Source organism: Varroa jacobsoni, unplaced genomic scaffold, assembly GCF_002532875.2.
Source record: "Varroa jacobsoni isolate VJ856 unplaced genomic scaffold, vjacob_1.0 scaffold_913, whole genome shotgun sequence".
NCBI lineage: Eukaryota > Metazoa > Arthropoda > Arachnida > Mesostigmata > Varroidae > Varroa > Varroa jacobsoni.
The window spans coordinates 1-67387 of NW_019213815.1; the positions used below are offsets into that span (position 1 = coordinate 1).

Sequence of the window (67387 nt, forward strand, 5' to 3'; positions counted from 1 at the left end):
AAACATTAATAGGCATCTATTATTTATAATTATAATACAGAAATTATAATTATAACATTTCATGATAATGAACACTCATTTGTCAATCATCTGGTGAAACTAGTCGGCTTCAGTCTTCTTGAAGAATATACATGAATCGAGAACTCCTTTGTTCGTGTTATCTATTTCTCATTTGAGCGCAACTTCAGCTTTCTCATAGTTGTCAAACGTCGTGCATATGCCAGCTTTTAAAGCACTTCTTTGTTCTCAGGGTGCTTTAAACAAAATCTACCAGCACAATATATATATATATATATATATATATATACGATTTATTTGAATTCGAGGGTACACGCAGAGGTCATGTCGTTCTAACATATGTATTTGCAAGATAGTCCCTAACGGACCCCATATATATTGACTTAAATGTAATGGAAGGCAGGAATTGCTCACTCGTGTTTCCTGTTTTGATTAAATGGTGCCCCCTTTTCTGTCTTACTTGTCAGCACAGCTCATGGAAAAATTTCAGCGAAAACGTCATTCATACGCGCTATTTTCCCAACAACTTCCACGACGAACCACCCCTTGGCGGATGTTTTGCCAGAGGAATGGTCGGCTTCACAGAGTTCTCAATTGAGTCGCTTCTACTTCCTACGAACGTTCGCATCTTCGTCGTTATCTTTTTCCTTTTGCTCTTCGAGAATATCAACGAGATTACGTCCCTCGTGACTGCCCTCGTAGTTGCCCAGCCAGGGATATTTCACGGGACAGGCTGTGCAGGTTTCCATGTACCTGAAATAACATCACGGAACGATACAAAGAAGCTTGAATCTATGTAAATCACTAGATTAAAGAATATTCCTTAACGTGATAGAGACAAATGTGGTCCAAATTGTTCATTAGCGAGAAAATTTAGGCTGCTGTAATAACCAGGGCCCTTAATGATCGGTTTCTACGAAACCTACAACCTGAATGGTTTGTACAGATGGTCCTGGTCATTACAAAATTGTGCAGTCAGTCATCGGGGTCTAAGTTAGTTAACTACTACTGTCGCAAATGTATACTTATATCGCAGTATTGTCTTTGTCTTCATTTCGCGTTGGATATTGCCCTTTAGCTAACGGAAAAACAGAGTGGCCGCCGCGACGATTTTTCAACTGGATTTCGCACTCTGCCTATTTCCTGCGGCATTCAGTTATTTCCAGCTACTACTCTCTCGAAAAAGCGACGTTCCCAGCTCCACAAACTTCCAACCTATCGTCGATTCCATTGATACCACCCTCATTTGTGGGATCGATACTAAAGTTAGCAAATACCCGTAAGGACTACGTCAGCTACATACGTTGACCATTGACAAATCCGCTTTTGCGTCCCCGATATGAAGTCGGGTAAAATGTCCGTCTGTTAACTTTCCAGGACAAATGATGGTCCAGACTCAAATCTGGGTGTAGATACCATTTGTTTCGTACCAGGATCCAGCCGCTTAAAATAATCCCTAACGGTTTATATATCGAACGTAAACCACGAATTTTCTTTTAAAATCTACTATCGTCTTTTCACACTAATCTGTAATGGTTAAGCATTGAGGGCAGAGAACGGAGCGCCGGCAACTGTCATCATTTCGTATAGTCTCTGTATTCAATCCGTTAATGAGCAGTTTTTCAATAGCGTTCATAGAATCGTTGAGTTAGATTTGGCGAGCTGTGAACGCCTACCAACTACTATTTAAGTGCAGACAGACCTTACGTGGAGTCGTGGATAAGGTAACCTTGATTATATATGGGTCATATGATGATAAATACTGTCCGCCCTGTTTCAGTATAAATAGAACTAAAGGAAACGTTTTTCACGGATCGTAGGCTCAAACGGTAGAGGTAGACGTGTGTGTTAAAATCGAGAGGATGAGAGTGTATAGCCAGGGCGTCCAAATTCGCATGGCTTAAGGGTCTCATTCTCTTTGTTTTATCCAATTTTACACGTTAGATGGCAGGGATGATGTACAAGCGACAACCACGCAATGCTCATCTAAACGATTTCGAAGTATCCAATCAGGATTAAATGAACGTTCATTGCACAATTGATTTATCTCATGATTGATTTTATCTACAAAAACACTTTAAGAGTTCGATTTAGTCCGGTAGAGTAATCCGTTTCAAACGAATCCAAATCTTCAAAGATCCGATTGATATTAAGTTAAATGGTGTCTCCATCGGCCATAAAAGATAGGCGGGGTGAACAAGCACAATGCTCTATTAGGTCATTCAAAACCTGTAAAAAACCGCTGTAGTATATAATATGCTTCAAAGCACGTAGTTAATATTACTACATTTGAAAAAAGCTATGGCACACGGAAAGTGAACTTTGTTATTATCAGAGACTGCTAGTCGTCTTCTGCGATTTGGCTCAGTTTGTACACGCCAAAAACGTTTAAAAAATAGAATATCTTTCAAATTCTCATCTAATTGGTGCTATACCATTAACTCATAAAATATCCACCAGTTTCCCAAGCTAAATAAATTATTTACGAGATCACGTCTTCATAAACTGGAGTAGATAATGAAGCCATTTGGGAGATCGATCTGCCTTAGGAGACAGCCCCCACGAGCTAATTTTCGTCAACGAGCTTTCGTATATCGTAAATAAACGATCAAACCTGTGGATGAGAAAATCAAAGGTTGTTGGTTCAGGTCACACCAATTAGATAAACCACACCGCATGCGTCATTCAATAAAGGTAACAAAGTATATGGGTATTATGAGTAATTACAGCCGTCGTGACATTCACACTGTACGTTATCCTTATGTTTCAAGATTAATGGCGTAGTATTTTGGAGAAACAAACCATTTCGAAGTCGCAGGCCATTCAAACTTGGTTTCGTCACATGTCTTGCAAATATATAATGCAATATAGATGATTAGAAAGACCCAAAGCTTTCTTTGACCCTTGCATCTACCTAACTGGTTCCGTGTCGTACTCATTTACAGCACTTTCATTGACGTTGTTCTTAACGCTTTCGTTGTCTCCGCTTTGATGTTTACGGATCAGGAAGGGAATCTCACGGCACCGCGAGCCTCAGCCAAAGACCCCTCAGCGCTGCTCGACTACTTTCGCAGCGGGGTGCAGCACTAAACGACGATTCGCAATGCTGTTTTCACAGCTGTTCCCGCTATTGGCTCGTTAGGGCAACCAACTGGAATTATTGCCGATCGCTAATGTAATGGCAGCAACTTGTCGATTGCCCTTAAGTGTCCCCTTGTCAGGATTCGAATAGCTGCGACACAACAGAAATCAACCGGTTTTAGATATCCGGGCCAAACTCCAATGTCTGCATCATGCTGCAGTGGTAACGTGTTCGTCTACTATGTTTAATAACGCATGAGTGGTCTGGAGGAAGTAGGCACACTTCATTTCATGCTAGAGCCCAGTCCTCTGAAGCAATGCAGAAACTAAAAATTCAAAACAACTAGACAATCGTCTAATACGAGTCGTTGCCATATTCCTGCTGATGTTGCTACTGCTGCGAGTGATACAATGTAGGACCGATTCCCGTTGGCCCTTGACCTCTACCATTGCTATAGTAACTGTTACTAGCGATGAAAAAGGGGCAAACGACAGGAAAATTGGACGCCGCATCAGAGAAAAAGCCATTCAGCGACGGGGAAGGCCTATTGGAGAGCGCGACTAAGCCTGCAAAACGATTTAACCCAGTCCAGCTTGGTGTACTCCCACTGATGGGGGATAACGCAAGCACAGAGAAAACAAGTCATCGTTGACAAACTCGATCATTTTTATGTAGTCGACTTAGGCGTAGTCTCTGACCCCATCCGAAAACAATATGGTAGACAATACAATACACTTTCATCCTGCAGAGAGAACGGAATACAGTAAGAGAAACAATGACAAAAATGGCGAATTACGATCAATAGCGAGAAGGTGGACAGCGGTCAAGTACTGAAAAGTCAGTGGAGATTTTTCCCCAAATGCTCAGTTCACTTTGAGGTTCCACTGCAATATGACAGCCCTATCAACTTGATCTCATATACCGTCCAACATACGAAGCTGCTAACGGAATGGCGTAGTAAAATTCGTTACAGGTTGGTTTTTACCAGCGTGCTAACTATGGCTATCTATGAGAAACATACCAATTTTATAGGTTCGTCTATGTGTAGTTATTCTCTTGTAGCGCTACAAATAAATTGCGATTGTGATTGAATCACTTAGGTAATAATGGAAAAACTGTTATAATCTAGCTTTGAAGAAGGTCTTTTGTTTTCATACAATCTTCTATTACTATGCAATACAATCTGGAACAGTCGTTGCAGGCCCCAGTGTTCCCAATGTTTGCTTTTTACGAGACTAAAATTTGCTTGGCCTCTCCGCCTACTTTGCTTGAATATAAGCTGAATATCAAAATACTTGTTACTTGACAAAAGCATAAACTAATACCTTTCGTACACAGCCGGTAACTACAGTCTTACTAACACGGAGGGAACTTCTCGAAAAGAACGTCTGTTCCCTCCATTTTTAATTACACCGAGTGATTGCGCATATATCCATTCGGCGACGGCTCTTCATTGTTCGAACAAAAAAAAAAACACACAGCTTACCGTTGTCGTCGCATTGGTGCGTCCCAGCCTGGTGGACTTTTGTGACCGCTTCCCCTCGTTTTTAAACCTTAACCAATCTGTGAAGCTTTTTCATTTCTTCTTTAGTTCATTTCCTTGTACAGTTTCAGGGCAACTTTTGGCGATGCATTTCCTTTGCCTGGCTTTGAAGTTATTTTTCATTGGACTGCCAGCAGCGAGCGAAATGGAAAGTCGATGTTGGTCATCCGAAATGAAATTTGCGGCCGTACCAACATGTACTAGGGATGAGCTGGCCTTCCGAAATCAAAAGTGCACATCCGTAGCTCCGATAGAAATATCCAGAAAAAACGCGGTATCATTGTGGACTATTTCTGCGGTCCTTTGCCACCCTCTGCGTAAAATTTGTCACATCCTGATACGAAATAGTCAGTGGTTTTTCTGCCACGAATCAGACTGCTTAGATTTTCAAAGCTCTATGTTTCTAATTGTACGTCTGGCATCGCCGTCAGATGGTTCATCAGACGACTGGCGTCCAGCACGATCCGAACCATGCGTATATGCGCGAATTCAAGCCTGCAGGACAACGTCTTCCTAAGGTTAGCAGGATCACGGGAATGGATTTTTGGGACTAGACGCTCTTCACACATTAGCCAGTGCGATACTAGCTCGTGTGTCACCATATTCATGTGCTATCAATTGCTTTTGATTATATGCTGCAGAATAACTAAATCTCGTTGGCGAAAAAAGCTCAAACGAGAGAATGGTATGTTTAGTCAATTTTACGTGGGCCTTGTACAGCCTGACGTTGGGAAAAATGGGACTATATGGGGAAGGGATTACATAGGCCACTTCAGTTTTTTTCTAGTAAGGGAACGTTGATTTTTAGATTCTAATTATATCCAGCTTTTCCAATATTTGAGATGCACCCATATCAGAGTGCAATTGGTATTATTGGGTTTTATTTTTTTATAGGATTTCAAAAGATAAGGCTATCTGGTACAACTGAATATTTTAACAACTGTATAAAACTTTGATCGAACGATAAGGAAGCCAATTAATTACCTCGTTTTCCACAATTTTTCCTCTCTTAAATGTACGTTTCAAGAACAAGTTAAGAGTTTTATAAAAGTCACTACATTATGTTATACTGCATGATTACGCCGACGACTATACGAGCCAGAGTGCGGCGAAGCTATGTGGGCCATAGCATTTTGAGCATATATGGGAATGAATGTTATCAATGCTCATTTTACAGTGAAATCTAGAGAACTAGATAGCCTGACAGTACGATTTGGTTTATTAACAATGCAGCTACGTCAAGCTTAGCTAAGGTTTTGTAGTTTCGCACTCATTATATCCTATGTCACCATATTACCAACACCATATTACCTATCCTTGCTTTTAGAAGAAATATTGACGGCTTGGATCGCATAAGGCATTGTTCGGATTGAACAACATTGACACACACTACGAAGACACATCGGAGTGTTCCATGGATGAGTACTTACATGAGAATCATACAGAACCATTGCAGTTGTACGAGCTTTAGTCCGGAGTTGATCTCGGAGAACGATTTGAGCGTTATTGCTAATATAGTCCTTTTCTCGAGTCAATTTTTGCTCGTGAACATGTTAGTATCCGAGGAGTTCTGTTGCCACCTTGTTATGGCCTAACGACGTATGCGTTTCCTTTATATATACATAGATCTATGTAGAAATTCTTGTATCTATAAGAATTTCTACGCGAAATTGAGTAGAAAATAGATCAGTTGTTCCTACCTGAGTTCTCCACGGCGAGCCTCGAATGGTACAGCGCATGTAGTCGCAATGTTACAGGCGGGCGTACGTTTTTCACATTGCCAAGGCGCAAAATCGCGCAATTCGGTCACCTATGGATAATCCCAATTTAGAGACGACGACAATTTAGAGAGATGAAGCCAGCTTCGAATAATGGGAACAATACATTCTTCTACATTTTTAACAGATCTCTCCGAGTCCGAGCAACGTACGCCGATCTGATCGGTCTGATTGGTATATCGTATCAGCAACTTGGGATCCGTGTACGGACGTCGGCCCCGGCGTCGAGTTCGACCAACCCACTAGATCAGATTCAATAGGCATACGTGGATTGCGTTGACGTTCCGTTTATAGACATAAATGAATCAAAAATTGATTGTAACTGCCAAACCGATAGGTGTATAGATACCACTAGGAATAATACATGGTAGATTCAGGATAATGTTATCTGAGATGTGCAAAAAGCTAAGGCAACACATGATGTTATTCCATATACATGGCGTGCTTTTCTGCAATACTCACATTCGTTTAACCACTTAATTTCTGCATAACCATAAGAGTCCTGAAGCAGCCGACGTGCTGTGTGTGGATTGTCTTAATTAACAGTATCGAATGCAACGTTCTTCCTTGTTCAGAAGTGTCCAGCATTTAGTACCCGCGCTCATTCAGAGGTGACGGTATAATCAAACATCCGCTCTTCGAATCTTTTACCCATGACCTAACCGGAAGGTTACTTTGTCGGCGTAAAGGCGTATGTATTCGCGACTATACGGACGTTCTGATTTCACGTGTTTCCTGAGCTCTCCCTGTCGTGTTACCTTTCTTGCAGCGCCATACTATCTATACTCTGCGTCTTTTATTCCTGGACGTCGTAAAGCGCCACAGGACGAAGGCTGGATGGTTACTGGTCTATTACTCATGAATTTATATGCAGTCCCGACCCAACATGCCAGCCGATCACAGTACAGGCCTTAATTATTGCGCAAGGAGATAATGAAGGGCATGATTCAGCTATCTTTTAGCAAGATAGCCCGAAAGCCTAAAGCAATGCAGAAATAGTTGCTTCTATGCGGTGTACTGTGTGAGACACGCACAAGCCATAGAGGGCTCGAAAAACGGCGCCCGCGTGACAAAGTGGCCACTGAGAAAGCCTGCTGGATAGGGTACGTAGAATGACCTTTTATCCGACATTCGTTGGTGGCAGTGCCGTGGTATCAGCGTATGCATCGACAACAATCCTTCGCTTATTTCCATGATATGGGATACTGCGTGACAAAGTATAGACACCGTAGACTACCTGTTGTGTATTTGTGAACGACTTTTTTTATTCAGACAGAATGTCTACATAATACATACGCTGGAAAAATCTTTTCCATCAGATAACTAACGGATAACATTGTCGTTGTCATGTATTTCTGTTTAACATGGCCCGATACTGAGAGCCGTATTATGCACACATTAAACAAAGTGGCAAAGATATGGACAAGACTGTGTAAGATCGAGAACATCATCTTTATTCGAAGGCTTTTGACGTTTCCATTGTCTGACAACGAGAGTCTGTACATGGCACGCTTTCACCGCCTGGGGGAGACGAGTTCAACCGGTCAGCAAAAAAGAAAGTCAACGATTGAGTAGTAATGAAGAATAATAATAATGGGTTATATGTGATACGACGTGTCCCGGTATCAGGTTGGGTGTATTGTCCATTCCTACATATTGGTCGTTACATCGTAGTTTGTCGGTGGAAAATCACCGCTTACCCCGAATCAATGTATTATACATTGTACATAGTTATTAATAGGTGTATAGTATTTAGAGTAACTTTCGCGCCGGGAAAATTGACGATAGAGCGGAAATCCAAGTTCTTATTATAACGAGTGTGTTAATGAATGTCGTTTTAGATTGTCAAGAGGGCACCTTTCCCTTTGTTTATTATGTTAGTCCTGACTTCGCCTTATCCAACTCATTTTCTCATTGTTTAAAAATAGTTCATCAGTTGCTGTATCCTAACGTTCCAGATACGGACCACCTCAACTGAATGACAAGCACTAAAATTTATATATTTAAAAAAGGTAGTTAGTTATAAATCCAGTAAAATCGATAACAGGCCTGATCGAAAACAAAGGCACTACTTTTCTTTTCATTTACATTTTATATTTATGTTTACATTATGATTTAGGTGGAAAAAGTACCGATACACCAGTGGGACAAATATGAGGCGTCAAAGGGTCGAGAAAAAAAGTGCATAAAATATCTTATAGGTTCTGTGGATATAGATTACATTAAAGCGGTACGATATTGTCCGAAGGAGCAGGTTTTTATGCTAAATAATTCCTTATGCCATCATACTTAAAGATGATGACATAGGCACTGATTACGTTGAACCCACTTCGTCACATTAAATTTTCAAGTTTGCGACAGGGTGGAAGCATGTGATATTTTTGAAATTAAGTAACTTCTTCATGCGGACATGCGAAATGTAGCCAAGCCTTTAGGTAACTATAGCCTCTTCAGAAAAACCAAGCAACTGTGGACGTTAAAAAACGCTACATTTTGATAAGACGATGCACAGGCCAGATTTGAACCTGCTGGATTATTATCTATGGAGAGCTTCTGAGCGAGGCTTTAATATATCTCGACCTAACGGACTCGAATCCCCCACTTGTGCTATCAACAAGTTTTTTGCAGAATTATAAAAGCAATAACTGAAGTGCCTCTGTAAACGACTCCGGATAGAAATTGTAATTGCGGTGAATGGTGGCTATGTCGAATAAACATGATTCGAAGGAAGAACACTGCTAGCACATGTAAATGTAAATGTTTGTGTTTACCTAAAGATAGTTCTAAAACCATAATATAAGAAAAAGTCCTAATTTAGGTGTCATAGCCTGTAGATTCCATAAGAGTTCAATTTCAAATCGGTGAATAATACGATGCCACAAAAACTATCCACTACCCTGTCAATCACCCCAATAGATGGATTCAAGCATAATATATGGCGTCCACATAGTTTTACATACAGCGCGTCAACTTTCAAAATTAAATTGACACCTGCGTGTCTTTTTTTAAAGTTTTTCGTACTTTACGTCCGGTACCTAAGCCGCTAAACATCAGACGACTGGCAGCCAAGACGAAACGACGGGTGTCTGTGGCCAGTTGCAAGCCTAGACACTGCTTGGTCCTAAGTTCAGCGGGGAAACATGTTCCCTAGCCGCTACTTTATCGCAGCGACCAGCTGGCGTTTCTGGTACAGCCATGATCGTATTGGCCGTACGGGCGCGTCCGTGAAAAGTATTGGAACATAGAAACTAATCAAAAAGAACGAGCGGGAGCAGACAACGGAAATGACATTTAAGCGTAGCGTAATGACTATTCAGATGAATTTGCCAGTGACGACGTTGAAGGCCTACTTTACTTAGATGGTGCACCGCTTACTGTATTCTCAATGTACGATAGCTGTACATAAAATGATTTTTTACATGAAAGTCTTATAGTGTGGTGAAACTCTTAGGGTATTTCTGGTTCAGCAGAAATTTAAGTGGCGGACGTAAAACAGGAAAAAAATACCTTAGCATACACAAGGTAACTAACTGAACGGTGTGTCGATTTAGCCTATACCCAAACCTGATACCTTCGTACGTAGCACGTAAATCAAATCTCTGTTGAATATACGGTCTTCGCATGAGGTAACTAGCTGGAATGTAATACTTCGTTGAAACAGTGCGCATCCGTGTGTGTATTAGAAGACACATAGATACGAGCTCTCTACGTAATACTTCGAGATGCTCGCTTTAACTAATTAAAATTGAATTTTTAGACTCGGGGGGGGGGGGGGGGAGGAAAGAAGAAACGCGACGACCTTATGAGAATGGATGATGCATCGATGCCTTGTATTTGAATACTCGTATGAACACCGAAGGCCTTTGCAATTTTATTCACAGACGCATTAGAAATAGATGCGATTCCGGGATATAGTCCAATTCGAAACGTGTCTAAACAAAACAGCTGGATATATTGTCATAGTGCGTAGGTCCATCCATTTATATAGTTAAAGAGAATCATTACACTAAATATAAACTTGAAACATATATTGTCTAATTATATACCCTATAAGAGGCTCAATCTAGGCCGTCAGACGTAGTTCTAGACTTTTGATTGTTAATCTTCTACGTGCAATGCCAGCATGGCAAGAAAGAGGCACAGTTAAGCTGTACTTTATAAGCTCTCTTATGTGTGCATAAATAACTATAACTTTGAATCTATATTAAATAAAAATGGGTCCTTTTCTCTTAATAACCTATTTTGCCCATCCTACAACTGGGTTTGTCAAAGGTCGGCGGATCCTCGTCAAAAAAGTTTCATGGTTACGTCAGCACTTGCTGTAATGCTCTTCTATGTACGTTTATGCAGCTGCTCTGTGTACAGTCAAGTCAGAAGCACGTGGAAGATGTACATAGCAATGCATAGAAAGTACAGTGCTATGTACATCCTCTAAATGCACCAGGCGCTACAATAATGCAAAGAAGCTAAGGATGGAGTGACGTGCACATAAGCCGGTCATTTTTTAAGGCCCAATAGACACGACGCATGATGGCGTAGTAATGAGAAAATAAAGCAGACATGTCTATCTGCTTTCACAATAAGCTAGAAAGAAAGGAATATTAGCTGTCTAAATAAAGAAATCACACTATGTTAGGCCGTTGCATCCCCACTCTAGTTCTGGTACATTATTGTTCAAAATGGTATAGATACAAACACTATCCTATCATTGTTATTTATCTACGATATCGTTGTTATTACCTCGACAAATTTTGCTATTTCCTTTTAACTTCAGACCACATTATCAATTGACGATGTGCTCAGAACGAAGCGGACGATTTTGCATAACCATTTACCTAACAAATACTGCTTATTCAATTGGAAAAAACACGAGGCCAAACTACATTTTTTATGTTTTCATAGGGATGTCCTTCCCCTCAACTTGGCGTCTTAGGGCAACAGGTGTTATCAAACAAAAATACTGGCAGCCTCAATGAAGGCGAGGTTGCAAACCTCTGACCTGAGTGTTCGCGATGTCAATGATTCGAGAAGAAAACAGGACGCGGAAATTAGGATACAAAAAACCTGGCTGCTTAGAGAGTCTCGCACCAGCGTCAGATGGTTTAAGCGGTGTCGGTTCATGATGTAAGATATCCAATGGCGGTTGGCCTAATCCCGACTAGGAAGAAGCCCCACGTCCTGGCTATGACCTGTGTGACCCAACGCCGTTCCGCGCATGTTTCTAATGGCCAGGATTACTGTCTGTCACCTTGTGGATGGAACGCTCCCAAAGGGCGTTAACTAAAGCGTTAATTATAATTTATTTGTACACTGTTCGCTATCATGACAAGTAACGGGTTTTGTCAAAGTTACGCAGAGACTTTTTCTGTCGATATTTGTTTCGTGCACCGGTTGTGCACGCAGTCGACTTCTTCGTTAAATGATTGTTACATTACGCGTTGAAATAGGAAATACAGATTCAATGAATGGCGTGAAAAGGGCACGCTCAGTAAGTCGCGTGAAATGTCAACGGGTATTATAGTTATTAAGGGGTTATTACAAGTCTTAAATTTTAGAGTTAATTTTAAAATTAAAGTCCAGGCTACCTGTGACATTCTCAGTAACAAAAATAAGTTTATATTATATAGTATTCCTTACACTTTGTTAAGTATCCAAAAGGTTTTCAACAACCTAATAGTTTGTCTACTTATTTTCATTATGATGTGCAACCATGTTAATAAGGAAATTATTTTCAATTGTCAGCAAAAGCCACAATGCCGAATCAGGTTGTCGCTGGTAATTTAGTGGATTAACTACCCTGAAGCAATGTACTAATCAAATTGTTTCTCCTTTCAGGTTCGAGTTCGACAGTCCCACAACATGGCGCCTTAAATAGGACACCACGTAAACTACCGAATGCAATTTTTTTAATTGAAACCCATCTTCTTCCCGAACAACTGTTCTAGATATAGGAACCGCCTAAGAAAGCTGAAGACGGAAAAGGATTTCGATTCTGGAAGAAACATTGCCGGCGACAACACGCGTGCTAAAGTAATAGATAAGCTGAAACACTGAGATGCCTGCTATAATAAATCGACAAGAATTTACTATATAATGATTGTAATAGATATATGCACGTACGAACGAACGTTTTCTTGCCCATTTTGTTGATGTCCAAACTGAGCTAAGGACCCACTTGAGCCCATATGTACAGTATACTTTTCCGCCAGTCACTCTGGTTTTTTCTCATTACATCTTTTTGACATAAACAAGCAGAATGTATATATATCTGTGCTGTGTAATGATATGTATATATATATTATTAGACTAAAAAAAGACGATGCTTGCCTTCTTTGGAGTACGCATCCAGAGCAGCGCTTGCTGCATAGTAACGAAGTATGCATCATTGTGATTGTCAATAACGTAGTCGACGAACTTTCCAAGAGCTTTGACCTTCGTCTTATCGGTGAACCAGTTTACGTGGAAGAATAGACCAAGCGGTGCCCTATTGCTAGTGTAATGCCTGAAATCAACGGATAGATCGGTGAAAGATTAGACGCCTCTGGGTACTGAGCCCAAGACGATCATATATAGCTTATATTAATAGAGTGTCAACTGAATTAAGTACCATTTAACATTTCACATTATCCATTTGTAGCAGCACACGACGCACGTCTACGATGTCATTTGGTAACCTCCTACCAATATGTTATGACAATTTAATTTGTTCATACTGCTCTTCTCTAAAAAAAAAAAGACCCTAAAGACAAAGACTTCACTTATCCAAATCTAACCCTAAAGCATGCCCGATTTAGCCTGTGAAGAGAAGGTCGTTTCAAGGGGTATTCGTAAGAGCTCATCTAGCATTTTCACAGACTCCAGGAGGTCAGCAGTGCGCCGCCCCAGTTCGAATATTCTACTATAGTAACCGGGAGTTTCTCAAAAGGCTTGGCAGAGTATGTTTTAGGATTTACTAGGCACAGTGAATAGGAAACGTTCTCATAACGAGGGCGAGCTGCGCCATGGATTCGCCCATTGCCTGCGGCAAATTAAAATGAAAAACGAACCTTAAGCCCGTGCACTTAACCCAGTGGACCGTACGAAAACAGCTAGCTTGTAGATATTGCCAATGTGATTTGTACGGCTCTCTTTTACCGTTCAGTCAGATGAAAACCCTGCGCTCTTGCATATCGATATTGTTTAAAGTAAACAGCAAAGGGATTGCCATATTGAACCACGTTTGGGAGAAAGGACACTTCCCATGCGCAGTACCCATGCATAAGTAATCTTCAAAATCAAAAATTATCATTTGAAACTAATTCAAAAATACACAGAAAAATGGTCCGTTTTCAACTGAAGATATAGTGGTCGTGCAGGAAAAATTGACCGTCGCACTGATTCGGCAGCTACCATTATGGATATGGAACATTCTATATGGTTATTAATTCTCCTATTACGGTCTTTTGATTATGTGCTTTCTTGGCTATTCCTAGCACGTCATATTCTGTATAACGCTTGCAGTCAATGAACGACTATGCCTGACCTTTACCCTTCGTAAGGTCCCTCTCAACATATGACGCGTAATAAACATACGTGATCTCTTTGCACAAGCTGAACAAGTCGACTTGGCTTTTTGTATCGGCTCGATTACCAAAACGCCGTACCATAAAACAGCTGACATCTAGGCGATGTACGTGGATCGAGCCAGCCGCGAGCCGAATAGACGCATGTTGATCGAAATGGACCGCATTGTTAGATAGTCAGAAAATGCCGGCCGTAATACGTACGTTAGATAGATACACTCTAATTTTACCCCCGTGTCTGGGAAAACAAACAAAGGCCAATCTGAGAATTTCTCTCTAATTGGATATTGCCACAAGGAACATTGGTATACCACAAGGAAGCTGATGATATAAATGTATATTACGTTGTAGGAAAAGTATTGACCGTTTTTAAGCCAATACACAAGCATGTATTTTCTCAATTTTAAAATAATGTTCCTAAACCAAATATACGCCGATATTTCTACTTTTTTAGTGATTGCACAACCGTGACGAAAAATTGTGACAGGTGATTTTTGCATCCTTCGTTGCATTGAAGCTAAGTTAATATCTTTGAGGGACTTCTGTAGAGATCGAACAAACAGTTAGTGGTCTGATGGTTAAGAATGGGGTCCCCACGGCGGGCGTATTAAAATTCCCTATCCAGGTTTTTGCCTCTTTGCTAAACATATAAGTTATGTAGCATAGTTATAATAGAAGAAATGTCTCCTCTGCTCACTAATTCCGGTCGATCTTTCTCGATGGCTTGTTGTGATGTTGTTGGTTGTCGATAATCGAGGTCCAATTGAATCAGTTTGCCACGCGACAGCAACTCATAATATACGACTCTTTTCTAGTCCCTCCAAACCCCTTCTTTCAATAATCTTCAGGGCATCCTCTTTCAGGGCTGAATAAAGGTATTCCAACAATTCTAGCGCATTTACTACTAGCGGATCCTACCTTTCAAATGGTATCGAGATATGTGGCTTTGAAAGCATTTAGGTAGACAAATCAATACTTTTCAGAAACTCATTATATAAATATTGGCGACACTTTGACGACAGGGCAAGCATCACTCTAATGCACACGAATATCGACATGCACCTTGGTATTATTTCGAAAATCCTGAAACTGGTACGCAGACGTCACAGCACATGTAGCCTTGCGTGTCGAACGCAACAGCTCTGGATAAAATATACTAGTATAAACATAATATTTATAGTAAAGATTTTGCCGAGTGGTTTAGGGAAGTGTACTGTGAACCGTCAATGTTAACTATTTTCAGAGTGTTCTCGTTAAATAGCGAAAAAATCGAATCTTAAATAGTATTTCTTAGCTATTCCTCGTTCACTTTTCGTGAAAACAAGATCAAAGTGGCAGACGCTTGTTAAAAAAATGAAACCTAACTGGATAACTGGCAACGGTAACAGAAGCAGACCAGGTCGAAATGGGGTCAACATCGGAGAAGTTGTGTTGAGATATTTTTCCTCATAGCTTTGCTAAGATGCTAAGCATAGACAGGATGTCAGGAGAGACGAAGAATCAACAGAGAGACAAAATAAGGGGGTGGATATGTGCAGGTCTCCAATGGGAACAAAACGTATCATTCGGCGTTCACATGCAAGCTAGGTCGTTGCTGACAATACTTCAAAAGAGAGCTTCTTCTCATGGAATTTCTAGGATTTCGTATTTCTATATTTGTTGTTTTAAATAAATCAAATTCCTATATTAAAAATAGCAACACTGTTTAGCGTTTCTTCAGCGCTACGAAGGGTACATAACAAGCGGATACCCAAGATGATCAATGAACATTTCTCTATATAGTATGCAACCCTAGCAAACTATTCTTTTGTATGTTACTATTTTGCAGAAGGGAAGCACGGCTACGATACCAGAGCAAACACCAGCCAGAAATTACGTTGCAACTTAGGCGACATAATCATGATGTTAATATTGGGTAATTTGTCTTTAAAAGTTCGCTCAGCTCTGCAGAGACGATTTACACATGGAACCGTCGCGTATTCTGTAGAACAAGTTTAATGTACTCGTACCCGTGGAGACACCTTGAAATTCTACAATTCTTTTTAGCATAAATTACACTTAAGTGCCACGTCGCAGAAAATGTTTCATAATCACCCAATAGCTCTAGATTGTTTTCACTGAGTTCTTTCTGCTAATGTTGTTCCCTTTTTTTCTTATCGACCATGAGATGATTATGGAAATGGTACGACAGATATCAACCTCGAATTTGTTGCAGGTACCACCTGCAGCTAGCTCTCTTATTATTACTCCAGTAAGATATCAAAGCACGGTGGATGAATAGACATTGAAAACTTGTTCCAGTCAACCGACGGCTCGTCTGCGTCCCTAGGGACAATCAATGTTGAGCTTCTACCAAATCAGTTTCTAATCTACGCGGAGCCATTATACATTCTGATCATGGAAACTACCATCGAGAAAGAATAGTCTTCTACGTTCAATTTGTAAATTTGCAATTAGGGTAAACTTAGGTCACATCTCACCTGAGGAAGTTCTCCTTGAGGAATTCGAAAATTTCCTCGGAGTCATCCGAAGGAAATACGCATTGGTCAGCTAATACGCAATGCCCTCCAACGCCCTCTTCCGTATGCAATGTGTTTAGCGGCATCTCCCACAATCCCGGAAAGGCCTTGGTAGCGCACCTTCCATTAAGGCATCTAAAACGCAAAAAGTTGTAATTATCCTGTCTGAAGTTTTCTTTAAAGAAATTTGCTACAACATTTGAACTATCTACTCTGAGTGAAATGTTACAGATTCGAGTGTTTATTGCGTGGGAAATACTGTTCCGGATACGTGAACAGTTAGTTATCTGTTTGTCACCAAATATGTATGTGCATATATACGTTAACTGTGGTCGAGTAACTGGGAACTAGAAGTTTAACCAATCATTGCATATACATTGCTTGCAAGGATATAGCACGGTCTGCGCACATGATATATGTATATCTACGTATGTAAGACAAGCGACGTATTTGGCACGAAAATGTGTAAAGAAGCGAGGCCACTTTAGGCCAAACCGTAGAATTTAACAAGAGCTATTCGATTTGTTCGAGCCAATATTACAAGATCTAGCAGTCAGAATACTGCTACGTGCCTGATGTAGTAACCATAACTGTTTTAATTGATCTTTTCTGTTTATTTTACTTACTCACGACCACGGTCTTAGGCTCTTAAAAATTAAACTTCCAAAAATTCTTACATACCCTCATAGAACAGATGGAACTAGGTAGTGGATATAAAATGAATAGCAAAATGAAATAAACTGTACAAGTAGTTGGATCAATACTTAAACTTCTCAAGAGAACATTATTCACTTTTATCAAACCACGAAATTCCTAGCTATCATAGAAATTAATTTATGTTTTCGATTAAATGGTATCGTAGAAAATATAGGAAATTGGCATAAAGCTCAGCATTTTTTGTATATACCAGTTGGCTGCAGGTCTATCGGTGGAAGTTCGAATCTGCGAGTGGAGAAATTCATAGATTAGGTAATTGCATTCTAGATGCCAGCGTAGTCCCAGAGGGAAGGAGAAGGGGGGAATAGGGGATTTTTACGCTTTTTATTCAAAAGGTTCCAAAGCTATGCCAATTTTTGTCAAAGTAAATAACTCTAAATTCTACTAGACCTAATATAAGCGTCTGTCCTATAAGCTATACAGATTATTTGTTACAAAGAGATACAATCGTAAGTTACGGCCGAGTAATCCCGTATCGATCGTTTGGCCTCTACTTCAGACGTTAAAAGGTAGTCGGAAATTTATATTGAGTTTACATATGTATAGATGAAAGTAGTATACGCATCGTTTCCGTATAGGAAACAGACGGCTATACAGGACCGTTAGCTCACAAAAATCCGCGTCGAGCTTGTCTATCTTTGTCGTTCGAACATCTCCTCCACGAACCTTAATGTTACATCACAGTCAAGCGTGATTTTTTGCTTTTTTCCTTGTCGTAACATGGTGTAGGCGGACTTGGGTTTGTAAACGACGACTTTCATTTGCCCATATTCTTGGGCCCTTTCTGGATGAACTGTGCTAGCTCACTGACCGTAGCCTACCTTTTAAGCATCTTCGGCCCTGAAACGTTAATGGATACGGCGCCAAAAATCCCGCTACCATTTCCTTCTCGTTCGCCGTTCGGACGACTCACCAAGCAACTGCCACCATTGGTGTCTCATCACTGCGAAAGTGTTCCGGAGCACTTCACCAAAAAAGCATCAGCGATGAAGACACACAAAATGGGCTTGTCCTGCTCGTGCTTCACGCGTTTTCACAGCACATTTTCAATATTATACACTGTATAACATATAATCACGAAGTAGTTGACGTAAAATATAGATCTACGTTATGAAGTACGACAACAACCGTAAATTGTTTTTATATTGTTATTGTCATTAGTTACTAGTAAGTTTATCCGTGAATGTTCGTTTACTATCGATGATGTTCATAATAATAATAATAATGTAATAAGGCAAAGCAACCTCTTCCTGTAGGATTACTACAAGCACAGATAGAGGTTCATGGATAGACCGCACACGTTATTTTTTAAATTATCTTTTATATAATTTCAACTGAAGATGCTTATATCCGTTACCTTCCTTCCAATCGTGAACACTTACTACACCGTAGCACTATGATGGATTATAAGTATGCTCGTAATGTTAAAAAATAGTAGGTTATTTGTTACAAAGCATTAGGACAACTAGTAACTAAAAAGTGTTCAGCTGTTTGAAGGACAACGACGGTAACCTCAAAATCTGCTGAGTGTCATTCTTCGAAACTTACTTCGAAATTAAAAATTTTGAATATGCTCGATTAGATCGTATCTGTTTACTTCGCTACGCTTTCTTTACCCGCTGCTGTTTACGCAGTCTTTATCGAGCGGATGTAATACAAAAATACATCTTTGTCAAGATACGGTACGACGGTACCTAGGTCGAATACAGTCACCTCTGTATCAAACAGTACGACTACTTTTGATACGTGCAGTTCAGTGGCCCGGATTTCGTATTAGGTGTAGAAGTACACACTCATACAGAACTATACTGATAAAAATTGTTTTCTCTTCCTACCTATAAACCTTTCGGAATGGATTGCTTCTATCGGATTCAGACCGAACTGCTGTTTGACATTGAAGAAATGATGAGCCGTATCAATGTTTTACCCCTACAAAAACACACTCAACTGAGCTTAAGGTCGAGGCGCTCCGTCTACTGAATGAATAAATAGATGATTTAGGCAATCATTCATCTGGCAGCGTGTGAAATCTGCCATATTGTTATGCGCAATATATGATCAGCAACATCCGGAACGACTCAAGGTTACTCTCATAGGGTTACCGTATAAAAGTATCTTATTAAATATAGGCAGTTTTTCAGGCGTTAAAAACAAACCCCAGGTAAATTTTAACAATGATTTCAATACAGCCACACACAGGCAAGATGCACAAACTTCAAAGAAATTACCACGTTTATGCAACCGTGCCTCCCCCACGATCCCAGTACCTATGAGCACTATAAGACGGAACTCCTTACTTCCTGATTGATTCGTATCTATTCGTTGTCCTACAGGTGACAAGCTAGTTGTCGGTAGCACAGCATCATACTTTTATCATATTGCTTGAGTAAAAAAACGAACTTCTTGGACCTATTCAGACGTACCTGTGAGGTGGCAGATGGTCAAGCGTGTACGGCCACGTAGGAATGTGTGACTGTGGCACGGCATACGAGGAATCATAAGCAAAACCATTCTCGTAGGCCATGTTCATCATGTTGTTACCACCCGGCTTGATAAATGGTGCTCGAAAACCTAGAATCGAATCCTTAGTTATATTCCCAAACTTCGCGATAATCTCGCGCTGTCCCCCAATCTCCTCTGTCCAATTAGCGAAGCTGGCGGACTGCCAGAACGTCTCAGGCTGTCGATGACTACAGGATAGCGAAGGTTAAATGGAAATGGAAACAAGAAAAGCTGGTTAAAGGAAACGACAAAAATAACAGCAGGAAAATATGAACGAGTTGGGATAAAATTGGTTTTTTAGCTCCTGGAAATGCGGCACACTTGTGCTAACGCTTGAACATGAACGAAGGATTCGATAATGGCTGTTTTATCTTATCTGTGGTAATAAATAACTATTAGCTTCTTGCGAGAGGAATGATCTTACGAATGACGCATGTAAAGCGCAAGCGGAATAGGATAAAGCAATGGGTTGAATCAATTAGGATTAAGTGTTTACCTTACAACTGCAACAATTTTTATTATGTAAGCTAGCGAAGTATTATGGAATTAGGGCAGGGTTTTTTATTTTGTAAAAAAGAAGTCTAGTCAAGCCAATAAGAGCAAATGCACATCAGTAGCTGCCAGAACAAACCATACATGTTTATCGTTCTCAATAACTTATCGCCTTTACTTGAAATTCTTCTTTAAATTTAAAAATTTAAATTTGAGATTTGTCCGTATTTCAACAGTTCAGTTCTGTCAGTGTCGATCACACTGGAAACTTCGAGCGGAAGTTATGAGTATGCAAAAGAAGACTTTATGGAGCCGACTGTCCGACTACATCAGTCATTTGTTTAACCTAATAATCCTTGAATTGTTCCCTACCTTAGTGTATTGATACGGACTCGACCTGACCTGCGCCAGTTACTTACCAACCCAAGTGAAATAATACGTTATAGACTAGCCTGGAAGCAGGTTAGAAATTGACTTTGGTATCATGCTGAAAACTAATTATCAACGATACATAACCGCGAACTTGTCTGCCTTATCATTATAGGCCGGCAAAAACAACCGAAACTTCACATTTGCCTCTTGAAACCATCTCACCTGACAGATAGAGATCCCATTTCGTGGCCATCGGCATACATTTTCTGTACGTAGAAGTAACTTGTATACTCATGACTTAAAAAGAAGGTACCATGAATGGGGCAACCATTTGGATTTTTGCGGTTATCCTTGGTCAGTAGACTCCTACAAGCGGATCGAAACAGAGTTATGTCCGTGTTAGTCGGAGAAATTCTTAACTTTTGCCATGTAAGTAGCTTGTAGAACGGGGACTTGTCAGCGCCGCTACACCCGAAAACGATTAACTGAATTTGGCGTAAATTTTTTATTTCAATTTATTTGGCAAAAGTCGCGTTGATTAAGTTTATTCTGAAAAGAAACGACTTTTCGAAACCACTATTGCAATACAAGCTGTAGTGTAATGAATTGGCGTTGTGCGATTATGTGACTATAGTGACTCCGTCGAATGGGCCTGGTGTTGAACCTTAAGCCAGCGAGCGTATTCTTCAATGTCCTTACGCAGCATATACACGATACTTACTTGTATTGTGCATAGTTCATTCCATTGAGTGCTCCATCAAATGACATGACCACCATTTGGGGTGTCTCCTTGGGCTCGAGTCCGCCAGGAATTAGTGTTCCGTCAGGCGAGCAGAAACAGTCTGGTAGCACGCACTTGGCCGTATCGCATTTTGCTGCCTTGTTCTCCTTGTCATCATCGGGAGCCTCGGTTTCCGCTGCGAGGAGCAGAACGTCAACAGAAACGTCCAATTTCAAGCAAATGAGATAGGGTTAGAGCTGTAGTTCGACGCAAAATGCCGACGAGCGTCTGCCTTTGAAAGTTTATTAAAGTTTACGAATTCATCCTAGATTTATGGACAGCGAAATCATCGCCGGGCCTACAGTGTGTCTACGAATGGACTGAGAGATTTAACAACTCGATTGTCATGGCTGCAGAACAAAGATCTACTGTACTGTTAAATATTATCAAGGGCGACCCTATAAAATTACTATATATAGAGAATGAATGAATTACTCAGAACCTTTCTTAGCCTCAACATAACTTTGGATAAATTGCCAAGCGCATTTAATACTGGCTACATGGCTTACTTGATCTACACTTGTACTCCGAAGGTGCTTCGACAGTAGTATATGTATATAAAGTCGACTGTTATAGTTGAGACAACGATAAAAGACCATCATTAATTTTTTTCAGCGGCATCAATGTTTATACGCTTACAGAGAGCCCCATTTCATCAGGGGCGTTCATGTCGTTCACTATTCTACTTGGTTTTGAATCAAAGGTACCTTTTCAGAATAGATATGGGCGATTCCTTGAACAAATACACAATTTTAACATAATGTTAATTCCATATATATGCAAAATGGTAATATATAATTATATTATTATATCAGCATCTACCCGTTTGGTATTGCAACAGTGATCATTATATTAATCGATGCGATTGCTATATATCGCAATATAAGCAGATGCATTTTTTCATACTATAGTAACACCTATATATATGCTTCTAACGAATAGCATCGTTTGCATGATAATAATTCACCCTTTTGCTGACAGCATTCGCTAGCCCCTTTTATCGCCCCTGTCACCCCACCTACGTGGCGTCAAACCACGTCCAAGTCAGCCATATTGGCCAGCAATACAGAAACAAACTATGCAAAATATCTTGTATTTGTACACATAATAGATCGTGCTTGTACTAAACAGATAACGGTTATTATCAGTTGTTATATATGTAGATGGTAAACTGTCTTCGTCAGACAATTTCCGTCAAAGCAGAGAACGTTAACATAAAATAGACTACTTCCTTTCTGTTTGGTCTATCTGCTTCCGATCTCATCAATGATACACTGTGCTCAACAACTCAAATTACGTTCATCCAGGATTAAACAGCCGTCTTATACGGCAACAGGCAAACCTATATCAACCAACGCAATACAGCAGAAGATAGGAAGGTGGTAGCCGTAATGCGCAGACTATGCACATTTTCGATGAGTTTTGGTAGCCGGGAGAAAACGATGTCCCGCATCCGGGCGTTCACTTCATTTTTTAAAGTCAGCGTACTGATAACAAAAAACAAAGGCATACTATATGCGCATATGAGTTAAAAATAATTAAATAACACTGAGTTCACTCACTCTCTCAGCTATTCCCCTTTTTACACTCAGAGAAAGTACGAAGTTCGGTCGATCATAAGACTCAAAAGGGGGTAAAAAAAACGCAGGTATTTCTTTGTGATCCTTCTTTGCAAACGGCAAGAACGTCTCCCGCGGCGGCGACGACTTCTGCTGCTATAACGGAAGTAGAACTGGCGCAAAAAAAGAGTCAATTACTTACACTCTTCAATGGGACCGCACTTCAGTTCGGAATCCTTGAAGGTACAGAACTTCCTGACATCATCGAAGTAGAGTGATGGCGGACACGCATTTGAGTAGGGATGGTTGCCCGCACAAATGTAGAAACGGCGACAATTTTCTGGATCGGCGAAAAGGCCGTCGGGTCTCGGGCATTCGAACTCCTCGATATCGGCTCCACCATCATCATCGTCGTCATTATTACCACCACTGCTACTAACGCTTCCCTTCGGGGAGGAAGGAGGCTTTGATGCAGATTCGGGCTGCCGTGAACCAGGCTGCCTCCGACCCCCGCCTATAGGAAAATAAAAATAACGATCACACTCACTTTCAATTACGTAACTACTTTATGGAAAGGCTTAAATAGCTCTTTATGGAATTGGACGCATAAGTACCTTTAAGGTTTTGATCATTTACGCAAATCGCTTTTATAGATGCGTATACCCGTCACTCAATCATACTAAGCACCGTATTTCTGCAATATACTTCACTAATTTTTGATCATAAAAATAAAAACACAAGAAGCTTTTTACCATTTGAATTATAATTTACCAAATTCTATAAGGACCAGCTTATATTTTATGGTAGTTGTTAAGGAATCGATTTAAGGAAATACGCGCCGGGCAGCCCAGTGTTAAAGGTGTTTTGCACTGCTCAATCTTCTTTCTGATAAAGCAAATATTTCACGAAAATATACAAGCTCCATTAGCTATACTTTAATAAACTTAAATCCACGATCAACCAAATGTTTTCATCTTGGTACATTTAATACTTGATATATAATCTGTACCTTTTAGCTCACTTGCCATTTATAATAATACAAAATCGACATAAAGTATAATATATATATACTAGCGAAAAAGTTATACCATGCTTTGAAATCAAGGGTCTGCCAGTTAATTATATTGCATTACACATTGAGAAAAGCTTAAAACTACGGTACAAATCTATTGAAAAACGTAAAACGGCAATGTAGTGGTTGCGTGAATCTTTTTATATGACGTATTACTTCAGGCGATTACAAAGCAGAAAAATAATAGGAAGAATAAACTGTTTAATGCCATTTTAATCACGTTAGAAACGTCTGACAATGTAATCCTCCCTCGTATCCCCCTCTCGCTAGTTCCTCCATTCATGTAAAGACAATTTCGAATTAAAGTGACAAACAATATTTTTCTTCTCACACTATTTTGCTTGTCACAAGAAAAATGGCGAGCTTTCTTCGAGCGAGCTTTCCACCATTAAAAGCACAAGGTAACAATACCATACATAGGAAAACAGCGACCGTTAAACATATATTCAGGCGTCGACCACGCTGCAGTAATAGCCTAACTACGAACACCTTGGGAACTTAATGATTACTTGCGCATCTATTACCATGGCCACATCGCCGCGTTCGTATTCATCTTAGTACTGGCTTCTTCAACCTAATTTGCTCTAAACAGAACGTTTTTTCTTATATCATTGTCAGGATAGTCTACCTAGTCCTGCTCCTACTATTTCTAGAATCCTTTCTGTTGGGGTTGTTATGATTGTTGTTAGTACGGCCGCTATTAGATAAGAGTGTAAATCAATCATGATCCGTTTAGGAATGCCCTGGCGATAAATTATTTGTGTTAGCTTACACTGCGTGCTCAAAATAGTATCCGAAATCGTCTGCATTCACTGTTTACTTATCAGCATATACTATCATCTTCATCGTAACCGTTATTGCAATGACAACAAACAGTATTTACGCTGTAAATGCGGACATCCTTGGTTGGGCGAGATAGAGCAGAGGTAAAATTCATATCCTTCTCTTTTTTCCTGTGGCTTGTTTTTCGGGATCACCCAAGACTCGACTTTACTATCATGTTCCGTAGATCAAGATTAGATTCTCGTACTTATTGAGGCACTAGAATGACGCCATTAGATTACCTGTTTCGAACACCGTCGTCATTTCTCCTACCCGACATAGCAGCCAGCCAGCAGTTATCAGCATCTTTACTGTTGCGAGCAACTGCGCAGCTCAGACGTATTGCAAACAGCTGCTGATGCCTGCACTGCAGAAGAATAAGTAGCCATAAGCGCATGCCCGAAGCGACGCAGGCCAAAGGGCCACAGTATCGCCAATTCCCCTACACTGTAAAATAACAGCGGTCAGCATCAGACCAACAGGGGGCATCAGAGACACCGTTGCCTCACTCTCCCCGCTGTCAATTAAACTGCCGCCGCCGTCCCAGCAGTTGAACGCCAGCGAAAGACCGGTTCAACGGTGCGTGTGTGTGTGTATGTATGCTGATGATACGTAGCAGTAAGCTATAGTAACGCTAACAGATGGCAACGAAACCCGAAACAGATAGCGCAGATCAATGCACCGGCAGGTCGGCCAACGTTGGCATCGTTCACGCTAGCAATTGAAGTTAGGCACCAGCAAACCGGCAGCCCGACACCTTTACGTTACCTCGCCAAGCCATCGTCCGTCTACCAAATGCACTGTATCAGCGCATCGATCTATCGTCCATCTATCCATGTTCTATACATAAATGTGCATGGAAGTCAGTTAGCGGATCTGTCAACTTACTTCGTTGTATCTGTAGATAGCTAGAGCACCTGCACCTTATAGATCGCTGCGCGGGTTTCGAGCAAGCACGACCAATCCAAATAGTTGGAGATACGGTGAAAAGTAATAGGCGACAGGCTACTGTCGGCCAATATTATGGTACGTAGGGTCAGATGGCCATATAGCTTATCTGATTTGAGCAGTACTGCGATGGACGCTTACAATCCAGTAGCCTTTATCACGAAATGTGTGACGTTTACGATGTTGTGCGCTTGTTGTCCAGGCTGGACAGTTAAAGGGGTAGCTGGGCCCCATATAGGAGTCTACTAAGTGGACATCTCGTCCAGTTTGGTAAACGGTCAGCAAACGATAAGCTGGCCATCTATCCCTCTATTCTCTGATCTAAAGATACGAAACAGCGGCCAAATATGGGGTTTCTCGAACAACGCTTGACCGTCGTCGCTGACAAACAAATGACACATTTGTGCGCATCACAAATGCTTACGCAACATTGTTTTTTCAGTGTTAATTTATTAGGCTATATTTGAATGTTTCATTGGCCACGCTAACTCGATGATGAGGTCTCCCGAAAGTGGCAGGTGATTTTCTTTCTGCTTTTTTTTTACAGCTACGCCAATAAACGACAATGCAGAATAGGAAATGGAAGTTTCGGCCATTGCTTGTTCTAACTTACGAATTTTCTAGTCAAGTCGAGTGATAAACATACAAGCCATCAGCATAAGCGTTTCGAGAGGACATTTTGATGCTTGTTAAAATGAGGTTACATAAAAATGCAATCATTTTTTTTGTGCCTCCTTTTGACGTGGGTCTGTAACGGAGTATCCCTATCAGCAGCTGCAGTATATTCTGATTAAATCTTTCATAAGCAGCGTGTTAGCAGGCAGCATGGTAAACTATTATTGGATGGTAATGTCTTCCCGCGTTGTTTATCCTGAACAGCATACGATTAAAGATAAATAGATTGGCTACCAATTAGTTGCCAAGTAAGGCTTCCAGCTGCCGTCTGTGTTTCTGCCACGAAAAGTATGCGACGATTACAGGGTTCGCCGCTCACCCAAAGTACAAATGGTAAAAGCGGCGTAATGCCCATACGTCACGTCCCTTAACTACAACTATAGTTGTTGCTATACATCGATGCACTGGCAGGTAGCTTTTCTTGTCAAGACACAGTCAGCAACTCGTAACGCTAATGTAATATAATCATCCCATTTAAGTAAATACGTCCACACTCGCTCGGCGTACGTGATGCATCTAGTGCCATACGCTATCATTTACTTGGAAGATCCTTCGATTGTTTTATCTGCCAAACCAACCAGCAGCAGCCTATCTAGCTTTGAATATCATTGAATGTTTTTGCCACGTCAGCAGCGAACGATAGAATTCATGTATTGACATGCGAAAATATTGTTATTACCGCTGCTGAAAATTAACACGTTCCGTAGGTGTACACAACTGAAACCTGTCGTGCTTGGCCTGATGGGCTGTTCGCTGTCGCCTATGCGCGATTGGGTTGTAGCCCCTTTTGCGGTGCCTATTGCTGTGGACGCGCGTAGACAACTATACACAGCTGGTCGTCTTGTAGGAGATAATGACCTTGAACTAGTTCGTGCCTGAACAGACTATTGGTTACAGACGTCGCTGTTAAATTTGAGGTATCGCATAAGCGAAGGCAGCAGCCGAACGCTGTCTGCTTCACGGTGCTATGTGCTTTTTTGTAACGAATATTAGCCACTCTAGCTCCGGCGGCTATGAGATGTTGACTATACCAAGGATATCAATTTTATATTGACGATGACAGCGTGCAGTCAGAAGAGAGAACCCCAATACTAACGCCTAACGGCCCAGCAATCACTGGCCCTAATGTCGTTCTAGCGACGACGGTAACAGTAGTTTAAACAGATAGATGTCGCTGTGGTGGCGATTTTTACAGAGAACGAGGTTGAAGAGCAGAAAAGAAAAAGCAAGAAGGGGTAGAATTTTCCAGTGAGCCCTGTCATAACGAAGCTAAACTAAGGGTCCATATCGTTCGACTGTATAGCAGGACATTTTTCCATTGCTACAAGAGCATTAACATGCCAACTTTGCTTGACCGGTAAAAGCTCTGCGTAACATGTATAGCAACATATGCAATTCCTTATAGAGGAAACGTCGTTTTGTAAAAAAAAAAAATAATAACATACGTTTGCTATAGGCCCGCCACGATATTCGACCGCATGCTGCAATCACTCCTTAGGGACAATTTTAGCTCACTAATTCATTTGGCCTTGTTGCGACATAAGGGCTTGTTAGGGACCTTTTGTGCATTGCCATAGAATAGGCTTAGCCAGCCGATGCGGACGGCGTCGTTGCTACCGCGCATAACCCGTTTCTCTTGTTCTTAAGGACGGTTGCCTTATCGGGTCTCAAATCTGGCCTGCCGATTAACCGTTCAGTTTGCTAACCCCCATGCATCAAAGCATTGACCCTTCTATAAGGCTTCGTACTGCGGGAGCGTTTTGCTTAAAAAGTGCGCACACCTTAGCTGTGAGCGAGCAAAGGCAAATGAATAAGGGCACACGCGGATATCAGCTGCATAATTACACAGGAGTGTCTTTTGTTAATTTGTTTCTTACGCTTCACAGGCATAAACCTTCCACGGAACACTCACTTTCCGGAACTTCGAAGTTGACGGAGGTCTCAGTTCCGCTCGTTAGTGAGTTGTAAGCTTTGGCTGCCTCTGGCCGCTTTCGTTTTGTTGACCCAATAATACCACCACAGGCATAGGAACATGTATGTATCTATTACAATGGTAATAACAATAGTAAACACGAAGTTTTGAAGATAGAAACTTTTATTTGTGGCTTCTCTGATCGGCCATCTGATTTCGCCATATCCGATGGCTGTATGCGAAAATCGAAAGTGAACACAATAAAAGAGGATTAGGTGTGCGTATATTTGGGTGGGGCATGATGAGTATGCTGGGAAATATTTCACTTTATTAAAAAATAAGTGAACTTTTCCTTGCACTTTAATCCCTAAGACATAATACTGACCATCCCCTTCGTCGACAAATAGGGGCATTCGTTCAGGTGAGAATCCAACGGGTAGGACAAGATGTATCATAAGCCTTTGCCAACGGCAGAAAAACCGACAATACTCCCGTGGGTGATCGCGTTTTTACGCAGCTCCTACACGCAGAACGAGCGAAGAGGTAAAAAGAGTTGAAGATAATGACGTTCTACACCATCAGCGCTAATTAACAGAGATAACTCACGACCGATGCAGGTATAAAGTTGATCCACTATAATAGTAGAAATAGTTGTGTTACCAGGAGAATAGCAGAAATGCTATAATTATTGGAGATAGCAAACAGATCGCAAAGAAGCCGTACTGATTCTGCACTCGATCAATTCAACATAGTTTTATGCTTTTCCTAGCAGTTTATCACTCACCCAGTGATGGCCTTACTTTAATTATAGATGCCTACTGGAGTGAACAAGCTCGGATAGTACTTCCTCGACCACCTGATATCGGACTTTTAATAACAAAGCAACCCAAACGACTTCATTTGATAGAACAGTGATCCATACGCAAGGATCTTAAAAGATCATAAAATTAAAGCTCTACAAACGTTAAAGAAAATCTATTAGTGTGCCAACATTGTGAGGGTGTATTGACTGACATTGGAGGATAAACTTAGCATATCTACTCAAGCCCTAAAATTGCATCGGATCGAGCGATATCTTCAGGTGTTTTATTTAACAATATCTGACTATTACATTTAAGAGACAATAGAACTACAGTGTATCTAGTAATTGTGTCCCTCAAACACACGGTTAATGTATGCCTAGTTCTTGGCCTATTTTAGGTTCTAATCTCGAATCACACAATCTAATTTAGAGGCAACACTTTGAATCAGTCAGGGTTAGTTGTTCAGTGTCTACATGTACATGCGGCTTCCAGTGAACGACTGCAACAAATATATGTAGCTGTGATGCCATATTTTCGAATTTAGCCTTGGACGTGATGAAGCAAATGCGCCATCTATACTGCATCACTATATTGTCTCGCTGAGAACCGTCGGCGAATTGTTACGGGTGAGCGAACTTCCCGTTGACATACAATCGCTTTTTTATATTTTGGTTAACCACGGCAGTACCCAGAAAATGGGCATAATCAGCCAAATACGGTAGACAACCCCCTGAGCTTCCTGAATGTGCCTAAGACACAAGACGGCCTTTGCAATCAAGACTTACTCAACCTCTAATTGCCTTTAAAGCATTTATTCATAAATGTTTGTTGACAAGGGTAATTTTGTAACCGACACATCTAACCGTCCTTGGCTAAGTATTTCTCGGACTTTGAAACTCACATACGGTAACTGTTATACCACGAAATAACATAAGCATTGTCGTACTTTTTAAATGAAAAAAAAATGACATAGTAAGTTGTTAAGTTCCAAGCTAAAAGTTCTGTGATTACGACTCGACCGCTGTACAGTTCAAACAGGTTGAGAACGATGCTCGCACGGGACGAGAAGACGTTTCACAGTAGCGAAGCAGCTCTTAGTGCCACATTTTTATTGCGTCACTTGGCAAAATAAACTTTGTCTGAAATTTGTCCTAGAGTCTAATATGAATCTGCCATCCTCCTTAGTTGGTATAGCTGACATTGTTGTCAACTAACTTGATTGCTGCTAAATAAATGTTGGCAGGCGACTACCAGGTTGACTAAGTAACTTCAGATACTATCTAAGTTAAGGCCAGTAGATTGATTCCAGAAGTCCATTACGACGATCGTAACAATGTCCGGTTTGGCGCTTGCTTTCAGTGAGCATATTTCGATCTAACTGAAAAGTGGAAGTTCGGCGATAATGTAAGCGACAATATAGGTTATAGGCTGCTCTGCGCTTCATTTTAAATGATCTCCGTAAGTTTCAATCATTAAAACCACTCTCACAAAACCATCTGCAACTAAGTAGAAGTTTATGTACGTTTATCTCGTAGCGTAAACGCTCTTTGCATCGGTTTGATACAGCAGGTGTCATCTAAAGGTCACGTCGCTTAGACTATTCTTTATGGCCGAACAATTTTCAGTAAGGCAATGTAGAGCAAATGATAATTTTGAATACTTGATAGCTTACCCAGTGCATATTATAAGTTCTGTCGCGGTTGATGCAAGTTTGATCGTCAATACGAACAATCACAGACATATTGAAAAGCGGTTCAAGCTGAAAAACATGGCTTTCTGCTCGCTTTTTGCACTAATTATATTGACGAACGGAGAACGTATAGTGACGTACATCACGCTAAAATAACCACCCTGGTTCGCCTGCCGCGTTCTTCGGCGTTATACTACCAGTGTTGGAAAACGACAAAAAAAAAGAAAATCTGAATTAAGTAAGACCAAGCGGATGGTCAATGTTTGCCTTTGGTTGAATAGTCTTTTCATTTAGCTCCGGTTCCCATGGGTATTTTTTTACGATATGGCAATTATGATCAGCTTTAAAAACCCACAGTAAACAGGCAGCCAAGACGAATTTCACCGATTATTGCAACCCATTCTTTACTCATAATTATTATAAAATATAAAAGCCGTCCTTGCTCAATTACAGGGCACGAGACACATTTGGCGTCCCCGAATTGTTTGAAGGCTTCACTTGACGGTCACGCTCTTGCTTCCCACTCAGAAGCCAATTCGTTACGATTGTCCACGCAACGACACGCTTAGCCAGCAAACATCAGACCGCCTCTAATGGGGTCACTGCTATACTTAACGACATCTTTCTTGTTTATTCTTGGCAGCTTCTAAGACGCCGTCGCTTTCTTATCGGAATAGACGAATGAAAATCACTTGGCTATATAAAAACCGTGTTGTTTAAGCATATTCCGATTAGTTAGAGGCACGATCCTCCTCACTGCAACGACTTCATCGTAAGGAACATAGATAATACTAGCGTTGATAAGTAAATGTATAACTTTGTGTAGGACTTGATTCTAGTTACGTATAGTATTGATAAAAACTACAATAACAGACAGATACCATAACTTCTTATGGACAGAGATGTCCTGAGTGACATCTGTATTTCGTAAGCTGACATGGCTTACCCCGCTGTTGAAGGGAAAGATTTATGCAGCAGGTAAAGACCAGTCCAAGAAGTACGAGGAAGGCGAGCGTATTTACGCCTCGCATGGTTGCCTGAAAAATAATAAAAGTACGATATTCACGCCGATGCTTTCGTTTCTTATAACTACTAAATATAGCGTCATATCAATATAATGCAAATTGTTATCTGGATTACTTTCTCTATAATAATAAATAGTATGTATTTGTAGCCTGTACAATGCCACTGATAGCGATAGCCGATTTCAGAATTCATTCCCATCAGTAACGAGTACAGTAGAGTCTTTAATTGTAGATACGTATTCGTAATTGCGTCTGTACGATGTTTCCACAAGACGGATTGTCCTTACATATAGTGAACGTATTTAATTATAATATAAAAGGCCAGGTGATTGAACGTTACTTTACAAAGAACAATCGGTGTGCAGATCAATTTCATTAAATGTTTTTACTCGACCAATATGGATATGGGACGCTAGCCAACAAATTCATCGTTGGACGAACTGCCGACTGCCGACTGCCGATCGCTAACTACAAGCGCCCGGTAAAAGAGCATACTACAATAGGGCTATAGAACAACCTATAGATTTACAGAGGAATTGATCCCTCGCAACCAGAACTCGTAGCACCCATGAGGGGGTTCAACGACGCCTCGCTGTTTCGTCGCGAACTATATACTACACGCACCTTCCACAGTCAAACTCACTGATTTATGTTTGGTCTATCGGCTATTCGATGGCATCGAATAGCGGAACCCATGTCAATCGCGCGCCAAACAGCCAGGAAAAACTGACGATGCAGCTACGGAGCGAGGAAGTTCGAAAAAATTCGCCACCGTCGCGTCCAGTAGTAGTTCTTGGCGGCGAAGTTGCTTGATGAGGACGGACAAAGGGAGGGTGACGGGGGGATTTGTTAGAAAAACAAGTTTAGCGCTTCGATTGGCTTGCTTTTTAATTGGCAGCATTCCGAGCGAATATAAAAGGAGACGCGAGCCGGCGATTTGTTTAATTGCACATATTTAAGATGTTCTCTTCCTCCACTGGGCCCTCTACCCCCGTCTTCCACAGCCTTTCATTGGCGTAGTAAAATGGATTAAGTAGGGACATAGGTAACAGCTACAAAAGTGCCGCTCAGACAGTCGAAGACAAAAAAAACAGGTGATAATATTCTTATTCATATCCTGAAACTTAAAGCGGGTACAAACAATTCATCTATCTATTTCTCGTTTGAGTCACGTCTTACCTGGTTGCTCATTGTGACTATGAGTGTCTGTCTGAAGCGTGATTATCTACGCAATGAAGGGAAAATATTTGCTTTTTGTTTTGAAATTAACTTGAAACGTTCACATAGTAGCTCCGTTGGTTTATCTGAATCAGAAACAAACATTCGAGCTATGGATTAGTCAATGATAAAAATTTGGCGGGGGAGGACATATTTTAAAATATCTATTTCACATTGACGATACCTCGACAGTAAAAAAAAATATGCTTTGAGGGCTGTACGCCGCTGAGGCTGCCAGTTATTGCTATCCTTTTAGTTGTTCTGATTCGACGTTGACCTTGACCAAATGATAGCTTCTGCGTTCAATAACGCGTGCTCATTGGAATTGACACGAGTATTTTGCCGATGAAAAAAAGTGGTGACATCAGTTGTCAGCTTTGAAATGCGAAGGAACCGCATAGGCTGGGCTGGCTTGTTGTCCGTGGCCAGTGGCAACCAGCGACGAAATCAGTTGAACAATGGTCGCAAGCTTTTTAGCGTAATGTTGTTAATATCATTTATGTTTTTCTCGTATGTCTCTTCGAACCGGCATAAACATCGAGCCGGCCAACAACAACTCAATTCACTCAAAAACCGTTTAATAGTTTTTCTGCGGAGTGCCCCTAAATCCTCTACAAATATATCTAATGGTATTCGGGAAATCGCTAAGAGGCCACAACGAATCTAACGAGATGCAGTCTAACAAAAAATAATTAATCGTAAACAAATCAGGCCAAAAAATAGTCTTTAACGCCCGGCTACTATTATAGATTGGGAGAGGGGCTATTTTGCCGTCCGGTTGATCTAACTGTAACACTAATAAGCCGAAGCTAACGAGCAAACGGTAACCAACGTAATATGAGATGTTAGACGTTTTCAATATGGCTGCCCTTACTACTGCTACTAAGACAATTCGACAAAAAAGCGCTGGTAGAAAAATTGGCGTTTTAACTGGTTCAAAGCAATCGTATCCCACAGTTTTCTTGTCGTCTCGCTTCTCTTTTCTATGACAATACACTGGCGGCGTAGGATCGTAGCGCTAGCGTCGCTTTGGAGCGCAGTTCGAAACGTGAGCCTCTGAAGAGGCCGTGGCGCACAAAGGGGAGGTCGAGGGATCAGCCAAGCGTAGCAGGAAGAAAGATGGCCGCCAAAGGCAACGACGAAAGAAAATAAAATAGATAAGAAAAACGAAAAACAAAAACTAACATGACAGCCGCTGTTGTTCCTGTCGATCGCTAATAAAAATCATGACTCGGCAAGCCAGGCGAACACGAAAACCTACGCGGATGCCTTGCGTCGGCCTCAATACTGGGTGGCGGCCGTTTTGGGCTCGTTGGTGCCGCCATTGGCGGTATCATTTCCCTATGGCGGGCGCGCCAAATTCACATAGACGCCCCCTAGAGACGCCCAGCCAAACAAGAAACCCACAGCGGTAGAGAGAAACAGGCGATAGATGACGCTGTTACGGCCCAACGTTCGCTTTTCCGCTCCTAGCGGAAAACAACGCGACATTTTATGCTAGCCCGCCTTACGTAGTGTCGACGACGAACGATGGCGCGGACTGTCGCATCGGCAACGCTACCAAATCCACCAAAACCCCGACCAGCCGCAGATACCATTAATCCAAGATGAAAAAAGCGAAAAAGAAGAAGCAGAAGCTACTTACTACTGATAGCAACCAACAACAGTTACTATATATTTTACATATTCTTCTCCATTTTCGGTTTGTGTCGCTGCCTGACCGACTGGCGTTCGTCGATAGCTAGCTGGTTCACTCGCCCTCGGCCGTCGTTCGATTGCCTTTTGGCCTTTGCTTTGCTGCCATTGTTGCTTGCTTAGCCACCAAATCACTTTGATTTGGTGGCCAAAGTCACGAGAGGAAAGGAGAAATAACAACAGCAGCATCTTTGTCTTCACTTTGCTGTGGCTACCGCCCCCAAAATTCCCTGCTGTCCGCTACCAGCCAGCTGACTAGCCTCAATAGGCCCGACGCTTCGATAGTCGTTCCAGACGGTCACAAGGGGTTTTAAGCCAACAAAGCAAATGACGGCTGTGTTCCTTCGCCCAGTCGCGCATTGCCTGCAGTCTACACTACTCGCTTCAATAGCGGCAGATGCAGCTTGCCACCATCACTCTTATCATCAGCTTAATCCTCATCAGCTATAACGGTCGTAACAACACCGGCAACAGCAGCGTCAGCAACGGGTGCGAATCGTGGCTGGCTCTTGTACTGCCGCTGCCGTGGCCACTTTCTTTCAAGCGGCCGCTGGCTGATGTTGCCCATGGTGCCACGGATACAGCTGATCCACTCGGCCACCGTTGCGCGAACGTTACGATTGAACAATGGCATTATCCGTATAGAGATGCTGGCAGTAGCTGCAAGCTGTGCTGTGATGGTGGCTGTGGCGCTTGAAACAACGTCGCGCGGGTCGAATTCGATTGAACCCACATTTGCCCGACGGTGCCGCAACGTTAACCTGGTAGTATACGACTGTCCCGTGCGGTCGACCGTGGGGAATTTTGTCCCTCAGCCCCTTCCCTCTGCTACCCGCCGAAGCAGTTGTCGGGGCCGCTAAACTGGCAGCAGTGGTAGTAGTAGAGTAGCAGGGGTGGTAATAGGCGACCAGCTTACAGAGCTGACAAACACGATAACCATGATCCCGCGGTTGCCAGATGCTTCCGGAAAGGCGTCAGTCCACAGCGCGCGAGTAGCGACGGCTGTATCGACGACGATAACAACAGCAACAGCTTATAGCGACACAGTAATGCGGGGACGTTGAGACTTTGATTGCAAATCTGTGGCCGGAGGCAGATTCGCTTATACAAAAATCTGGTAAAAGTTAGACCTCGATGCTGAGCAGCCGACAGGCACTTATGTAATTATTATACTCCGAAAAACGACAAAAGGTGATGAGGTAAAAAAAAAAAAACAATAGCGCAATGCAGAGTGAAAAGTTTTTTTAAACGAACGAAGAAGAATATCGTTCAATATAATAGAAACAGTCATTAGGTACGAGTGTTTAAGACTTAAGAGATCATTTACCGTAAAATTGATACCCCTTTCGCAGCAATAGCTAAGCTCAAGGATGATGCTGCGCTGCATTTTGCTAGACAACGCACCGTGTAGCGTTAGGGGTCGGAAGAAGACCTCGTTCCACTGACAGTTCTATCAAGCGGATTGTTTTCTACGTGGAAAATCGTTTCAGATAGCTTTTTTGATCATTAGGAAACACTATGTTATTTAACATAATATAACTATGGTGAAAGAACTGTGTTAGTTTAATAAAAGTTGCTTTCAGACATATCACTGACTGTTACTAAATAATCAACGCCAGCAGATGCGTCGAATTTTATGCACTGTTATTGTACGGGTTAGCATCGAAATATGGGATCTGTATCAGAATTGGTTAGGCTGCTTCAGAGGTTTTTAGTTTGAATGGCAACTCTGTCCCGCGAGCACCATATGCTGCGTTAGAAACATAAATTGTACGGCCAAACAAGCCAATTACTGTAGTGGTTTCTAACCGAAACATTTTACACCGTTTAGGATCAACGTGACCCAAGTAACTAGGAAGTTCGATAGAATTTAAGCTGTTAGTTGCGTACTTCTTTTCATTCCAAGATCGATTTTATCCAAGCTAATCACTCGAGCAATGGGTAGTTTAAATAACTAAATATTGTAGGTAACGATTTATTTTTTAGTCTTCGTGTGTAATGTTCGATCCGCCGAACTACCTATCTTTTAGCTGTGTGTTATTTTCAACTGTGACTGATCAGGATTATTCTGGCAGATACTACCTAGGAGAAGATGAATAGAACGTCTTAGAGTCACGAGATCTGATTGCAGACAGGTGCACTTAACGGTTATCGAAGCCCAGGCTGCCTTATTAGTTTTGCCTATAAATCCGGTCAAGCTGAAGAATCAGACTCTAACTATTTGTTCTACAAACATTAAGACAATAGATCGGATCGTTCGGGATATCGTATAGGCTTGCAATGTGTTTTGTTTGATAGTTGACTGTGAGGGCATAGAATTTTAAGAAATACGTATCGTTTCTTATAGCCAAACTGGATGCAGATGAACTCAATTTGGCTCATCTGGTCCCTGATTATGAGCCTTTGCGGCCGTGAACAGATCGAAATAATAATAGCCCGTCTGCCTGTTTTTATTTCTGGCTAAAATTTCAAATCTTGTCACACTAAAGGCAAATTACACTAACTTCGGTAAGAAGAAGATTCTATTTTTGAGTTTTCTTTTTTTCTATCGTTTTCTTGACACGTTTTCGGCCACTTGTCAACTTGGACGGCAGGCGAGACGTAATAATTGTTGGGATGCAAGACTAAAAGTCTATGTATAGAGTTCTGTAGGGATTTCGGGTGGCAGCTATTTGCGTGCGAGTATTTTGTATCGTACTTTGTGATTAGGAAATAGGGCAGAAGTCTGTCACGTTTTGCGTAGTTAATAAGCTTTGGGAAGAGTAAATCTAGCCAGAGGTACAAAGCGACACACCTTGACCGTGATGTTGCCCGGCCTGAAAGTGCGAAGCCGACTATAGACGCGAAACAATGGTCAAAAAAGATCAGCGGTTGATGTAGCAAAACTGTGTGATACGATGTGCTTACGGAAAACCGTTTTGTTGTCTAGTCAGGTAAACGATGTCGGCGTTTTTTTTAAATTTTTTTTGCTCTTTTTTCTCTCTAGGTGCACACGTTCACTCATTCACACGAAAGCGCCCATTTGACGCTTTCACACCACCAGCACTGTTGAGCCCTTACACTGACGCACACTCGAGACAAATGCACAAAGAACACCGTTTCACGCTTAGCCTCTTCGCTGGTCTTCCGCCCCGGTCTTGCTCTAAGGGGCTATCCAATTTGGGAGAATCGTCGAGACGCGGATTCAGAAGCTTACAATTATAAAACTTTGCAGAGTCCTGCCATCACAATGAAGTGGATGCCTGTAGCACTTGATTACGGGTATTTCGTGGTCGCGGCGCAGAAGTGCGGATGGTGAGAGAAGCGAGAGATGGCCAAAGCGACAGCCACAACCAAAGCTACATTAGTGTGTATGTAGACCAGTGTAGTTGTTTCCTGATTACATGGCGAGCCTCCCCCGGCCTTCGTTATTTCATTAGTTACTTTACTTTCGTTCGCACCTTGGTTGGCGGCCGCAGGCTCGGTGGAAGAACTTCGATTACTTGATCTTTATGTGTCAGTTGGTCTGACGAAGGCTTCAGCCGTAGCCGTCGTGTGATAGCCTGGGGTCGATCGAGCCGGATTGGGCGCGCGGCGTCGTTTTATACGTAGGCCGTCCCCGCGGCGCAGCAACGTCAGCCGCTTCGCCGATAGCGGCAGGGGGCGCCTCGGTGAGGCGGTTCGCCACGAGGGAGGATTCTGAAGAAAAAGTCTGCGTGTCGGAACACGGAGAAAAAGACCAGCAACGACAACGAAGCACAAGAACGAAAAGAATAAAAAGGGGGAGAAAAGAGAAGATCACGCTCACGCAAACGCAGACAACCGTTCACAGACGATTGGCCGACAGACGTTGACGCGTATATGCGGACAAACCAAATAGATAGGTGGACAAGCCAACAGACAGATAAACAGACACTCGTCGATTCGCACCGTTCCATAAAATGACATCGATGAAAATAAGCTCTGCATCTGTAGCACGCGATTGCGATAGGCAAATAACAGTAGTAAGTACACTTAAAACAAGATGGAGCGACTAGCACTATATATTGACACCGTCCTATAGCAAGCCATTGGTAAAGCAGGCTAGATGATGAGAAATCGTCAGGATTACATAAGTGGCTAAGGGCTGAAACAAGGCCGTTAAGGTTGAATAATAAAAGGAAAGCCGACAGTAAATAATTAAATTAGGATTAGGGACCAACTAGAGCAAAAGGTGCTCCTCGTTTTTGAAGGTCTGCGCCGTTCAGCTGTAATTACTATTCACAAAATATGCTTACCTTAATAAATGTTTCAACACAGATTTTGGCAAGGTGCCAATGAATCATACTCAGAAATTTGGATTCCTCATAGCCAATTTGTAGTCAATAGATGTCTGTGGCATGGTGCGTAGTATAGCTTGGAAAGAGATAATAGATTTTAGATAAAGCAACGATGATTTAAAAAGATATATAGGCCTACAGCTTTACGTATTATCCATGAGGTCGTCGCTAACAAACTTATTAACGATAGATAGAACGACAGCTACCTTTGTCGTTGTACTATAAAATACAATTACGCAGGAAGTAGGTAAAAAGTTGTGTCTAACTATAAGGATGATAGTGAAATATGCTTCATTACCCCGCCGTTTCCCACAAGAATTGAAGCTTCATTAATTGCAAAAGCTCTGATTATGTGATTGATCGCCGATCGTCACATTCAGAATATATCCTTCGAATCCTTTTGCACCAAAATAAGGACGCTCTAAGTGCTCCTTGACTATAAAATAGAAGACAAGTACGAAAGCGTGCTATTTACTCCAACATTCATTTTAACCTGTGGTAGGTTGACTAAAACCTTTGATACCGTAAACAAATAAGCTAGATTTTTTATTATAACTAAGTAAACAATTTCCTTTTTACACAGGGAGCTCGTTTTCCAAATTACAGGTCCGAAAGGCCGGAATCAGCACACCTGCAAAAGTCAGTCTCGCTTTTTGAATAGCGTGTATGCACGACTTCATCTAGTGAGGTTTTCCTTCTTATCCGAATTGCGTCGTCTCCGAAAAAGCAACCATAACGGTATTGGGTCCACTGAAAAACGTGGCAGTTTAGCTACGATCAGTAATATATTTGTACAGAGATAATTGGCCGATGAATAGTTCAACTCAACAAATTATTAAGCGTACGCTCCTTAGCAATGATCGGCCCGTATAAAAGCCAAACATCTGTACGCTTAGGGAAGCTGGAAGCGTTCCGGCAGGAAACCGTTTGAGAGAAGTCGATTGCAAATGGCGGGCAGATAAACTGAAACAGATTGCGCGGCAAGTTGTCTCATGCCACTGCTAAACTGAAGTGAAGGGCGAGTCCCGCTGACGATGTTACTCCGTGACATTGTTAGAACGTACTGTTGCAACTACTACGACCGCCATTACTGTTAACAGGGGCGCATGCGCATACTCCTGCGTACTTACGGATGACATCAACTTAGTATGGTGGAAGCAAGTGACTGAAACGCCAAAAGGAATTAGCACGATTCTCACTAAAAAGTCAATGTCCTTCTAGAGTAAAGTTGTTTAACTGCGACATATAAGTACAACGGGATGCTACCTGTCTATACATATATCTATGCAGTTAGCAAGCACAAACAGTATGTTCTAACGCCCGCTCCGCCTTTTAATGCATTTCAGCCACTGAAGACGCCTTTAGTCATGTAATACTGATTGGAGCTGTATTATCATATTGACGATACATGCTAGATGTAACCTCTGCTCCCCTAAACTGCTAAATGCACCTATAATAGGCTGCGGTGCCTGTACATATGTAGACACAGTTTGTCGTAGCCAAGACCAAAGAGATACGGAAAAAATAGTCTTTTGTGAGAGAGGTGGAAGAGGCCGTAACTTGTTGTGGGCCTAATAGGTTATACCTATCATGTAAAATATTAGATACCCCTCTTAATTACTGAAAGTCCATTACGGTCTTTCTTTTTCTAATAACATACCTTATGACTTATGCACTCGGCTCTTAACTAAGTCGTTGTTTGCCATCAGAAACTAAGCTTAGTATTTAAATTTAACGAATAGTATGCACTTTGATAGCAGAGTACTTCTTTAAGACGAAAAGCAAGCATTGTTTCAGGCAAACATGAAGGCGAAGACTGATTTCATGGGTATTTCGTTGATTTCAAATGATTTTAAACGTATATACGTGCAATTGCACCGGATCGAGAGACAGCGCGGCTAACCGTATCGAAAGAAATAAGGCTCAGGACCTTGTCGTATTCTGACAAAACACGATATGGTATTATATTAAATACTAGACATCTGCTTGATCCGAGCTAATAAATGTCTACTTGAATTAAGTGGCTATTTTCACTAAATTCATGGACGTATGTCTCACTCATGATGAAAAAATCTGATCCGTAAACGTTAAAATACATTATTTTCAATGGTAGGTAGACACACGAACAAAATGGTGCTATAGTTGCATTAAGAAGTTTATAATTTAATATACACCTCTTTCGATAGACTATCTTCTATTTCTGCTACTCGTTTGATGGCAGCCCAGTTGCGATTTCATAGTGGGAGCCCGCTACCGTAAATGGGGCAATACAGATTTGTTCTGGAACTGAACTATATAATATTCACACTACCATGCCATTTGCAATGGATCTTCTCATTTGGCGAAGATCTGAATAATACCGGAGCAACGATGCTCTGATGTAAAGTAGACTATTCACAGGACAGATCGTGCCAACAGGTATTAATAGTAACTGAATTATTATATACACTGATAAAAGCAAGTAGCGGCTAAGGTCGTTCGAGCCGAATAGCTTGGATTAGATGAACCGAACTAGCATATGAGGGGAGATAAAAATTAATTCTTGCAGACTAAATATCCACAATTACTAATTATACCTATATGGATACTGTTAGCGCAGCTGTGTAGGTATTATATCTGCGGCGATAACTCTCAGATCATCGCAACACTGCGCCGAACCTAAAAATGAGTTTTTCAATAATTCAATAAAATACACCGTGTTTTCGCGATGACTAATGCCAGGTCGCCGAGCGCGTTGTCAAAGGAGACCACCAGATCAATATCGTTTTAAAGTTTAAGCCAAATAGTCCAGGGAAGCGGGTGCTTTCGTTCGCACAACACAGAGAGATGCTCTACGTGCTATTACGTTGTCGGGATTATATATAAATAGGTATTAAAATTTACAACTCCCCGTTGGGCTAGTCGCCAGTGCGACAACCTTTAGTTCCCGTCTTCTATTTGTTTGGGGCATTTATCTGCCCTCGTAAAAAAGGCCAGAACACAGAGACACACTATGGCGCTCAGTGAGATAGCATGTATAACTATGTAGAGCTGCAAAAGTTAGAAAATAAGGCTTTTGCGTTCATATTCATCAAACAGTTGTCGACATTTTAGGTTTCAATTAATACAATAGAGTGCATCAGTTAGTTAGCTTTCTTTTCGCGAAATCTGTGAAACATGCTTGTAATGCATCTCTGTCCTGTGTCGCGATGACTGCTTTTATCCAAAGCGACCTGAGTGACCTGATCAAACTGAGAACAGCCCAGAACGTTATACAGAGAAATAACTGATAGTTATTTCTTCTGTATAACGTTAAACTTAGCACTTGTTCATTTTTCGATGTTTCTTTAGCTGACCTAATAAGTATCTAAAGATGTATTCAATAGCACTTCTTTACTTCGATACATGTTGATCTCTCGACAAGTGTATGCCAATTCTCTCAGATCTCATTTGGACGGAATGTAGAACTTTTCATAGAAACCTAACCTACTACATTGATGAAACATGAGTGCGCTTTGTTTGATATGCAAAAATAGCTTAGCCAAGCGAGCACGGCATCCTGGTTCTAACATGACTGTCCGGTAGAACAGTGAGCTATGGACTCAGTTGTAGCTGGTCGGATGCTAATGCCAGCGGCAGCTTCTCGGGAGAGTCGTTCGCTTATGAAGACGAAACCGAAGAAGAGATCACTTGGCAGCATGGCCTCATTCAGTTTATGAACATTGCGCACAGATGTGGGTTTTGTAATTAGAGCGCTGATTGTGGACTAGATTCAATTGCTTATTTGTATTTTATTATATACTTATGCCTTCAACAATGCCTTCAAAGACGCATAATCTTGATGACTGAGTTACGTAGGCGAAGAAGTCGATTTGTCGATCTATCCCTAACCCAGACTGATGTGGTTAAGTTACGTTCGCTCACATATTTCTCTCCTTTCCCCATATCTTTTCCTCTGGATGGAAAATAATGAACACACGTAGACCCTCTGTTATTAAGAACATTTCCATGATCGTCAATCGTGATCGTGGATCGCCGCTGTCAATTTTGTATCTGTCGATAGGATAGCTCTGCACAGGACGACGTGCACAGAATGGAGCTGCCCACACCGACAACTACATTCGGCACCCGCGAAGGTATGCTGCTACATACGTACTATGTGTTAACAACCTTACGAGACCTGTACGAAATCAAAATCAGTCTATCGATACAAACGTATCATCGTTTACGTGATCGACCTTCTTTTTCTGGCGTCATCGAATCTGATACTGCAATGAGTTACTACAAGCAGACAGCGTGATGGCAAGCGAGCACGCCTCCTTTCTAGACGAGCAGATGTTCCTCAAAACATAAGGGTTAACTAGTGATCAGGCGATCGCAGAATCGGCTGAATTTCAGAACTTTTTCGTGTGGAATGGCACAAACCGGTATGTAGCGGGAGGTTTGAAATCGGAATTCTAGATACAGGTTAGAAATTTCTCTTTCAATTCTGCTTGAGCAACTCATCAGCAACGCTAAGACGTGCATAGAGCCTCTGCACGTAAGTGCCCATCACTTATACGGTATTACGCTACATACAGTATTATACATATATTTAGAGTATTATAAGTAGGGAAAGAATCATTTTAGTAAACAAGGCCTACATTATCAAATCGCCTACGTTACTGGACGAGGTACTATGCTAAGCGACACTAGATAGCAAAAGCTTTCTAGAAGTCATTACATGTTCAGCGTAGCGAAGGGACGTTTTGTTGCACCACGCTCTTGCATTAGATTGTTTGTTCTATATAAATATATGTATACCTAGAATAAGTTTGAACTTCGATGACTTACAATATGAGTGTTGTTGTTTAATTCCTAAACATGCCCACTGTGCAGATTACTGTCACACTCTTCAATGAACTAACAAGGGCATAAAATCATTGTGGTTTCACTTGCGTCCTTTATATGCGGTTGTGTATAATTAATTGTCAGCTGGGAATTATATCGTCAGCCGAGCATTATATGTAAATAGTCATGTGTAACAGTGATTAATTCATCGTCTGCCTTGTCTGTGCTTTCCTGCAAACTTTGTGCAGAAAGATGTGTCCTATATTATATATGCGAATATTATATATGCCTTCCTTGCATCTAGTACTGGCTACGAAGCTAGCGTAACACGAAAGAGGTTAGTGTTTTTGACAAAAAACAAAATCTGCGGGGAAAACAACCTTCAACGGCCAGCTTTTTCGCCCAGTTTTGAAGGAGCACACTGCAACCTCACTCAATGATTCTCACAACATATCGCTAAAGACCTTCGTAGAGTCGCAACCTTAGATGCTTATAGAATATGAGATTAGAAAAGAGAGAAAAAGGTGACAAAGATTGATATAATAAGGTTCCGAAAAATCGCCAATACCTTGATCAATACCAAGTTTTGAGACTTGAATTTTGTCCTTCTAGTGCTGGTCTTTTCGTGTAGCAGCATTTTTAGATCTTTCGGTTGTCATCTAAAAAGGTGCAATAAGTTACGCAGCGACGTGGAGACAATCATTCTTTTTAGGACGCACAAGCCAAATACTCATTGCGAGGTGATCTATTTCAAGGTCGAATATAAAAATGATAATAGACCTTATACGGTACAGGAATTAGAAGACGGATTAGCTGGAATAGAACATGTGTATCTAATGCCTTGCAGAATTAGCTTCCATTTCTGCGAACGATGCTCTCTGCAACAACATTTGTTGCACTATTACGACCCCCCCTTTAACTCGAACTCCCGCATGATTTTTCCTTTTGATCCTCGTCGCACTTTGCCTCTGTTTTGAGATCCCTTGAAAAATCCCTCCTTAATGTTGCTTTGCCAGCGGATGTCCAGGGTATCTTGGGTGCCAAGGACACACCTACCTTGTAATCCGCACCGACACCTTTAGTGGTAGCAAAATTATGCCCTTATGCTTTCGATTTTAGTAGCTTATTTCAATGAATGCAGCAATGAGTTGGCCATCGTTTGCGATAGGTAACGAACTGTACAGAAAAAGCTACTTTTTTTAAAGTAGGTTAGATGCTCTGGCCGTCGTAATGCCGCCGCTCTATGCTCCAGTACGCATTGTGTTATTTACTATAAAAGTCATTGCACATTATCTATATAATGTTTTCTCTAAGTGGATGCGTTCAACTTTACTGTCTCAGCGCTATTTAAGTCGAACAATTTTAAAATGTAGGACGGATTAATGACTATTTTTAAGCGAAACGGTAAGATTAAATCTAAGGACAGCGTTATCACTTACCGGGACTCCGTCACTGCAAAAAAAACCATTTTCAATCGCTTAAGCAGAGCACATTTATAAACAGACAGAGTGAATTATTTTATCAATGTACGTCTCGTGTACGCATACACAGCGAAAACGTGCACGCACATTTCGGAGAGAGATTTTCGTGCTACAACGACCTCCCTCCTCCTTTAGCCACCGATGCCATACCCATTGTTGCTATCTGTTGTACTACTCATGTGCCGGTATTCATAGGCTGACCTACAATAAATGCAAAGCAATTGGGTTCGATTGCTTATATTTCAAGCCAAAGTAGGTCATGGTCTGGCGATGGCAGAATCAATCTATGTGCGAATGAGAGGAACCAGTCGTGTGAACCGCCCGCGCCTATCCAGTGCCGGGTAAAAGGACTTTATGCAGCCCTGCATCTAATCCTCAGTCGTGATTCAAAACTAGAAATACTTTTAGGTAATTACATAGTCTGCCAGCAGCAGCATTCCTGCGGTGCCGTTGTCTAGATCATTGAGCTCTTGCTAGCTCCGTCGTTCGGAACAGTCCCAATGTCTTGGATATTCCATAAGCTCGGCTATCGCCCCCCAATGAGTGAACATTCTCGTGTATGTTATTGGAAGAAAATGCGTTTATGACACTCTCTCTATGTATATAGTATGTCTCTGTCGACTAGACTTGATTGGCCCAGACGTCTGAACTTAATGGAATGGACTCAAGCCGTGTCTGTGCATCGGGCATGAACTTGGGCCACTGGTTAAGTGCTCAGCGGTGCTTCTCTATGTTAGTTGTCGTTTGCAGCTGTGCGGACAATTGTTGCTATGCTGTGTTGTATATACTGGTGTATTATGGTTGAGGCTTTTTACTGCTGATTTTGTTAATGAAAAACAACAAAAATACTTCGCTAGGTTGTAGCCTTTGAAGGCTCAGGGACATTTTTCGCTGATATTCCATTTGTATTCGACCACTCGGGGGGGGATCTTGCCCATAACGAAATGTTCGTCTCATCAGTTTTTCTTGCCTGCGTTATCTGGGCATGACCGTTATTAGGTTGCTATATAGCACTGTTAATAGTAACTATTATACCTATGTGGTAAGTTGTTATAAATGTTGCATTGACGAACTCGATGATATGAAACACAAGCAGAATTCTATTAAGATACACGTTTAGTTCTGGAAACAGCGCATGGATATTTTTAAATTAAAGCCCAGAACGCGTAGCAAGTGAAAAAATAAGCACGTTTAGATTTAGACGTTTAATATAATATGCCTTCTTTTGATGAAACTTCAATCTGACGACAATGATGTGAAGTAAGTTCATCTGTGTCTTATAATCAGCTAACAAAACAATAAATAACGTAATAATGAATTCTGCGTGTACTTTCATTTGGTTTATAGTAAGCCAAGCAGCCGGAGGACTAAAATATAATGGGTTTTATAACAGCCATTCTAGTTTCTAATCTGGTGTCGTTTGTATCTCACGTTGTTCAGGATGGGCATAATTTGAACTATATCTAATTTATGCTAGCAAATACTGATTCGATTAGTGAAGTGTTCGAATGTTCATGCGGACTGTAGAAACGGGTTCTCTAGTTAAAAAGAAAGTTGACTTTTGGAGTTATCTGAAAAATCTACATAATACCTTAATACTCACAGGGTCCGCGACCTGTCTTTTTATAACTTAGCGTGTGTTTAGTGTGGAGTTTACATGGTAAGATTCATTTCACCTTGAAGTGCACCTCCTGTATCTGAAGTAAATTTGCACGCATCAACCTTGTGACACTATGCATGTTGCTAACGAAAACCACTATAATTAGCTAGGTTAAATAATAACATTCTTTTTTATCTATCAGCTTGATAGTAGTACCACTTTCTTCACTGCGTTTACTAATACACTTTCCGTGACGTCATTTTTTTCTAATTGGACGCATCTCCTTTTTTGCTTTGTCCTTAGAACGACCATCCTTTAATGGAACCACCTGTACTGAAGGTAAACATTTGAACATGTAATGAAGGTTCTATCGTCGAAGCAACCTGCATCCATAACTTGCCAGTTTACTATCAGTTTCTTACAGCCCCCCCAAGTTCTAAGTGTACTAATTTTTTCATTCAACTTAGAATCTACACATAACACTACCACTTTCCTAGGCAACTTTCCGACCGTAACCGTAACAGGTCGTATTTGAACCCGGTCATAATGGCCAGAAAGGGAACCTATCAATTCTGAGCTAACCGAACCTTGTTAATCTCCTTTGTCCTTCAAATGCACTTCTATTTCGCACGTTTATGGGGTAATATGCCTTTGAAATACGGAGACGTTATTTACGTTTTTAAGTCCCATTAATTCGTGTGAATAAAGGCGCTTAATTTCATACATAAATGCCGCACGCCTCAGAATATGTGATTGTATAGTCGGAGAACCAGAAACAGTTTGACCTTTAAAATACACTACTTTGGCCTCGCAGATGTCTTTCTGGCTTTTCGCGAGTAAATCAAACAGCGCAGAGATTTCATGTAGTTATAACGGAAGCAAGGATGCTTGAAGTGGTTTTAGTTAGTTATTGGTATTTTTTTTATTTAAGCTAATGCTTCAATAAGGTGCACAAAAAGTGAAACTTTTACTTATGAAATTGTATAAAAATCTTTATTTTCAGGCTATATTTGATTATTAAGCATTTTTCAATACTGCTAGTATCGTGTGAGTTGCGGCTTTTCAAGAGGAACCCCTGACTATGATTAGCCGAACTGGTACTCGCTTCCTGCAGCAGTCTTCTGTTAAAGCGGAGGCAAATGGAAAGGGATCTCGCCGTTCAAATATTAAAGATTCTTTACACCCATGCAAAGGAAAAGTAATCATTTTCGCCTCAGAGAAATAATCGTTGCATTCAGCGAACTTTGCCCAGACCATGCGAGCTAATCCATTTTCTATAGATAAGCAGTGATTACTTTATATTGCATACACACAATTATATAGTGCATTTTGTCACATGTACTCAAACGATCAAACACAATGAAAACACGAAGGAATGAGAAATATAAAATTATAATCTCCAAGCAGTAGTGTCTTTTTCGTACAGGATCAACCCAGAAGGGCAAATGCCGTTCGTCCAGTAGATCTATTTATTGATAACTATTTATTGCGGCCGTATCTTTTAATCTGAAGTTTTCTCGAAATAGATAGAATAAACCGAGAGATTAAATCAATTGGCGAACAAATACTTATAAGACATTTGCGGGCGTCTTCTATGATGTTGGGCATTTGGGTCCATAAAAACAGCTGATTAGTTTCACGAGCATGATGAACTCGCAATAATTGTACGACATAGAAACGTTTAGATACGATGCACATTTTACACAATCTGTTTCAAGGATATTCCTTTTGATTAGTGAATGGAGCAAATACGGTCGGAGACTCAAGAAGAAAAATGGTCACTCTAGCTGGAGCTGTATAGGCTGGTCGGATCTGAAGTGATAATAATAATCTGAGTAGTGAAAATGGCATAATGCTATGGTACGAAACATCGAATACGACTAGAGCAAGACACGCAATTTTTTTGTACTTTTATCACAAACATTACAATTTCATTATTTTATTTGTAGACGTTTTCACTAGCTGGCTTCCATCTGTCGTTTAGATGACAGACATCAGATTTTCTGTGTAATTTCGACGTCGACGCCAAATGTTTTTTTAAAAACCTCTCTCATAAGAAACTGTACAACAAGAAAAACCATCATGACTTTAGGCATTCAATTGGTAAAGGTTTAGTTTGGAAAAAGAACAAAATGTCTTTTACGAAAAGAGAATATCTAGCATGTACCGACATACGGTGGCTACAAATTCGAGGGCGTGCATTTCACGGCTTCCGTAGTTGCTTTTAAAAACTCCACAGCCGAAAGCGATGAAACGCTCCCAGGCTGAAAGTTCGTAAAGAAAAATAAAACATTAATTAGCCCTTGTAACAATGTTCCATGTAGTTGTTAGGGTAGCGATTCAACCCAAACAAGTCGAGGTAAGGGAACGATGGCATATTCATAACCCCCGTTCGAATTTGGTCGAAAATTGAGTTGTCTAGACTACTGCCTAAGATCACCTCGCTTGTTTTTGAAAATAGTAGGTAATTATATTGCTATTGTAACATGACAACAATTATTTGTCAATCTAGTCTCAGCATATCTGATTATACTAGGATCAACTTAGCTCCAGTGAACTAAGTATACATATTTTGAAATCGACTCTTAGCTACCTTCCTTTGTGAGTATATTTGCAAAGTCACTTCTTAGCATCGCTTGAGAAAAATGCCAAAGAGGACCTCGTTGGGGCTTCTTCAATAGACCTATAAAACTGGTCTTCCTTTTTCATAAACTGCTTGTCATAATCATCATGTCTAATCTTCGTTTTCACTATGACGACATGTTCAGTGATGCTGATTGCCACCCTTCACTGTAATACCTCATTACTCTGCCTTTGAACATGTCGGCTAGATTTCTCGAAATCCGTCGAGGATCACTCGTTGCTCGAATAACGTTGATAAAACGCTGACGAAGCAATCAATGTAGCACACAGACGACACAGTTGACCTAATTCAGCGAGGTAAAAGATGAAAGCAATATTCGTAGTACCTATGTCAACGATCGACTCGGATATTTCGAACGATAAAAACTCCACAGGAGTGCTGGCGAAAAAATGAATACAGCGCGTTACCATAATGATAAAAATTGCACTATAACGGGTATACTCAAAACGAGACGGATGAAAAATGCGCCAAAATCGTACCACAAGCCCAAGTGGAGAGTTTATCTATTTGTTTACATTATTTAACTTTAATTATGTACAAAAAAGATTATCTATATTGCACCATGCTTTCGTTAAGCTGAAAATAAGATACAGTTCGTTAAAGACTCATAGCGACTGAATCTATGGAAGTAGCGCACTCTGGCAAAGGGTGCGATTCCCCCTTCTTGCATGCTCAATCGTGAGCGACTTTATACTAACTTTCCTATGTCGTTCTGCCGCTTACTTTTCATCACAATCCTAACTTACGCTATTACATGCTATCAAAAAAATTAAAGATTATGAAACCGGCACGAATGTTGCTTAAGCCGATTTGGGAAAGTCGTGAAAAGAAAGAAGTCGCATACACACGTATAACAGTAGGGTCATTTCGTGGGACTGGCAACTTTAAATAGCCATTTTAGTTCAAGGTCTCTTCGCTTGCTATCGTCCGGTATAAATGACGCAATGTTGGGAGTACGTAAACCTCATTACAGTTTGAAAAAACAAGTGGTGGTCTTCTAAGATGTGTGTGTTCGACAGCTGGACGACTCAGTCGTTGGGAATGATGTTATCCTGCGATCATTCAAATTACTTCGACCTGCACGCAGATCAAAGCGAAGCCGAAGTAAGATTACGCTCGAGGTAACTGTTTTTAGCCGAACGTGTGTAGATACTATATTACCAGCTTTGTCATGCTTGAATCCCCCTACTCAGACAATCCTAAGAAGTCTAAACGGTTTTAATGAAGACTTACCAAAGGAGAGTCAAGCAGTGATTAACGACAAAAACCTTTGATCGTATGTGGCTTAAAATTTGAATCAGACGCAGAATAAACGAGAAAATAAGTGTTTCTAATTTTTTTTTGTTATCCAAGAAAACGCTTTATTGACAGTTTCGTAAAAGAAAGCATACAGCTAGTGAGAAAAAGTGGGCCGAGCGTTCAGAGAGCAGTAGCATTACGACTGGGCTAACAACTGAGAAAAATTCGAAGATATGATGTTCACAACAACAATGACATCATTAATATGTCAGAGTTCGTTATAATTATTGGCGCCTCGTTACATTGTTTCTCTCCTTCCCTCTCTCCCTCCCCCCCTCTCTCTCTCTATATATATATATATATATATATATATCTATATAAATATATATGCATTATTTCGTCAAATATACAGTCTATGTTCTGTTCTACAGTGACCGCAAATAAACATTTTTGCCATTAAACGTGGAAAACATCACCAACTTGTTCCGTGACGGATATGGTTATGACCCCTATACTTCACCTCCCAATTTTGATTTATAAGAAAGAAATCCCATCAATTATAGCATGAATGGCACCATAGACACTTAATAGTGGACTTAAGAGCTTGGATGGTTAAGCAATTTGCTGAAAAAAAACGAGATATCGTTGCTTGAATTCGTACCAAGCCACATGCAAAGATCATACCAGTAGATCAGCTAATTGAATCACAGAATACCTAGCTTCTTAGAGGTACTCTACGTATTATATCTACAAAGCTATTTCCAAGTGTAACGCAACGCTACTCCATCTTACCGTGGCGAAAATTCATTAGAAGACTCTTATAAAAACCGTCCATACTATTAGTCATTGTTGCGTAGAGAGACGAGCGAAAAGAAATTTATAAGACAGGTCCAAGTCAACTTCCTAACTCCGACAACAAGCCGACCTTACAAAAACGCAAGGTAAAGCAGGTTTCCTGTTTAGAATTTATAAAACCTCTGCCAACATGAAGGAATCACTGCCTGAAGAAAGCCCGATTGAAGAAACTGTCTTTGTCTGTTGTTAGTACAAGTTCCCAAAAACATCTTGAGAGACGCTGAATAGATAGGGTAATATAGGGTGAATTTTGATTGCAAATGAACTTGCTCGAGCGGGTTTACTGTCGTGTGAGTGTTGATTGTGGCTGTGAAAACTCATACTATTACTCGAGACTTTGGGACCGTATCTTAACTTTGTGACAGGTTATGGCAGGAACTTGACTAAGTTCCAGTAGCGGAATGCGGGCAAGCGTTTTACGTTACATGCAATTACGGCATACATAAACTGTCTAAAGGTCTCATTGACACACGAAAAGTTTCCTGGAAAAGTTTCAAATTGTATCTGCGGCCCTTGCGTAATCATAAATATTCCTGTAACATGTTAACGTGGATATGCACCTCGATCGTCTACCAAAGCATAAACTCAACCTGTTCCATATTGTCATGATATGTTGTCGCAGACAATCTGTATCGGAGGTAACTTGTATTAGATAACAATTATGTTCTAGAATAGAGAATGCAAAGCTAAACAATTCGCAGTTCAATCAATGATTTTGTTAACTTGTAAAATTCAAAAAATTAATTTTCACCTTACTCGATAACCCTCTGCTAATACTTCTTGCTGGCATATTATATCTTGTGTCAAATAATTGACGGAAAGCTCTAAAGAAATACAAAAGTGACGCAGTCAACGTCAGAAAGGCTATGTTTCATCAAATCAACACACTGAACAATAGATGGAAAATTAAAAACGTTTTTGCGACTGCTGCTTCACTTGTTCATTTAGCGAAATACAATTAACTGACAGGCGTCCTTTTAAAAGGTACAGATTGCGACGCCAGCTGTTAGAATTTTATGTTCCTGATTTCTGCACGTAAACCATAATTGACACCAACGTAGCGAATGCGCGCACTCCCCCCCCTAATAAGGTCACATTGCGTTTGATGTCATATTCATTTTGCAGCACATGTACGTGCGCGGACTCGTACATTAAACTTTGGAAGTTCACCGAATAAAATGTATTTTGCCGAAGGCCAGCTTAATTACCAAGAAAAGGCCCACTCAGAATTTTCCCTGGAAGAGCTGACGTATACATAAAGATCTGGTAAAATTGGCTAAAAAATTTAGCTTTAATATATATAATAGTATATATAACTTATATACCGTTCTGCAGTAGTAATTAATATAAAATAAAAAATCATCAACAACTAATTACCTTATTTATGGAATTTATCGCGCTAATATTTTAGCCTTTGTTTTTAAAAGTTGAATACACCGTGAAGGTCGGCTAAAAGGCGATTGCAAAAGCCTTCTTGGCGTATGATAGTTTATAGCATATAAATCCAATCTAACAACATAGGAACGTGTTTTTTCCAGACACGATGAATTTATTCAGCAATTATTAAGCGTTCGGCCCTCTGGTAGCCCTCGGGGAAACGTGCTGCTTTCGAGGATACCTACAATTGACGGGTTGCAACATAGTGCGAAGCATAAAAGCGTTTCAAAGTACAGCAAAAATGAATAATTTGTTATGGTTGAACTGAAGTTACCAGCTAAGCAAGTTCTACTCTAGCTTTGTTGTTCTATACTGCGTATCGACAAAAATGAAAACAATTGTTAACGATGAATTTCTTAAACCTTTATAATGAACTTACTCACAGTGAACTCAGTAGACGTTGGAGAGTCTTTCCTTGTGTAGCCTAAAAAATTTACTTTTTTATTTTACAAATTTAAAATACGCCAGTAATATCTATGCTATCTATACATATGTATGTATATAAATTTCGTCACAGTCTATCCTATGAAAATAAACTATTACATTTATTCGTTTAGATATACATGACAGACTGTAAATAAACAAAAGTGATCTTGCCATAGTTATACAAAACATACGCTGATGAGGACGAGTTCGTACAATGAGTTTAATCCAAACTTTTTCATTGCCAATTATAAACGTCCAGCAAGTTAACGTAATAGAATTCATTAACGAGAATCGATTTGCCCACCCAATGAGTTCAGCTACAGACAGGCTGATAAACCAAAACACGGATTGCAAGAGGAAGACAGGATCGGTGCAGAGAAATTTCAGGTATGATAAAAAAAAAAAGAAAACCTATGAGCGCTATATATGTGAGAGGGAGGCGTGGTTCTTCTGTTGACCCATTATGACCTTTACAAGTTTCAATGTCGAGCGTGCTTTCCGCATGTAGATCAACGTTGCACTTCACAAATTGCTAGAGTCCCATACAGAAGATAAGTTAACCTAACTATTGCCACGTATTTTAGACTAGAAGCCCACGCATTATTGTGGACAGCATCCATATGGCCTTTAAGGATGAAGCAACTGGGTGCCACTAACTACTCGTTCAATCAGCCGATTGTCAGTGATGAGTAATCAATATACTCTTGCAGCACACATGATATTAGCATGGAATGGCGTCTATTGTAGAATTCAATTAGAGCTAACGGTCTACACGAGATACGGCCACTAGTATATTTCTTGGATTAACTTTCAGTTAGTACAATTTTCCTGTGACTATTCCGCGCAGTGATATCAACATTATGCTAATTGGTCCATCCGCCTGACCATTTAAGCGGATCTATGAGGGCCATTGGGTGCGTTCAGTCGTTAAAATCAGGGATCGAAATTTTGAAATGCACGATATTCAATAGACAGTTGTAATGAACACTCGATGGTTCTTCAATGAAACGTTAGCTTCTCGTGGCGTAAAAATCATGCGCATAAGTAAATGTAGGAAAATAAAGATATTATTTGCCACATTGAATATACAATGGATTCTAATTGAATCAGGCTAGGGGACGTCGTGCCTTTTTTGAGCCTTTAGCCTTTCGTTGAAAGCAATATATATATTAAACAGATCGAATTGTTGAACAACCGGGCCCTCACGCATTTCGCGGTCCAATAAGCGTAACGTAATTACACAGCTCCTAGTAGTTTGTAAACACGATAAAAGCGCAGATGAATCATCACTCATACCATAAACATTTGCCCCTGTAAACTTGCGAACTGTATCGCTGCTTATGATTATCGTAATATACGCAGCTGAACTTACTTAATAATTAAACCGGTATTTTTGTAATATATTGGATATTGCTGTATATTTCGTATCCAAGCGTTGAATATCTTAAATATTTGTAAAAAATAATTTAATTGAAATAAATATTTGTAGTAATGGCTGTGTCATGTTGACATGTTAGTTGCTTCAGTTGCTTAACTATCTGCTTTCAACTTCAATCTAAGCGCCTCAATCTAATCTGCACCCGTTTAGGATACGAATACTGCCATATGCATTTCGGTAACTACGTTAATCTGTCAGAATTGAAGTGAAGTTTACCTCATATTAAGAGCAAACATAAGTTTTGTTCTAAAGGCTTCAGCTATTTGGAAGGAATATACTCCCATTGTATTTCATATTACTTGAGTCTTGCTGACACCTCAGAATGGCTTCAAATTGATACGAATGCCAATTTGTCAAGTCTATGTCCGAAAGGGTGAAAACAAAAAGCCGTTCGTGCTTCCCATAGTTATATGTTTGCTACAAAATCATCTTCCTACGAACTGTGTTGATGACCGTGATACTAAACCTTACTGATGATTTGAACTTACACAGACAAACCGTCCGGTAGATTCCGACGTGTCTGGCTAATCTGTTTATAAGGCGAAGTCCTCATATACAATTCCCTATATAAAACGCAATAGCAGGTTGACAGAACCAAGAAGAACATGATAAAGTGTAGTTCGTCCCCGCTGTAAGTAGATTGCACTACCGTCACGTGATCAGTTTAGCACTGCTAGCCGCAGGGTTGACGTAGCAGTAGCGGACCCTACGCGGACGCGCTTACCTGTACTGCCCCGGAAGTACGGCACGTTGTTGCACAAAAACGCGAAAAGTTAAATATAGGGCTTAGGTATATAGTCAATTCGAATCGAGTCAATTTAACTCAACTCCAACAGCTTAAAAGCTTTAATTCAAGGGGATTCCAGAGGAGCACAGAGGACGAACGCAGCAGTTCCAATGGTAGCGCTCCTGATAGACGTTGTTGCCGCTCCTGTTCCTAATACTAAATGCTGTGCAAGTGTGCGTCCCTTGGCTACAGTCTTGCGTATGTTACGCCTCGGCTTTCTGCAAAGGGCGGAGTTCAGTCAAACCGTGTCGTTATAGTGATAAATAAGGCAGCCATAAACAAGCTCAGTAGAAGCGGATGCCAGTAATCCAGCCGCGCTCAAAAGCTGCTGGCACTCTACATTCGTCCTAATGGATGGGCATGACTCTCAGTATGGTGACTTCACAGCCTTACGGAAGTACTTGGATAAAGGGGAAACCGTCGCTTTCTATCACAAGAGGCGCATTTTCGTTTCATCTAATGCACGCCAAAGTATTTTCCATCTAATAACATATCATATGATCCATCTATGTAATACTAGATATATACATACACACACTTAAATTACAGCTGAGACTCAATACGTTAGCAACTCTTTTCGGACGCCCGTGGTGTCAAATTGGAAACAAAATCAAGTTACATACATATCTACATATGTTATTGAATTATTGTTCGAGCATCTGCGTTGTAGTTCAATGTCACACTGAGCCCAAAAAATCCGCTAACGTATCATGCCTCATACGTAATCTAAGAATGGCTTTGAATCTACAACGCATACCGAATTCTGCAAAATACGTCGTCAGGGCCAACCTTAAAGACACAAAACGTTCCAAGATAAGCAACAAGACATATTGCAGACATCTGACTAAGAGGAAGCTAAATACAGGCATTTGCAATGGATACCAGCAAGTACGAGCTCTTCCGCAGAACCGGTTGGTGTTAGAACCTGTATTTTATGTTAATTCAGCTTTTTTGGTATGTCAGATGGTTCAGACTTATGCAAGCACTTAGACCCAGTGAAGTTTTTATTGCTGCGCGACCGCGGTTTCCATTACAATCTAAAGCACTCGATTACAAAACCGAAATGACTCAAGGACTGTCACGGTATTAGCGAGAGGTGGCTCACCATATGAAAACGCGTGTTCTTGAAAGCGAAGCGGTACATCCGTGAAATCTCAGTATCAGCGGCAACTGCCGTCGTTTGTGGCTAGCAGAAAGAACCCGTAAAACTGTCACACTGAGCTCACATTTCACATTTTCTATGTACGTGCTGCCAATTTGTAACTTTTCTCTGACTTACTTTTTTGATTACGCTTGCAATACTGACAAAGCGAAGGGTTGAATAGGGGACAACTTCGGTGTGGCTTTTCAGGTCATCGGCTCGAAGTTGGCTACTGAACGTTTATTTCTAAACTCTGGATTCTAAAGGTCTGCACTATGCAGTTTTAACCCTCAGCTATAGTAAAAATATCAGCGCATTATCATTTGTTTTGTGAACCAGAAGTAGGCACATAATGAAAACAGGAGTATATAGAGCTCTTACGTTACGTCAAATTATTCTACTACTAGAAGATCTCGTATTAGACATTAAAATTTGTAGCCCTCTTCTAGTTGTAACGAATTGCTAGAACCTGAGCTGACAATACCCTTTCTGTTAATCCTGATTTTAATCAATTAACTCATTAACTCTCCTTTGAAATGGGTTTAACCGTGTCAAGGACAGCCATCGAGCTCGATCATCGGCAGCGTTGGTTATCACTCCAAGACAACCTTAGGGTCAAACAGCTCCGATATACCAAACATCTACCAAATGCATCTTTTGAAAAAAAGAGCAATAGTTTCATCAACCACTACAAGCTGTTACCATTACCGAGCTTTCTAAGCGCGTGTTTTATGTGAACCCCAGCCCTGAATATAGTACTTTTCGGACATCGACGACACTATGCAAAACAAGAAATGTTTTTAAAACTCTTACACGTATCATTCAAACCTACCATCTAAATATCGTACAGAACTCATGCTTTTGTTGATGTCCACTTCGATCCACAATATCGACGCTCTGTATGAAAACGACCACATTCAGTTGTTCCTAATAAACATTCCCGTAATGCTTTATCTGTCTGCTATGAGATAACTCCGTTCGCGCTCGTGGCAGATCTAACTAACTAACTATTTACCACTGAATTCTTGCAATACACCGCCCTTGTCCTCTGGAGGTCAACCAGCTGTTTTCTATTTTCCTTTAGAAAGGGAAAAAGAACCAAATATATGTTTAGATGCAGCCCATGATGGCAGATGGGCAAAGGGTTTCAGTATTATGTGTGGTCTTGTGGCTAGCCCACCCGCTTCAAAGATATGACAAGACGAACGTTTTAAAAAATCGTAGAACGACTGCCGCCTGAAATAAAGCGAACGAAAAAGAAAATCTTGTTACCTCTTCGAAGGGTTTCTCATACTTTGACACGAATTGTTGGTTTACGGTCGTACCTATCGTATCATGTATTAGCAGGCAATTGGATTCTGAAGTTATGTTGGTACAAGCTTGCAGTAGAAATAACACCTATAGCATTAAGACCAACGATTATCAATCTGCTTCATTTGTGGCGCCATTATCATCAACAAATTTAGTATCGTTCTTTACTTTTTGCTATATTCTAAGGTTCTATTTTGGCTAAAGCTTAATTTCTAATATTTTTTCTCAATGGTTTTATTCACTATTAATGTAAGTTAAACTGAAATGGCTCCTGTATATCGAAGCTGTAGGGTCAACCCTTATGGCTTAATAGGGACTATCGAGCCTTTATCGTGCTGTAAGGACTAACAGCTTTCTACAGTTCGATCCTTATAGCGTCTCATTCAATTCATATCGAAAACTGGCTAGTGGAATTTCAGGTTTGTGTTACCAACTGTTCAGCTCGGCCCGGCAGGAGGTAAGCTTGTGCAAAACCGGCTTACCTTTTTCATTGGTGAGTACTGTTCAACTGTCTGTCAGTTGGCATCGTGCCTTCTCTCAAGTGGAATTACTTCTTACACTATATCTTTCCGTTGCAGCGTCAACGGGTTTGTTCATTTAACGTTTACGGAGAAGCTATTCGTAACCATCAGGCGATTTGAAAGTAAATGAACCCGGGTGATGATGTTTCGATGGTCGCTCCTTTGCTTTAATACTTTCTAGATAATACAGCAGGCTCAACTTTGAAAAGCCACGAATTGTTTTCACTTTTAGGCCAACGCAAGACTGACTACACTGTGAAAAAAAAACACCTTGAGTTGGTAGCAAGGTCTTTATATTATACCGTTACGTGAAATTCACCCTCCATTAGCTATATAACCAAAATGCAAATAAAATATTTGAAAAAATCAGCGGCGACTTGCACAAACTTTCCACCTACGAAGGGCTATGGATCATCCCAATGCATCATTATGCATTATCTCCAGCAAATTACAAGTATGCCTTTCTTACGTGTATGCATAGTGATGATTATTGTACTTAATTCTACTAAATCAAGCCGTCTATACTAATCACGATGACTGATCAATTTCTTTATTCAGTGGTGCACATGTACTATCTTTGTATGCACAATTTTCTCATACCGTTACGGCAATGAGAAGTATGAAGCGGCGATCACATCAGTGGAACAGTATAATTCATATTAATTAATATACGCTCCGAACTCATATGGCAGACTGATTTTCCAGGCCACTGATGACAACTTTGTTGGGCTTCATTGACACGTAATCGCACGACAATAGCAATAAATAAAATGAAAGCTTTGTAATTACGTTTTGTCATATTGCAACCATCGTGTCCGATAGGCTACAGTCGGTTTTCCCTGCTGTTACCAGACGAGAGTGGACAAAGAATAGAAGCATCGGCCCGTGGCTCGTCGCTTTTGACTTCTACTGTACTGTGTATTTTTTTTTACGAAGTTGCAGATAATAACACCATCGAGACTGTGCTGAGCCTGGTTTAAGTTCCTCAGTAAATTTAAACATGGCTATTTGCGGTTAATCACGGTCACATTTATGTGAAATATGATGAAAATCGTAAAACTACCGAGAATATTTCATTCTGATAGGAGTTGTTTATGCGAAAGTAACGATCGGGAGGAAATGGGAGAAATCATTAATCCACGCACAGTTCCTCTAGACAATTGGTTATGATCTGCTTCTTTCAATCAAATAGTTTTTCTTACTTTGCATCCTATTTTTACTTTCAAGGAAGGTTCGATTATCAAACAAACTTAGAATTTGGAAAGTTAAGTATTCTCAGCTTTTCCACACGACTGAACTGCAATCAATGCCAACCGAGGTGTATAACTTTGTCGGATAATCCAAACATAGATCCGTTCAATAGGTAAGATTGCACATTTACGTGACATGTGAATGAACGCCCCCTAAAGACGTGATCGCTAGGTGACAAGAAAAAACTACCCACATAAATCATTTAGGAACATTCTGAGGCAAGCAAAGCTATGCGGGCTCTTCACAACGCAGCTTGTCATGAACATACATATTAGTGTTTTGGGTAATTACGGCCCACGACGTGTAAATGTGTAGCTAACAATGACGTCTAATTCTGTATCTTCCGAAAGGCACTAACTCAATTATTAGTAGATAAAGCAAAGAGCGGAAAGCCGGAGTTAGATGTTTAGCCAAAGACGTTGCCCTGGCTAATAACGATGTTTAAGAAGCCCTAGCTTAAAAACGAGTAATTTATTTGCGAAGTCTGTAGAATATAAAATTGGAGTTCTTCCTCAGTGGAAATATAGTTATTAGCAAGTTTATTTATTTCCAAAATGTAAGGGTAGTACTAATCCAGAAGAGACATGGACTTTAGAACTCAGAATCAAATCTGCTACACAGTTAAAATACGTGCTCACGTGCGATTTGCCTCACCTTTGGTTACATTCTAATCTGTGGATGACTGTGTTTCCAGTCTATTTTATAAAGCAAAGTATACTGAATAATAAATACCTAAAATTTCTGCCATATTTTTAGCTATATTGACTAATACCATGCCTGTAACCTCTGGATGTAGTTTTCTGTATATACACTCACACTTAAGCTTTCAACAAACAACGAACTACTAAAGTTAAGTAGAATCCCTCTTCTTATGTCTATTCTACTCGCTATGCGATAGGTTTACCAGATAATTTTCATAAAGTGAGAACATTTTCATAAATCGATTCGTTGTTTTCAAGAACGTTTTTCGATGCCTTTACCTTCGACTATGGGCATTTAATTTTGTATAGATAATATTTTTCATCCGATTCCAGTGACGGTTCTGAAGATTATATTGCCCAGTTGAACAAAGCCGTGCTATTGTAGATTAGTTCAGATTTATGCTCAATCACATGTGTATGTTTCATTTCGTTGGAAAATCACTGTAGTGTTATTACTTTATACTAGTGTCCACGAACTCGTTAAACGCACGGTGAGCCTATGTCAATATGAACACATATATAAATAAGTGTTCATATTGACATAAGAATAACATAAGAATATTCTTTAACAATATATGATGTGAACACACCAAGTATTTTGAAACGTTTAATTTATCCACTTTTTCGAAAACCTACGCTTACTATTAAATACTTTTATTAAGTTCATAAAAGTTGGCGCTCTAACGATTATCGCCGTATGTTTAGGTGGTATAAACCAACCCAGTACAATGCCACCGAAAGGGCTAGAATATCATCCCTCAATGGCACCCTTATAACGAAGTATATAAATTTAATGCCTACTACCCCGACTTCTTCAGATAGACCATTCTTTACTTTTTCACACAGACCATTCCATAGTTTATCAGTAGACCGGCAGCTAATTGATGAACGATTTATAAATTACGGTTCTTTGTAGCGATTTTTCATTCAAGTTACTTTTCCGTGACGGGATTATTTTTTACAGCATCCAAGATGCCGGGTTCCTATGGTGGAAGATACCGGTACTTTGCATGTTACAGTAATCGATGCCCGTGTTTGATATCAAATATAGATAGCATAGGACCCAAATTAAGTCTATATTCTGATTCGGTTAGTTGAAATGCAAGGGAAAACAGATTTGCGCGATTCAATATCAAAGTGATTCCTATAGTAAAGTAACTAGGCAAGTAAAGTGAGTAGGTTGAAATTTACTCACTGGCTAACCAACTTCTTGTAGAATCTAACATATTTACTGACAGGTCAAAGTCACAGTGTTTATTAAATGCGACATTTTTAAGGTTACGCAATTCTTGATTGTTGACTGCACAAAACCGGAGATTGCTGAGGTAATCTACGTGATGTGCTCTCAATTCACTGACAACTCTCTGAAATGCTACCGATAAGCAGTCAAGGCGTGGAATAATTCCTTGGTCGCTTTTTCTGTAACTATTTATAAGAATTTTATTGCGTCTTGTAAAGCAAAACGCAAGAAAAAATCCACAGAAGGTATCTCAAAAGCTTGATCAATCTAGTACTGTTAATCGAATTTTAAGCAGATATATTCTAAACACACTTTTAACAAATTAAGTGTTTTGCAGCAGTTAGCGGTGAAAACAGTCAGGCACCAATTAGTCTTCTAGTACATATATTTATTTTCATAGATTATTAATCAAACCACAGCTAACATCGAAGACTGTTGAATCCCACCAAAATGTATAATAATTATTAATTAGTTATATATTCAATCAGCTAAATCAGTTTGCGAGAAATATCTGCTCACAAGACAAATGATCAGATTTAATGCTGTAATGTGCTCCCGATGTTTTATCACCTCCGCGGTGTCCTCTTGCGAAGGGCCAGCACTATAATCACCAATAGCTGCCCTTGCCTTAGACGCTGCCCGGGCCAACGCCCGGATCGAATCACATGCTTCGGGCGATAACGGTTTCTCTAACGCTGCTAAAAGAGCAAATAGCCAACGACCTTGCTGTGCTGTGAATCTTCTCTGAATTAATTCAGTATGCCAGCCTGTGAACGATTTCTTAGCCAAGTTAGTGGTTACGGAAGACTAACCAAAAATTAACATCTATTTAAGTTCCTAAACAGAACAAAAATTTGCTCTATTAAAGAATAATGATGAAGTGCTTAAACGTACGATTGATACTTCCTAGAGCGCCTTAGAATTTTCACCGTAATGAGGGTTTTTGAATGTCGTTTTCTTTTAGACAGTTGCGGCAAACAGGCAAACATTTTATAGCGACTGTTAATTTAGCTTGAATTTATTAGAGTGGCGTATAAATAGAATACATGTTAGAAAAAAACACCTTTTACAAAATGAATATATGTAGCACAGCATGTTCGCTAGTATTTACAAAGCTCAGAATAAAGTTCGTACCACTGCACAGAAAACTTACATATTAGCTGGAGTATCCGCGCACCCGGGATTAATGTCACTATGCTAACCAAGGGAACGATAGTTTCATTTTCGATTTTTTCTAGCCATTCCTCTGCTCTAGAAATGCCGCTCAAGACTTCGTCAGGTTTCGGTCGAGGATTTCGTGAAATTCGTTGCTGTTTTTCGAAAGCAAATCTCTGTCGCACCTCCGAAAATAGAGATACTTGTTCAAGCTGCCACTCAATAGAAGGTTCAAAACCAACTAGAGGGCGTAGTTTTTCAAAATCAGAAGGCGTTCTTGGAATGACACCAGAACTTGGACGAAGTTTTAAGGGATCTATTGAAGCTACAAGAACCTGAAACATCCAATAAAAGTATACATAAATTATAAATAATTAAGACTGTATGCAAAATATTTGACGTCGTTTCTCTTTCATGCATTGTTCTACGCTGAGTTTCACAGCGAGGGGAAGAAAATTGAAAAGCTGCAAAAGGCGGCCCGTTAATACTTACAGTTTTTTCTCTCGAACCAAAGAGACCTTAAAATTTTTCATTTTCATCTTAACCTACTTTGAAAATTTCAAATGATTTAGACTGATCCTTTACCATAAATGGTAAACTAAAGCAGTCCTAGAATTAAACATATACTACAATAAAGGACACAGGGAATCACATTGCAGATGCCAAATATAGCACTATAATAGAGACAGTGTTTGAACCAATTTTAGTTCCACAAAGGATCCCTAAATATTATAAACTGCAAGACACTGATTTTCTTCGATGACATGCATTGATGAAGTTCGAATGTATTATTTAGCAAGCATGGTTACGGAAGTAGTATACCGTGTACGCTCAATATAGAGTCGTAGGGCAGTCAATCTTTTGATCACATGACCTTTACGCCTTATCCTGCTCGTCTTTCCAATTTGTTTTTGCTACTACGCGCCTGCTGGGCTTACCTGTGGACAGTTTCTGGCTTCCTGGTGGACCTTCCGCAAATACTCGTCACCTGTTGTGGGGACATGGTCTTCATCGAGAGGTTCTCCGCTGCAGTTAAACGGAAGCGCTATTCGCGGTCGGTCTTCATCTTCATCTAAATCTATTTGCAGCATTGCAATATAAAATATAAAACCCAAACACAATTCATTACTATCTAAATACAACCTCTCAGGAGTGCTCGGCACGCGAACGAAGTGAAAACAAAAATCTAATATAATTATTTTTAGATGCGCTTAATGTTATAATAGAAGTCCCGAACGGTGCGTGTAACTGCAAATAATGTTTTTTGTACAAAATTCAGTGAAAGTAACTCAGATCCTTTCTGTTGCAGCGATAAACATTGTGCACTTGTCACTGAAATCTTCACCGAGTAACATGTAATAACTTCATTTTAGCAACGAGCAAAGTTCGAGAATTCCAAGAAACTTACCGTCGCTTCCTTTGTAAATCATTTGGCTCATCTGCCGCGCTTTTCTTATCCAGAGAGAATAATTCACCGAACGTTTTTGCAATGTCTCTAAATGCGACCTCACTCACGTTTGGTAGTTTGAGTGAGACAGATAACTACTTTGCGCACCACCAATTTAACCCACTTTCTTAAAAGGCTGCTGCACCAAAAATATGGGACAATATTTCTGCGAGTCAATTTCGAACGCATTGATTTAAATTTGCCGCGGGTGTCTGTACGGTGAATGAACGCATGATTGTTTTTGTAGGCTATGTCTTCTTGAAATTCCATAAACCAGACGGTTCTCATGTCTCCGTTTGTCAACATGCTAATGTACAATATAATTTATCTATGTGTGGGTTTGTCGGAGATATGAGGATATGTCTACGAATATATTGGTCCACAGGAACGCAAAGTAGTGCTGAGCGCTTTCTTGGTAAATAGTTTGTGTGCGAAATGTAAAAACAATTAATGAAAACTTGAAAAGTCGTGTGTCCGTCGAAAATACCGTGTACATTCCCAGTTTTTCTCGTGATACATTTCTGTTACTAACCTATCTCATTTGTTTTTTGTTTAGAATTGTTCATTTAAGAATTGATTAGTCATCGATCCAGATGAGCTTCTTTTTAACGCGGCGTAGAAAATTTGTAAGGTAGTGAAAGCACCTACATCCCACCGGAATAATATTATGTTCATCGGTGCCAGATATTGAGTCGGATTGTTTTTGTTGACGTCTTCGGGAACGCAATTTGCAAGCTACAAAACAATGGCAGGTTAGTGACAGCGTTAGCAAACGAAAACGATTTGGGTTGTGATGTAAAAACGACTTGTATAGCATACTAACCATGCTATCTTCTAGCACGTACAATTTTGCTCAGCAAATTGTATATTTATGTCATTGTTGCTACTTTTTCACATAGCATACATTTATATATGCAGTGCTGATTGTCTGTGCTTATGACCAAGCCGCTGCTTTTAGCACAGAAGTCTTTGTGAGCTTTTCATAGCGCATAGTTTTGGTAAAGTTATGTTGTCGGTAGACACGACGAAGAATACTATTTAGTACTTCTAGCTTCACTTAGACAGCTGTTAGTAAAGATCTTTGTTTGTCACCTAGGGATTTAGTCTAGAAACTTTGCATCCTCCATAACAGATACTCACTTTAATACATAACCGAAATATGTGCTTCGCGAATTATGTAGTAATAGTAGTTAAAGGAGGGTCCTCAAAGGAAACAGTGTTCATATTTGGGTGCTATCTGTGTATCATATTAATTGCGATTTGGCCTATATTGTTATTCATAAACAAACGAGTCGGAAACATTTTATAGTGAATGTTGCTCTTTTTTCAAATGCCATATTTAAACGTTCCCAAGGATCGGGCGCCATTGTGTCGAAGAAGACCGTCGGAGATGGCTTTGAATTGGAGTCGCAATTTATTTTACGCGTGCCATCAGCAGTCGCCGATGATTTACGTGAAGCGGTGCGTCAAGGCAACTCAAACCTTAAGGAGCGCCTAGCCATTTCGCTCGAGTCTACCAACCGGACGGGTCTCGTTCGGTGGGTACCTCGTGTTTATAATGAGATGTACTAAGAACATAAAGCTCAAATTCTGAGCTTGCTTTTACGTTTATATAGATAAATATCTAATTTGTATGTTAATATACGTAAGTGATATCTAATTAGTACTTGCAGCTTCGATGCGACATATCTCTGTAAATAAAATGGAGTAATTGGATTGATCGCAAATGAAGATCCGTAGTAACCTCATTAAACTTGTAGGTTTGATGCTTGGCACCTTCCATCCCGAGTCTTTGATCTTCCTTGTGTAATCGAGTCCCACAAAACACTCGATAGGAGGACCTTCTACAAAACAGCTGACGTCGCTCAAATAATGATCTGCTACGAACCAGGTCTGATCTCTGTATGCGTTCAGTCATTTGGATTTAAACATTGGGCTTATAATTTGAGAATTGTTTTCGATATATATGTCCCATGAATTGTTTCTTAGTACCACTTCTTCGATAACTGAATATATCCACTCTCTGCAAAAGTCCGTCTATTGCGTAAAATTTAGAACGCGTATTTTCATGCTTGTTTGAACGACTTCTAATATGTGATATTTTACTTGCTGAGTCCCGTTTGTGCTCTTCTTTCCAAAAAATATGGGTGGGGTGGATTTGTTGTCTCACGTGTTTTTTTACTGTGTTTGATGACAATATTTTTTAATTAGGTGATGAGCCGAAATCCGAAGATGAAGCTCCACTACGCAAGCGTAAAGATGCTCTTGCAAAGAAATACTTATTTCCTCATGGGATTACTCCGCCACTGAAAAATGTTCGGAAGAGACGTTTCCGAAAAACACTTAAAAAGAAGTACATTGATTTCCCTGAGATTGAAAAAGAGGTTAAACGCCTCTTCCGAGAGGTAAAAAAAGAAAAGCTTTTTCTTCTGTTGGAGATAGTGTTTATGCTTATAGCTGAGTATGAAATGATATTTGGTTAATTTACTTAACTTCCGATTCAATGACTAAATAGAGTTGCGCAGGCTAATCTACAGCTGATAATTCAATTTCGAGTACATTGTAGGATAATGAAGCAGAAAGCGTGCGTTACGAGGTAATTCGTGCCGAGGACGAAATGAAAACCGATATTAGCGGAGCGATTCAAGTCACCAACCACCCTGGCAGAGATCACGCTGCAGGTAAGATTTTTACAGTTATATAATATGCATTACATTCAAAAAAGGTTTATCTTACGGGATTCAAGATAAAACCTGATATTTATTTTTCAGATACGCAACATTACCGTAGGAGACACGCACACACATAATATATATGTGAC

At 40.4% G+C, this 67387-nt stretch overlaps 3 protein-coding genes across 3 annotated transcripts in view; 1 reads left to right on the top strand and 2 right to left on the bottom strand.

The window, feature by feature from the left end:
• Positions 1-434: 434 nt before the first annotated feature.
• LOC111264913 (chitin deacetylase 7) lies at positions 435-38358 on the bottom strand. The gene is made up of 10 exons (XM_022841177.2): positions 38226-38358; positions 31794-31884; positions 23128-23439; positions 21307-21502; positions 20808-20951; positions 19643-19909; positions 16464-16637; positions 12749-12923; positions 6344-6453; positions 435-771 (listed from the first exon to the last, which is right to left on the bottom strand). Exons 2-10 carry the CDS (start codon positions 31876-31878, stop codon positions 624-626), a joined length of 1611 nt encoding a protein of 536 aa, XP_022696912.1. The 5' UTR covers positions 31879-31884; positions 38226-38358; the 3' UTR covers positions 435-623.
• A 23973-nt stretch (positions 38359-62331) lies between these two features.
• Positions 62332-64759, bottom strand: Gem2 (Gemin 2). Its single transcript, XM_022841172.2, has 4 exons — positions 64528-64759; positions 64058-64197; positions 63118-63454; positions 62332-62731 (listed from the first exon to the last, which is right to left on the bottom strand). Exons 1-4 carry the CDS (start codon positions 64556-64558, stop codon positions 62445-62447), a joined length of 795 nt encoding a protein of 264 aa, XP_022696907.1. The 5' UTR covers positions 64559-64759; the 3' UTR covers positions 62332-62444.
• Positions 64760-64855: 96 nt separating this feature from the next.
• Positions 64856-67387, top strand: part of Taf7 (TATA-box binding protein associated factor 7) — a 4583-nt gene continuing 2051 nt past the window's right edge. Inside the window, exons 1-6 of the mRNA XM_022841170.2 lie at positions 64856-64981; positions 65123-65318; positions 65921-66104; positions 66327-66457; positions 66778-66971; positions 67133-67247. Coding sequence (XP_022696905.1) covers positions 65312-65318; positions 65921-66104; positions 66327-66457; positions 66778-66971; positions 67133-67247 — 631 coding nt within the window. The 5' untranslated portion in view covers positions 64856-64981; positions 65123-65311. The remainder of the gene's footprint in view (positions 64982-65122; positions 65319-65920; positions 66105-66326; positions 66458-66777; positions 66972-67132; positions 67248-67387) is intronic.

Coding starts and splice junctions, on each gene's coding strand:
- LOC111264913 (XM_022841177.2), bottom strand. CDS start 31,878: ATGCGAGGCGTAAATACGCTCGCCTTCCTCGTACTTCTTGGACTGGTC. Junction 21,503..23,127: donor GTGCGGTCCCATTGAAGAGT/GTAAGTAATTGA, acceptor TGCTCCTCGCAG/CGGAAACCGAGGCTCCCGAT. Junction 6,454..12,748: donor GGATGCGTACTCCAAAGAAG/GCAAGCATCGTC, acceptor GATTATCCATAG/GTGACCGAATTGCGCGATTT.
- Gem2 (XM_022841172.2), bottom strand. CDS start 64,558: ATGAGCCAAATGATTTACAAAGGAAGCGACG. Junction 63,455..64,057: donor AAGCCAGAAACTGTCCACAG/GTAAGCCCAGCA, acceptor TGGATGTTTCAG/GTTCTTGTAGCTTCAATAGA. Junction 62,732..63,117: donor GCGGATACTCCAGCTAATAT/GTAAGTTTTCTG, acceptor AATCGTTCACAG/GCTGGCATACTGAATTAATT.